General features: G+C 46.4%; 1 long non-coding RNA gene across 1 annotated transcript; it reads right to left on the minus strand.

Moving 5' to 3' along the window:
• Window positions 1-9,149: 9,149 nt before the first annotated feature.
• LOC138283047 (uncharacterized) lies at window positions 9,150-45,875 on the minus strand. The gene is made up of 3 exons (XR_011201038.1): window positions 45,782-45,875; window positions 30,074-30,160; window positions 9,150-9,168 (listed from the first exon to the last, which is right to left on the minus strand). It is a non-coding gene; the product is annotated as an uncharacterized lncRNA (long non-coding RNA).
• Window positions 45,876-72,089: the final 26,214 nt, after the last annotated feature.

Here is a 72,089-nt window from a genome sequence, read left to right on the forward strand (position 1 = left end):
AGGAGTTCAAAGGGGCTAAAGCCCACTCCTTTCTGGGGTACCTCCCTGTAAGCAAAAAGGAGGCAAGGTAACAGGACATCCCATCTCCTCCTGAGTTTTTCAGGGAGTCCCATTTTCATTCCTTTGAGAGTTTTATTAAACCTTTCTACCAGTCCATTTGTTTGTGGATGATATGGTGTGGTGAATTTGTATGTTACACCACATTCCTTCCACATGGCCTTCAAGTATGCAGACATAAAGTTCCTACCCCTGTCTGATACAACCTCTTTTGGAAAATCCACCCTGGAAAAGATTCCCAGGAGGGCTTTTGCCACTGCAGGTGCTGTAGTGGTCCTTAGAGGAATTGTTTCAGGATATCTTGTGGCATGGTCCACTACCACCAAGATAAACCTATTGCCTGAAGTAGTAGGAGAGTCAAGGGGGCCAACTATGTCAACCCCTACCCTTTCAAAGGGAACCCCAACCACAGGTAGTGGAATAAGGGGAGACTTTGGAGTGCCACCAGTCTTGCCACTGGCTTGGCAGGTCATGCAAGACTTACAAAAGTCTTTTGTGTCCTCTGACATCCTAGGCCAGTGAAACAGGGGGACAAGCATTTCCCATGTTTTAATCTGGCCCAAATGCCCAGCCAAAAGAATGGCATGTGCCAGAGATAGGAGGAACACTCTGTACTGCAGGGGAATGACCAATCTCCTGGCTGCTCCAGGTTTTGGGTCCCTTGCCTCTGTGTACAAGAGGTTGTCCTCCCAGTAAACTTTATGTGAGTCACTGACATCCCCATTTTGCTGTTTGACAGCTTGCTGTCTGAGACCCTCTAATGTGGGACAGGATTGCTGTGCCACACTCAGCTCTTCCCTGGCAGGCCCCCCTCCACCCAAAAGCTCAGCAGTGTCTGCTGCCAGGTCATCTGGTGAAGGTTCTGAATAGGGAGGAAATTCTTCTTCCTCAGAAGGAGAATCAACTGTAGAGGGAGGGATAGTGGGTAGGGATTTACCCTTGCCACCCCTAGCTTTAGGGAACACTTGGTCCATTGTTCCAGGATCCAAGTCACCCTGTCCCTTTTGCTTTTTGGCCTGAACCCTTGTTAAAGCAAAAATATGCCCAGGAATGCCCAGCATTGCTGCATGAGCCTCCAACTCCACTTCTGCCCAAGCTGATGTCTCTAAATCATTCCCTAGTAGACAGTCTACAGGTAAATCTGAAACAACCACAACTTTCTTTGGACCAGTAACCCCCCACCACCCCCAGTTGAGATTCACAACAGCCATGGGGTGGCTAAGAGTGTTGTTATGAGCGTCTGTCACTTGGTACTGGTGACTAAGTAGGTGTTGTTCAGGGTGTACCAGTTTCTCTATTAACATGGTAACACTGGCACCTGTGTCCCTGTAGGCCTGAACCTCAACACCATTTATTAGGGGAATTTGCGTGTACTTATCCATATTAAGGGGACAAGCAACCAAGGTGGCCAAATCAATGGCACCTTGAGAGAGTAACACAGCCTCTGTGGTCTCCCTAACAAGACCACCTCCAACTAAATTACCAAAAGTGAGCCCAGCTACTCCCTTGGATTGGCTATTAGTAGGTTTGCTCCCAGCACCACAGCTATTACTAGGGTCACTAGAGGTTACAGTAGGGGTTGTAGTAGTGGGAGGTTTGGTGTTTTTCTTTGGACAACTGGCATCAGTTGTCCAATGGCCTTTTACTTTACATAAATAACACCAAGGCTTTTTGACTTGATTTGAAGAGGATTTGGACCCACCACCCCCACCAGACTGTTTTTGTGGGCCTGATGAAGACTCAGTTTTAGATTTGTCCTCACCCTTGTCAGAAGGCTTACCATCCTTGTTCTTGCCATCCTTGTCACCCCCTGTATGAACGTTTCTGTTCACTCTTGTTCTGACCCATTTGTCTGCCTTCTTTCCCAATTCTTGGGGAGAGGTCAGATCTGAGTCCACTAGATATTGGTGTAACAAGTCAGACACACAGTTATTCAGAATATACTCTCTCAGAATAGGATTATACAGGCTTTCATAGTCAGAAACTTTACTGCCATGTAACCACCCCTCCAAGACCTTCACTGAACAGTCAACAAAGTCTATCCAATCTTGTGAGGACTCTTTTCTGGTGTCTCTGAACTTAATCCTGTATTGTTCAGTGGTTAAGCCAAATCCATCCAAGAGTGCATTCTTCAAAACTGTAAAATTATTGGCATCACTTTCCTTCACAGTAAGGAGCATATCCCTACCCTTTCCACTGAAAGATAGCCATAGGATAGCAGCCCACTGCCTTTGAGGGACCTCCTGCACAACACAGGCCCTCTCAAGTGCAGCAAACCACTTGTTAATGTCATCCCCCTCCTTGTAAGGGGGAACTATCTTATGCAGATTCCTGGAATCATGCTCTCTCAGAGGATTACTATCAGGAATACTGCTGCTGCCACCATGGGGTTCAAACCCCAATCTCTGTCTCTCCTTCTCCAGGTCTAGGGATTCCCTGTCTGGAGCCAGCTGTTGTTGTTTAAGCTTCAGCCTGGTCTCTTCCACTCTCAACTTTTTGAGTTCCCTTTCTAACATGTTGTCTTCAGGGTGGGTAGGTTGGGAATGCTTGGACACTGAGGATATATTGGAACCAACAGAGGGAGATCTGTCCCTAACAGCTTGGACTCTAACAACCTGGCCTCCAGGAACAAAAGCATCCCTACTATGATGAGAGCTTCTATTACTACCAGCATTGCTATATGGTCTGCTAAGGGGCAGATTTGGAATAGAACCCTCCACATCTACCTCAAGGGGTTCCCCTGAGTCAGACTGTGAGCTATCTACCAGCTAGGGACTTATCATTCTCAATTAGCAAATTAAATAGAAATTCTCTTGAAGAATTCCTTCCTTTCATTAAACCTCTATCAATGCAGAGACTCCTTAGACTCTTAAAGTTTGGATTGTCATAAGTTGTATTGACCATTTTAAGAGACGTTCCTACATCAGATATGATAGAAGAAGGTTTAGAGACAGTGAGAAGAGAGAAAAAGTTTCAGGACTTTTTAAAGAACAGGAAAAAAAACTTTCAAACTTTTTGAAAGTTTAGGAGTACTTTCCAGCCCTTAGCAGAAAGTGTAAGAGAAGAAAAGCTAAACTTTTTGGTTAGGTGTACATACACTGAACTTGTCTTGTATATTATTCTCTTATGAAAAGTACAAAATGACAAAGTGATAAGTAGTTACAAGTACTTATCCCACCGCTGCATAACCAATGTAGGAGGCTGGCCTGGCTTGTAGTGGGTACCAGAGGTACTTACACCTTGTGCAAGGTCCAGTTATCCCTTATTAGTGTAGAAGAGGTGTTTCTAGCAGCTTAGGCTGATAGAAGGCAGCTATGGCAAAGCAGCTTAGGCTGAATTAGGAGACATGTAAAGCTCCTTCTATGCCAATGGTGTCATACGCACAATATCATAAGAAAACACAATACACAGATATACTAAAAATAAAGGTACTTTATTTTTATGGCAATATGCCAAAAGTATCTCAGTGAGTACCCTCAGTATGAGGATGAGAAATATACACAAGATAAATGTACACAATACCAAAATTATGCAGTAATAGCAAAAGGAAGTAATGCAAGCAGTGTAAAGTTACAATAGGTTGCAATAGGAGCACATAGGTATAGGGACAACACAAACCATACACTCCAAAAGTGGAATGCAAACCACGAATGGACCCCAACCCTATATGAGCTCGTAGAAGGTCACTGGGACTGTAAGAGAACAGTGAGGGTTAGAGAAATAGCCCACCCCAAGACCCTGTAAGGTAGGTGTAAAGTGCACCTACAACCCCCAGAGAGCACAGATATCGTGATAGGGGGATACTGCAAGGAAAACCAACGCCAGCAATGCAACAACAGTGGATTTCCGGACCTGAGTACCTGTAAGACAAGGGGACCAAGTCCAAGAGTCGCGACAGTGTCGAGAGTGGGCAGGAGCCCAGGAAATGCCAGCTGAGGGTGCAAGGAAGCTGCCACCGGATGGAAGAAGCTTGGTGTTTTGCAAGAACAAAGAGGACTAGGAACTTCCCCTTTGGAGGATGGATGTCGCACGTCATGAAGAAGCTTGCAGACGTGTTACCACACAGGAAGACCGCAAACAAGCCTTGCTAGCTGCAAGGGTCACAGTTAGGGTTTTTGGATGCTGCTGTGGCCCAGAAGGGACCAGGATGTCGCCACTTGGATGAGGAGACAGAGGGGGCACCCAGCAAGTAAGGAAGCCCTCACAGAAGCAGGCAGCACCCGCTGAAGTACCGGATCAGGCATTAGAAGAGGAGTGAACCGGAGTCCACCCGAAGTCACAAAAGGGAGTCCCACTTCACCGGAGGACAACTCAGAAGGTTGTGTACTGCAGGTTAGAGTGTCGGGGACCAGGGTTGGCTGTGCACAAAGGAAGTCCTGGAAGAGTGCACAGGAGCTGGAGCAGCTGCAAATCAGGCGGTACCCAGCAATGCAGTCTAGCCTGGGGAGGCAAGGACTTACCTCCACCAAACTTGGACTAAAGACTCACTGGACTGTGTGAGTCACTTGGACAGACTTGCTGAGTTCCAGGGGCCACGCTCGTCGGGCTGAGAGGGGACCCAGAGGACCAGTGATGCAGTCTATTGGTGCCTGCGTTAGCAGGGGGAAGATTCCGTCGACCCACGGGAGCCTTCTTCAGAGCTCCTGGTGCAGAGAGGAGGCAGGCTACCCCCAGAGCATGAACCACCTGGAAACAGTCGAGAAAGCCAGCAGGATGAGGCGATACAAGGTTGCTAGTAGTCATCTTGCTACTTTGTTGCAGTTTTGCAGGCGTCCTGAGCAGTCAGCGGTCAATCCTTTGGCAGAAGGTGAAGAGGGTGATGTAGAGGAACTCTGATGAGCTCTTGCATTCATTATCTGGGGAGATCCCCAAGCAGAGACCCTAAATAGCCAGAAAAGGAGGCTTGGTTACCTAGGAAGGAGGATTGGCTACCAAGAGAGGTAAGAGCCTATCAGAAGGAGCTTCTGACGTCACCTGCTGGCACTGGCCACTCAGAGCAGTCCAGTGTGCCAGCAACACCTCTGTTTTCAAGATGGCCGAGGTCTGGGACACACTGGAGGAGCTCTGGGCACCTCCCCTGGGAGGTGCAGGTCAGGAGAATGGTCACTCCCCTTTCCTTTGTCCAGTTTCGCGCCAGACCAGGGCTGGGGAATCCCTGAACTGGTGTAGACTGGCTTATGCAGAGATGGGCACCATCTGTGCCCATCAAAGCATTTCCAGAGGCTGGGGAAGGCTACTCCTTCCCAGCCCTCACACCTATTTCCAAAGGGAGAGGGTGTTACACCCTCTCTCAGAGGAAATCCTTTGCTCTGCCTTCCTGGGCCAGGGCTGCCTGGACCCCAGGAGGGCAGAAACCTGTCTGAGGGGTTGGCAGCAGCAGCAGCTGCAGTGGAGACCCTGGAAATGCAGTTTGGCAGTACCCAGGTTCTGTGCTAGAGACCCGGGGGATCATGGAATTGTCCCCCCAATGCCATGGCCATGTTCGGAGTTACCATTGTGACGCTATACATAGGTAGTGACCTATGTATAGTGCACACGTGTATTGGTATCCCCACACTCACAAAGTCCGGGGAATTTGCCCTGAACGATGTGGGGGCACCTTGGCTAGTACCAGGGTGCCCACACATTAAGTAACTTTGCACCCAACCTTCACCAGGTGAAGGTTAGACATATAGGTGACTTATAAGTTACTTAAGTGCAGTAGTAAATGGCTGTGAAATAACGTGGATGTTATTTCACTCAGGCTGCACTGGCAGGCCTGTGTTAGAATAGTCAGATCTCCCTATGGGTGGCAAAAGAAATGCTGCAGCCCATAGGGATCTCCTGGAACCCCAATACCCTGGTACCTCAGTACCATATACTGGGGAATTATATGGGTGTACCAGTATGCCAATGTGAATTGGTAAATTTAGACACTAGCCTGTTAGTGACAAATTTGGAAAGCAGAGAGAGCATAACCACTGAGGTTCTGATTGGCAGAGCCTCAGTGAAACAGTTAGGCATCACACAGGGAACACATATAGGCCACAAACTTATGAGCACTGGCGTCCTGGCTAGCACGGTCCCAGTGACACATAACAAACATATTGACAACATAGGGTTTTCACTATGAGCACTGGGCACTGGCTAGCAGGATCGCAGTGAGACAGTGAAAACACCCTGACATATATTCACAAATAGGCCAAAAGTGGGGGTAGCAAGGCTAGAAAGAGGCTACTTTCTCACAGACAGCCTCCAGGGTTGTCGATGTTTCCAGAGCTGGTTGAACATGTTGGGTGATTGGTGTTAACCCTAAGCTCAGTTAAGTCTGCAGCTCTTCGGAATTTCTCAGGAAACGAGAGGTCAGGGAATCAAGTTCATCTAATCCAGCTGTCAAGTTGTTCAATTCCCAAATAATCCGGAAAACCGCCTTTGCAGTACAGGATGCTTCTGGTAAACATTGTAAGGAGGCCAAGGTATAATGTTCATGATCCATATGTTATCTTGATTACTGTGTGAGCCTCCGCTTCTGTAAATGTATGTTGTACTAATCCCTAAGAACACAGCATAATGTCCTCTTGCCATAGAGCTGGTTCATGATGATGTGTGTCTTGGAAGCGGTGAAACTGGCTACGGCTTCAGCAACACTCACCATGTGCCTTGCAGAGAGTGTGTGGTGGAGGAGTACAGTGCACCAGAGGGTGAGGTCTTTTATACTGAACAGATGGAGGGATGGAGATCTCGTGAAGAAAAGCGCTGTGGGTTAGGATTTTCACTCAGATGCCGACCCGCGTATAGTTCCTGTGAAACCCGTATCTATGAGCGCTACAAGAGAAACAAATTATGCTCTCAGATCTTTACATTTACACAAAAGGAGTCAGTAGGCCATAGTCTCATTGACACAAGTAAAAAGTTTGTACATGCTAAGGACTCACAAAACACAGTACGCGTCCACCCTGTATAATGTGGTGCATCAGGACACCGGCAGGAGTCCTCTGTCCACTATGAGGTCACAATCGTTGCAAAACTCCCGGCCTCAGAGCAGGTCCTGGAGGTTGCACTGTCAATGTCAGGCCTGGCCCTCTGCACTTTGCTAGCTTACCATCCCACCAGGACCAACCTAGAAGCCATGATACCGGATTCTCATGCAATCGAGCGCTGAGGGCAGAAGAACACACCCATATATCATGCAGCGGACATTCCTCTCCAAACAAACTCTCCCCTTAGTTAACCCAAATATACCCCTATGTTGTTTATGTCTTTCTGCTTTTGTGTATTTGTATCTGTTCCTACAGCTCTGCACCACTGCTTGTATGTCATAATATTGTTTACAGAAATATTGCTTTTCAATATTATCACTCATTAAATATAATGTATAAAGATATTATCCCTTAAAGAGTAGACTTTCTAGGACTATGTCCAATGGGACAGTAAATTTGTAAACATTATTTAGGACACAATATTTATGTCAGACAATACTTTGTACTGCAGGGCACTATCATTGTATTACTTTTTCATTGTTATCTCTCATCCCAGGAGATACACAAGTATCTCATTCAACATGTTGTTGAAGCAAAGAGAGATCATAAGAGACATGCAAATGTCTTACTTCAACATCTATGTTTTAGATAAGATGTGGTCGCCAAGAAGATGTTTGCTTCTTCTAGTTTTCAACACCATATCTGTACATGTTTTTCTTTGCATCCTAACAGTTCCCTTGGTGGTCAGTTCTGTTGCTCTACGCTGTACTCTTTCTGCTCGCTTGTGCCTCCATCAGGTTTTCCTAAATCCCTCACTATGTGCTTCTCCTCCTTCTTCAGTGGGTCTGGGGGATGCCAGAGTATGAGGTGAGTGGTATGCTTGACTCCTTCCTTCAGCAAAGAATATTGCTGTATCTCGCTAACTAGGCCTACTGATCATTCCTGGAGACTTGCCTCTTCTGTCCCTGCACTCCACCTGGTCCCCTTTTTCCAGTGTTGATTCCCTTCCAAACCAAGAAGTGTTTGAAGAGGCACTCTCAAGACCTATCTTGTGCCTCGAGTAGGCCCCCTGCTATAGCGTGCGGCCATGGTTCAGGGTAGGTGCGCTTCTCCAAAGGGTCCCTCAAAAGTCAGTGGTTGTGGCGATTTGACTGGACACCTTAGTGTATGGGTGAAGAATGTCACATGGGGTCCTAAAGGTACTGGAATTAGAACAACCTCAATGGACCAGGAGACAGGGCTTGAGGTATGGGAAAGGACATCTTAGCTTTACCCACTGTCTAAAATGGTGGCCATTGGTCGATTTTCTATAGGTATTATTGAAGTATTTCCAATGCAACAGTGGATCCTATGTTTCTTTTTGGGGTCAACATGACCTGGGATAGTACATAAAATAATTAATTTTTAACAAAGTTTTCGTCAGAATTGCAATTTGGTTAGTTCTCCACCCCCTGCATAGTTAACCACTGGACTTCCTATGTCAATAAACTAATTTCCATACGTGCCAAATTTTGTTAATTTGTAAGCAATAAATATATCACAAGGTCACTGGTAGAAGGTGTAAGCAAAAAGCAAAGCAATATATGTGTTAAGATGTTTTGGGGAACAGCATTGCTGAAGGGATGTTTATTCATTCCATAAACCTGCTTAAAACCCTGACCAGGAGGCCACTAGCAGGAGGAACACCACCTTGTTGATAACAAAAAGAATTGTGTTACAGAATTGCCGATAGAGTTAGGTGATGGGTGAGCAAGGTGTGGGTGGGTGGGTGGTTGAACAAAATGGTACTGCCAATGGGGCCAAAAATCCTACATGGTTTTAAATGCAGGTAAGTGGTCTTAAAAATATTGTTTGCTAGTTTCATGTCCTTACCAGTTGCTCTTGGGTGTCGAAGAGAGCGAGGGATCCGTTGTGTGAGGAGCAGAATTTCTGACTCTCGTCCCAGTCTTTTTCCTCTTTAAAGATGGTGGAGAAGTAATAACACCTGAGTCTACTGTAGAGCCAGTTCATGGGGCAGGTCTCCAAGCGGGGAGGAACGGGGGCGTCCTGTGATGAGTAGTGTCCTAAAAGAACAAGATGTGATATAATCAGCAGCAGTAGGACACACACCCATGAAGGAGGAGGAACTGGTCATCCTGTGATGAATAGTGTCCTAAAAGCACAAAATGTGAAATAATCAGCAGCATTAACACACACCCATGAAGGAGGAGGAACTGGGCGCCCTGTGACGAATATTGTCCTAAAAGAACAAGATGTGAAATAATCACCAGCTGTAAGACACACACCCATGAAGGAGGAGGAACTGGGGTGTCCCGTAATGAATATTCAGAAGGGGGCCACCATCACTTGTGTGATCTTTTCCATAATACAGATTGCACCTGTGAACGTGCAGCACTGATTCAAACTTAAATGGGCAGTTCATCATCTGCATTGAGATATGACTAGGCAAAAGAGGAAACATTTACCTCTGTGCCTGTGCCACAGTATAGACACCGATGCAGAGGTAAAAAGGCCATCAGAAGGCACACTGACTGTGGATTACAGAGAGCCAGTGCATAAAACCCAGGACACCCCTTGGAAGAAGGAGGGGAGGTACCATGGACCTCACAGACATCCCTCTGCAGGTGGGTGCAGTCACCTGTAGCACCGCCATGCAGGGGATCCATGTCCCCCTTTCAAATGCAAGCCAGTTGTCATCTGCAAAGAGAAAGGAGGCCCAGGGACTTGAGACAGCCAGTCCACCTTTCACTAATATACTTTTCCCCAGATAAGTACAAATTCACAGATGCGGTGGAGGCAGAGTATTAACTGGACTATAGCTCACTGAGCCTGTCTAGGGTCAGAGCACCAAGATCTGCCTTGGTTATCCAGGGCAGTGCGCCCCGTTATTAATAGGGCTCAGGTATTTGTTATACATATGTACCCAACAGCAGTAGGTGAAAGTATTTTATAAAAGGGACATCTACTCTTCTGTTTTTAAAAAAAATCTGCCTGCGAAGCAAAATCTGGCTACAAAAAATAAAAAATACCAAATTTGATCCAGAGGCAAACATCAAAAACAGACGGATTTGGGTTTTTCTCGGGTTAGTATCGTTTCCATGGGCACAGATCTGAGGGACAAACCTGGCAGTTCATGTGTTTTGTGTGGCTCTCACCTCATTTTACTAGGGGTTAAGGTTATGTCCAGCACGTGCCTCAGCATTTCAGGATTTTTTTCACATGTACCATATGGACTTCTAGAGTGGTCAGGTACAGGCGGACTGTGAAAAAGACAGCGTTGGGGTCAGACGATGTTTCATGCCACAGCCCTTGCATCTGATTCTTTTGAGTAAATCTTCTCACCTGATGACTCCAGCAACGGCAACTTTATTCTTCTCTATAAGACTGGTAGCAAGGGGAAAACCTATGCGTGTGTGTAGGAGGCTGGCCTGGCTTATAGTGGGTACCTGAGGGTACTTACACCTTGTGCCAGGTCCAGTTATCCCTTATTAGTAGAATAGAGGTGTTTCTAGCAGCTTAGGCTGATAAAAGGTAGCTATGGCAAAGCAGCTTAGGCTGAACTAGGAGACATTTGAAGCTCCTACTATACCACTTATATCATATAGCACTATATCACAAGAAAACACAATACTCAGAGTTACTAAAAATAAAAATACTTTATTTTAGTGACAATATGCCAAAAGTATCTTAGAGGATATATTCCCTTAGGAGGTAAGTAAAATACACAAAATACACACACAAACCAAAATCAGGTAAGTAAACAGTTAGAAAAATAGTGCAAACACTATAGAACACAATAGGATGCAATAGGCCTAGGGGCAACACAAACCATATACTCTGAAAGTGGAATGCAAACCACAAAGAGACCCCAGGCCTAGTGTAGCCTGTACAGGGTTGCTGGGAGTGTAAGAAAACACTAAGGGTGTCCAAGATACTCCACCCAAAGACCCTGAAAAGTAGGAGTAAAGTTACCCTACTATCCCAGAAAGACAGGAAAGACGAGATACGTGATTCTGCAAAGACCACATCTGACTGCAAAGCACTGAAGACGGGTTCCTGGACCTGAGGACCTGTAAAGGAAGGGGACCAAGTCCAAGAGTCACGCAAGTGTCCGGGGGGGGGCAGGAGCCCACTAAGGTGAAGGTGCAAAAGGGCTGCCTCCGGGTGGAAGAAGCCAAAGATTCTGCAACAACGGAAGGTGCTAGGAACTTCTCCTTTGGCCAGAAGATGTGCCACGGTGTGCTGGAGGATGCAGAGTTGTTTCCACGCAGAAAGACCGCAAACAAGCCTTGCTAGCTGCAAGAGTTGCGGTTGAAGATAAAGGGTGCTGCCCGGGACCAGGAAGGAATAGGAGGTCGCCACTTGGATGAGGAGACAGAGACGGCGCACAGCACACAGAAACAGGCAGCACCCACAGAAGCACTTGAACAGGCATTCAAGAAATCTGAGCACGGCGGTCGACTCAACAACACAAAAGAGGGTCCCACAAAGCCGTAGGTCAACTCAGCGAGTTGACCAATGCAGGATGGAGTGCTGGGGACCTGGGCTGTGCTGTGCATCAAGGAATCCTTACAATAGTGCACAGAAGCCCTAGCAGCTGCAGTTCACAAAGTACACAGGATTACTGTCTGGCGTGGGAAGGCAAGGACTTACCTCCACCAACTTTGGACAGAAGGACCACTGGACTGTGGGGGTCACTTGGATCCAGATCCTGTGTTCGAGGGACCACGCTCATCGAGATGAGAGGGGACCCAGAGGACCAGTGAAGCAGAAATTTGGTGCCTGCTGTAGCAGGGGGAAGACTCCGTCAACACATGGGAGATTTTCTTCTTGGCTTTCAGTGCAGGGTGAAGGCAGACAGCCCTCAGAGCATGCATCACCAGGAAACAGTCGAGAAAGCCAGCAAGATTAGCCGCTACAATGTCGCTGGTAGACTTCTTGCTACTTTGTTGCAATTTTGCAGGAGTCCTGGAGCAGTCAGCGGTCGATGCTTTGCAGAAGTTGAAGAGGGAGATGCAGAGGAACTCTGGTGAGCTCTTGCATTCGTTATTTGAAGAGAAACCCACAGGAGAGACCCTAAATAGCCCTGAGAGGAGGATTGGCTACAGAGAGAGGTAAGCACCTATCAGGAGGGGTCTCTGACATCACCTGCTCGCACTGGCCACTCAGAGGTCTCAATTGTGCCCTCACACCTCTGTATTCAAGATGGCAGAGGTCTGGGACACACTGGAGGAGCTCTGGGCACCACCCCTGGGGAGGTGCTGGACAGGGGAGCAGTAACTCCCCTTTCCTTTGTCCAGTTTCGTGCCAGAGTAGGGGCCGGGGGATCCCTGAACCGGTGTAGACTGGTTTATGCAAGGAGGGCACCATCTGTTCCCTTCAAAGCATTCCCACAGGCCAGGAGAGGCTACTCCCTCAGGCCCTTAACACCTATTTCCAAAGGGAGAGGGTGTAACACCCTCTCTCAGAGGAAATACTTTGTTCTGCCTTCCTGGGACTGGGACTGGGCTGCCAAGACCCCAGGAGGGCAGAAACCTGTCTGAAGGTTGGCAGCAGCGGTAGCGTCATAGAAAAGCCTAGAGAGCTACTTTGGCAGCATCTGGGGTCCATGCTGGAGCCCCGGGGATGCATGGGATTTGCACCCCAATACCAGATTTGGCTTGGCGGGAAATTTCAACGATCCTAGACATGTTACATGGCCATGTTCGGAGTTACCATTGTGAAGCTACATATAGGTGTTGACCTATATGTAGTGCACGCATGTAATGGTGTCCCCACACTCACAAAGTCTGTGGAAATTGCCCTGAAAAATGTGGGGCACCTTGGCTAGTGCCAGGGTGCCCTCAAACTTAGTAACTTTGCACCTATCCTTCACCAAGTAAGGGTTAGACATATAGGTGACTTATAAGTTACTTAAGTGCAGTGTAAAATGGCTGTGAAATAACGTGGATGTTATTTCACTCAGGCTGCAGTGGCAGTCCTGTGTAAGAATTGTCTGAGCTCCCTATGGGTGCAAAAGAAATGCTGCAGCCCATATGGAACTCCTGGAACCCCAATACCCTGCGGACCTAGGTACCATGTACAAGGGAATTATAAGGGTGTTCCAGTGTGCCCCCCCCCAAACGAAGGACAATAAGACTAGCCAATGACCTGATGAGTCTTCATTTTCTAAGTGGAAATATCTGCAGAGTCCATCTGCATTGGAGTGGGTATTCCCAGGTCTATGTTCCACTGTATAGTCCATTCACTGTAGGGATATGGACCACCTCAACAATTTAGGGTTTTCACCTTTCATTTGTTTTAGCCAAAGTAGAGGTTTGTGGTCTGCCTGAACAATAAAGTGAGTACCAAACAGGTCTGATCTCAACTTTTTCAGTACCCAGACCACAGCAAAGGCCTCCCTCTCTATGGCAGACCACCGCTTTTCTCTAGGGGTCAACCTCCTGCTGATGAAGGCAACAGGTTGATCCTGGCCCTCAGTATTAAGCTATGATAGCACTGCCCCAAACCCCAATTCAAAAGCATCAGTCTGGACTATGAACATTTTGGAGTAGCAAGGGATTTTTAGGACAGGTGCAGAGCACATGGCCTGTTTGAGCTCATCAAAAGCTTTCTGACAGCTAGCTGTCCACAATACCTTTTCAGGCATTTCTTTACTAGTGAGGTCATTAAGAGGAGCTGCAATGGAGCCATAATTCTTTAAAAAAACCCTATAGTACCCTGTGAGGCCTAAAAAGGCTCTCACTTAGGTTTGAGTTGTAGGGGGAGCCCAGTCCATTATGGTCTGGATCTTCCCCTGCAGTGGTGCAATCTGTTCCCCACCTACCAGGTGGCCCAGATAAAAAACTTTCCCCTGCCCTATCTGGCAATTTGAAGCCTTGATAGTGAGGCCTGCCTTTTGCAGGGCCTCTAAAACTTTTCACAGGTGGACCAGGTGATCATCCCAGGTGGAGCTAAAGACAGCTATATCATCTAGATATGCTGCACTAAAAGCTTCCAACCCTTGCAGGACTGTGTTCACCAACCTTTGAAAAGTGACAGGTGCATTTTTCAGGCCAAAGGGCATCACAGTGAACTGATAGTGCCCTCATATGGTGGAAAATGCAGTTTTAGGTTTAGCATCTTCTGATAATTTAATCTGCCAATACCCTGCAGTTACATGAAAGGTGCTCAGATACTTGGCAGAAGCCACCGTATCTATCAGCTCATCTGCCCTGGGAATAGGGTGAGCATATGTCATGGTTACTTGGTTGAGCCCTCTATAGTCAACAGAAAACCTCATCTCTCTTTTACCATCTTTAGTGTGAGGTTTTCGGACAAGCACAACTGGGCTAGCCCAGGAGCTTTCTGAAGGCTCAATCACTCCTAAGCCTAACATTTTCTGAACTTCTTGTTTAATGCATTCTCTGACATGGTCAGGCTGCCTAGAAATCTTACTTTTGACAGATAAACTGTCTCCAGTATTGATTGTGTGCTCACACCAGGTAGTTGTACCTGGTATCAGTGAGAAGAGTTCAGAAAACGGACTTAAGAGTTTTACACAGTTGTCCTTCTGCTCGGCAGTAATGCAATCTGCAAGTACTACTCCCTCCACTAAGTCATCAGCTTCAGTGGTGGAGAAGAAATCAGGGAGAGGGTCACTCTCTTCTTCCTGTCCCTCATCAGTTGCCATGAGGTGGGTGAGATCCGCCCTGTCATAGTAGGGTTTTAGGTGGTTGACATGAATCACCCTAAGGGGACTCCTGGCAGTGCCCAGGTCTACCAGATAGGTAACCACACCCTTCTTTTCAACAATTAGATGGGGTCCACTCCATTTGTCCTGGAGTGCTCTTGGGGCCACAGGCTCCAATATCTACACCTTCTGTCCTGGGTCGTACTGGGTCAGGACAGCCTTCTGGTGATGCCATTGCTTTTGCAGCTCCTGGCTGGCCTGAAGGTTTGTACTGGCCTTTTTCATGAACTCAGCCATTCTTGATCTTAGGCCAAGTACATAGTCCACAATGTCCTGTTTAGGAGCTTTTAAAGTGTGTTCCCAACCCTCCTTAGCAAGGGATCCTCTCACAGGGTGCCCAAAGAGGAGTGAAAAGGGGCTAAAGCCCACTCCTATTTGGGGTACCTCCCTGGAAGCAAAAAGGAGGCAAGGTAACAGGACATCCCATTTCCTTCTGAGTTTTTTAGGGAGTCCCATTATCATACCTTTGAGAGTTTTATTAAACCTCTCAACCAGACAATTTGTTTGTGGATGTTAAGGAGTAGTGAACTTGTAGATTACACCACACTCCTTCCACATTGCGTTGAGGTATGCAGACATAAAGTTACTACCTCTGTCTGACACCACTTCCTTAGAAAAGCCCACTCTGGAAAAGATTCCCAGGAGGGCTTTTGCCACTGCAGGATCTGTAGTGGTCCTTAAGGGAATTGCTTCAGGATACCTAGAGGCATAGTCCAATACCACCAGGATAAATCTATTGCCTGAAGCTGTTGGAGGGTCAAGGGGGCAAACTATGTCAACCCCTACCCTTTCAAAGGGCATCCCAACCACAGGAAGTGGAATTAAGGGGACCTTTGATGTGCCACCAGTCTTGCCACTGGCTTGTCAGATCACACAAGAACGACATAACTCTTTAGTGTCTGCTGACATATGAGGCCAGTGAGGCCAGTGAAACAGGGAACAAGCCTGTCCCAAGTTTTACTCTGGCCCAAATGCCCAGCCAAAGGAATGTCATGTGCCAAGGTAAGAAGAAACTCCCTAAATTGCAAAGGGATGACCAATCTCCTGGCAGCTCCAGGTTTAGGGTCGCTTGATTTAGAATAGAGGAGGTTGTCTTCCCAATACACCTTATGGATATCAATAACATCCCCATTCTGCTGTTTGACAGCTTGCTGTCTTAAACCCTCTAGTGTGGGACAGGTCTGCTGTCCCACACTCAGCTCTTCCCTAGCAGGCCCCTTGCACCCAAAAGCTAAGCAGTGTCTGCTGCTAGCTCCTCTGGTGTAGGTTCTGCACAGGGAGAGGATTCTTCCTCCTCAAAGGGGGAATCTTCTGGTGAAGAAGGGATAGTGGGCATGGATTTACCCTTTCTACCCCTAGCTTTTGGGAGCACTTGGTCCATTGTTCCAGGATCCAAGCTTCCCTGTCCTTTTTGCTTTTTGGCCTGTGTTCTTGTCAAAGCAAAAATATGCTCAGGAATGCCCAGCATTGCTGCATGAGCCTCCAACTCCACTTCAGCCCAAGCTGATGTCTCCAAATCGTTGCCTAGTTAGCAATCTACAGGTAATTCAGTGTCTACCACAACCTTCTTTAGACCAGTAACCCCCCAGTTGAGATTCAAAACAGCCATGGGGTGGCTAAGTGTGTTATTGTGAGCATCAGCCACTTGGTACTGCTGACCAAGTAGGTGTTGATCAGGGTGACCCAGTTTCTCTATAACCATAGTTACACTGGCTCCTGTGTCCCTGTAGGCCTCAACCTCAACACCATTGATTAGGCAAGTTGCTTGTACTAATCCATATTAAGGGGACAAGCAACCAAGGTGGCAAAATCAATGCCACCATTTGTGACTAAAACAGCCTCTGTGGTCTCCCTAATAAGACAAACCCCAACTACACTACCAATGGTGAGCCCAGCTACACCCTTAAATTGGCTATTAGTAGTAGACTTTCCACCACCACTGGCATTACTAGGGGCACTAGAGGTTGCAGTTGGGGTAGTGGTAGTGGGAGCCTGGGTGTTTTTCTTTGGACAAGTGGAATCACTTGCCCAATGGCATTTTACTTTACATAAAGAACACCATGGCTTTTTCTGATTGTGAAAAGAGGATTTGGACCCACCACCCCCAGAGGATTTTTGTGGGCCTGATGAAGACTCATCCTTGTCACCCCCTGTATGAACCTTTCTGTTCACTCTTGTTCTGACCCATTTGTCTGCCTTCTTTCCCAATTCTTGGGGAGAGGTCAGGTCTGAGTCTACCAAGTACTGGTGCAACAATTCAGACACACAATTGTTCAAAATATGGTCTTTCAGGCTTTCATAGTCAGTCACCTTACTGCCATGTAACCAACCCTCTAAGGCCTTCACTGAATAGTCTACAGAGTCTGTCCAGTCTTGAGAGGACTATTTTCTGGTGTCTTTGAACTTAATCCTGTATTGTTCAGTGGTTAAGCCAAATCCATCTGAGAGTGCATCCTTCAAAACTTTGTAATTATTAGCATCACTTTCTCCGACAGTAAGGAGCCTATCCCTACCCTTACCAGTGAAAGATAGCAGCCCACTGCCTTTGAGGGACCAGCTGTACCATACAAGCCATCCAAGTGCAGCAAACCACTTTTAATGGCATCCCCCTCCTTGTAAGGGGGGACTATATTATGCAGGTTTCTGGAATCTTGTTCTCTAACAGGACTGCTATCAAAAACACTGCTGCTGCCACCATGGGGAACTAACCCCAATCTCTGCCTTTCCCTCTCTACATCCAGAGATTCCCTGTCTAAGGCCAGCTGCTGCTGTTTTAGCTTCAACCTGGCCTCTTCCAACCTCAGCTTTCTGAGTTCTCTTTGCATTAAGTTATCCTCAGGGTGGGAGGCTTGGGAATTGTGAGATAAAGAGGAAATGTGGGAATTGGCAGACAGAGACCTGTCCCTAACTGGCTGGACTCTAGTAACCTGGCCTTTAGGAGTGATAGGTACCGTACTAGTATGTGACCCCCTCCCACTACCAGTGTCACTAGATGGCCTGTTAGCTGGCAGGCCCTTGGAAGAACCCTCCCCAGCATCCTCAGGGGACTCCACTGAGTCTTGCTGGGTGCCCTCCCCCTCTACCTCCTGATCCTTGGATGGGCCAGACTGGTTCTGGTCACTTTCTAGGAGAAGTTTAAAGAGAAGTTCTTTGGTAGGATTCTTACCAATGCTTAAACCTCTTTCAATACAGAGACCCATCAAACTTTTAAAGTTTAAACTACCATAGGTTGCCTGGACAACTGTGGGAGTAAGTTCCACTGCAGACATGATTGTAGAGAAAGAGTTTAAGACAGAGAGAAAAAGGTTTAGAGACTTTTAAAGAAAAGGAAAAACGTTTCAAAACTTTTCAAAACTTTTTAGAAAGTTTAAAGGAAGAAAGTTAAACTGTATAGGTTAACTGTGTATACTCTGAAGTATTTGGTATATGTTTTTCTTATGAAAAGCACCAATGACAAAGTGGTAAAGCAGTTACAAGTACTTATCCCACTGCAGCAACACCAATGTAGGAGGCTTGCCTGGCTTATAGTGGGTACCTAGTGGTACTTACACCTTGTGTCAGGTCCAGTTATCCCTTATTAGTAGATTAGTAGTGTTCTAGCAGCTTAGGCTGATAGAGGTAGCTATAGCAGAGCAGCTTAGGCTGAACTAGGAGACATGCAAAGCTCCTACTATACCACTTAAATCATATGGCACTATATCATAAGAAACACAATACTCAGAGTTACGAAAAATAAAGGTACTTTATTTTAGTGACAATATGCCAAAAGTATCTCAGAGGATATACTCCCTTAGGAGGTAAGTAAAATACACAAAATATACACACAAACAAAAATCAGGTAAGTAAACAGTAAACAAGAGTGGCTGCTCGACGATCTCGAGATAGGTAGTCAGCTGGATTTTTTGAGCCAGGTTGATATTCTACATGACAGTCATACTGCTGCAGTTGTAGCATCCACTTCTCAATGCGGGGAAGTGACTTGGACACAGTCCCTTGAAATAAAGTTATTAGCGACTTGTGGTCCATTGTGACAATGAATGTGGTGTAAATACACGTAGAGGTGAAAGTACTTGCATGTCCAGTGTATTACAATGGCTTCCTACTTGATCTGCGAATACATTACATTTGTTCGGTGTCAGTAACGGACCGACTTGTGTACCCCACAGGTGCCCACTCCCCTTGAGACTGTTGTTGTGTGAGCACGTTCCGAGCCCCTTTGGACTGGCATCTGCGACAATGTTTGCAGGTCTTGCAGGGTCAAGATAGGCAAAAGGGGTGATGGCCAATAGTGCTTCCTTGGTGTGCCGAAAAGCTCCTGCCTCTGCTGTGCCCATGTCCATGTCACTTTGCCCGAGTCTGGGATGCTGCCATATGCGAGGAACTTGTAGCTGAAGAAATGTATCTCTTGCTTGAGAAGCTCACACTTCTATGTAGCGTGAGGCCAGCACTATGGGCTCTCTGAAGGATACTGAGTAGGCGTTCATGGTGTTCGGTTAGGGACTTTGCATAGATTAGATATCGTCACTCACATTGAGGATGCCAGGGAGCCCAGTGACCACTTCCTTGATGGTGCTCTGGAATATTTCAGCAGCGCTGGAGATGCCAAAGTTGAGGTGACGGTAGTGGCGCAGAACCATGTAGGTCACGAATATTGTGATGTAGCGTGAGTCCTCATGCAGGAGTAGCTGATGATATCCAGACCGCAGGTCACTTTCTAGAACCATTGCGCTCCAGTGAGTTCGCTGAGGATGTCATCCATGGAGGGTGTGATATTTAATTCCCGCTCATGGCATTTGATAGCCTCATGTCAAAACAGATGCAGACCTCCCCGGGTTGTTTAGGTTTTCTGATGACAACAATTGGGGAGACCAACAGAGTGGGCCCGAAACCTTTCAATAATGGTTGAAGGCAATGAGTCTGTGATGTAGAGCAATTGGTTGGATTGCCTTGTCGATGTAAATTTGGACTTCTCCTCCTATGTGACAGCCTATACCCTTGAAGATTCATGTAGAAAGTCCGCTATCTCCTCTTCTTGCACTTCCAGAACAAAGAATATCAGCTTTAGTAAGTCCGCGGTCTGCCCGCTGAGTAGCATACCTTTTCCTCCTTGGGCCACATATACAGTTGTGTTGGCTTCTATATTGCAATGGGATATGGCTGTCTGGAAGCATCCCACTAGCGTATGGGTGTGGGCTGGCCATAGGCAAACACCCTACCTTTGGCTTTGTGTGGCTTGGGACAGTTCTTCAAGGACAAGTGTTTTTTCCTCTGACATTGGTCCGATCGTGTCAATGGTCACTGTGAACTGCTGGCCACCTATCATTATTTGGCATTTTGGGAGTGTTTACCGAGTTTGTTGTTTGGCGCCTCGTTTGAAATGGTATGGACAACGTTGCTGGCATCCATATCTTCGGCTTCTTCAGGGATGGCTTGAATGGATTCTTTCTAGGCTTTTGGCACGTCTTGGCCTCACAGCCGATGGGCCATAGCTGAAAACCGCAGGGGGCCCATGGTGCAGAACTCTCCCCATGGCCATGCAGCTGATGTTGTTCTGATGCACGGTGTCAGGTCTGGGTGGGCAGGGCTCTTGCCCTCCGCATCGCCAATGTAATGGGGGCCCAGAGACCGCAGCGAGCTGCGTGATTAGGCCGTTGCAGGGCCAACCACAAGGACAAATTAAGACACCAGTGCGTTACCTACCTAACTAGCCACGCCCAGCCAGTCTTTATTTTATACCCTCGCATCTGCAGGACCAAACTATTGTAACAGGAAGCACAGGGGTCTCGCTGAAGACCACCTGGCTCTCTCAAGCAAATGGGATATTACAGCACTGTAATCACTTTATTTAAATTGACGTATACAGCAGCCATCTTAGATTGGGCAACTCCTCCTCATCCCCAGACATTTTGGATTGGGGAGTTTAGTTGACACATTTGACAGCCATTTTAATTCAGATGTCTTTTCCTTGCCAACATATGTTCGGCAGACATTTTTAATTCGGTTTCTACATCTTGCTGAAGTGTATTATATATTGATTTTGGTTACTTTTTTTTTGGATTTCAATTTACAAAATAATTATATTACCAATAGTTTCAAGTTGAGTTATACTCTACTTCATGTAAACTATTTTCTGTCATATGTATTTTTCTCTTTCCATAATGTCAACATACTTAACCACTTAGCATATCCATTTGGGTCTAGAGCCTAACTGTAAGATATCATATGTGACCTGGGCGCATACGAGACATTGAACAACACTAGATGTTAATCTGAGCTGTAGCTGAATAGGGTATAGGGGTTCAAGTATCTGGTGGATGACAGTGCGGCCTGCAAACAGTTCACGAACCCTCCAGCATCAACCACGCGCATGTACACACTGTAATAATTAACTGGCCATGAGAGAAACTTCCTGGGCTACTTTATTGCCTTTCTAAACTTGTATCACAGTCCGTACCATTCATGCCAGATGCATGTGGTATTACTGAGGTGTACTGAACTATCCCAACATAACACACTAGATGTTAATCTGAGGTGTATCTGAATAGGGTATAGGGGTTCAAGCATCTGGTGGATGACAGTGCGGCCTGCAAACAGTTCACAAACCCTCCAGCATAAACCACACGCATGTACACACTGTAATAATTAACTGGCCATGAGAGAAACTTCCCAGGCTACTTTATTGCCTTTCTAAACTTGCATCACAGTCCGTACCATTCATGCCAGACGCATGGGGTACAAGCAATTCCCCCTTGCATTTATTATTGAGGTGTGCTGAACTATCCCAACATAACACACTAGATGTTAATCTGAGGTGTATCTGAATAGGGTATAGTGGTTTATGTATCCAGGATGACAAGATGTAGGCTAACAGCAGTACAGCAATGTTTTTCTGTTTTCTTATGTTTAAATTGTTTATTCGTTTATCTGTTTGTGTCATTTTTTTCGTTTACCTTTACATTCCTGATGAGAAAGAGATATATTAAATGATGTGAGTGATTAGAGTTTTGTGTTAGGAGAGGGATATAGAATTGAGAGATAAACTGAACTATAGCACCAAATGCTAATATGATGGAACACTACAGACATGTCAAGGGGGCTCGAGTCTCCACTCTGTGGGTATTCCTAGGACTGAATAGAACAAGGTGATTTGTTTCTTTATTTGCATTTTGCTGTTTTCCTTTTGACTGGTCGGCACTAATGTTATAGCTTTAGCCAATACATTTTGATCAGAGATTTTTATTTGGAACACACAAAGGGATATGGGCCTACTGTTGGAAATTGTAAATATTTATGTCAGTTAGGTTCGCTCTTTGGGTCTGAAGTAAGTTGACAGTCTAGATGTTGAGGGTAGTGCTCAATGGGAGGTAGGTTATGTGTATTCTAATTGGTTAATTGGCAAATTTAAATGAAGGGACGGGGCCTTCTGTTTTCCCTTCCTATATTTGTCGTGCCGAGACACCAATAGTGTGAGACGTGAGTTTCCAGTATGAAAGCTTGATTTGAGGAGTTTGGTGGGTCTTTTTTATGTTTGAAGAGATCTGTTTTTTCATTGACAGTGAAGTCCCTATCATTGGTCTGTTGCAATAACTGAAGTTGTTTGAGGAGTATAATATCTGACAGTTTTCTACATGAAAAGTTATGGATAGCTGCATGAAGGTACATGCATGCTTTTATTTAATGTTTTCACCAGGTTTTATTTGTGATGTTTATCTTCTTGTTTATTTTCTTGTGGTAGCAATGCACAGTGGGTGTCACCACATTTGTGGTGTTTGTTACCTGTTTCATTATATTGCTTAATGGTGTATTTTGATTTCAAATAATGTCTTTTTGATATCTCTTTGTTTGGTCTTTGGTTGCTTCATTTTGGGTAATTAAAGGGATGAGATACATTGTTATACTGCTTTTGAAATTTGTGATATCCCCCTATGAGAATATACTTACCAGGATTGTCTATATTGCAGTTATTATAATGGAGTGAAGGGATCATCCATCTGACATGTTGAGGACTTGGTGTTTATTCTTTATATCACTTTGAAGAAACTGAAGACATTAGTACTTTGTACTGAATTACAATCTACCGCGAGGTAATGCTTTACAATTACAATCAATATCATGAGAAAGGATACAGAATTGTGGTAGCTAGGTGAGGTAATCTTTCAATTTAGGATAACAGGAAAGATGATGTGAATGTGTTTAGTGATCCACTTTATATTTGGATGTAGGGAGCAATGATTACAACCATTTATAGGGTATAGACTATGGAAATGTATGTATTGAATTTTCACAATTTTGAATTTGATGTTTTTCTTTGTGATATGTATTTATTATTTGGGTACTACAGGTGTGAACTTTATGTTTCATTTAAATTGGATTGTAGCTTTTTCACTTGCTAATCTAGTTTCCAATGGATAGTGCATGACTCAGATTTAATAATTTCATGTCACAAAAGGATTATTCCTGCTTATAAAAGATTTTTGTTATCTTCATTATTATTTAATCCCTGATGAAGTTATAGGCTTCGTGAAACATGTGTCAGCAGGCATTATTTCTGTTTTTTGGTTCTGGTGACTCATAGTTTACGTCTCTGCTACTGGTTATTTTCACTTGTGAATTGTACCTAACAAGGAACCAGTTGTGTGTATTTCTATATGTTGATGGAACAATTCTGATGCAATGTTTAACTATAATTGATGTTTGTGTTTTGGATTAGGCTGTAAATGAATTGTGCCCTGAACAACTTGAATGTATTATGGTCTGACGAAAACATGATGACAGACGTATGTTAGCCATACTATTTATGTATTCGAATAATAAATCTGAGATTTGGTATTCAAAGAACCTACCTTTGAAGCACTATTACGGGGTTCCTCTTCCATTAAGAAATGACATGCTACTATTGATGTGACATGTCTGTGACATGTTCTCAGCCCTCCTGGTATAAATCCTGGAGGACACCATGGTGCTAGGATTGACCTAGAAGGTGTTTTGAAACTGTGATTGAGTTGAAAGGCTGGGTTATGTATGGGAACGTGTATGAGTCAGCGGAAGGACATGGCATTCTTGGTTGGCATCACCAAAGGTGTTTGTGTATCATTCTGAAACCTTGATGTTCACAACACATTTTGTGGTTGGAGGGTGTTGAGAATGTTACTTTTGAGAAACGCTTTATAATGTATTAGCCACCTTTTGGGACAGGAGAGAAAAAAAAGGTTTAAGCATGTCATCATTCAAAGATGGATGAGAACCAGTTAAACATAAACTGAGGTCTGCTCCTTTGAGGGTACGGGGTGAACTGTCTGGACCTTTGCTGATGTTATGCATGGGGGTCTAATAGAGCCCACTCAATCGTCTTTGTGGTGTTTGTCTATCGTAGTGGTGAGGAAAAAGAATAAAGATTCAAGAAAGTGCTTTGACTTATACAATCTCAATAAAGCTATTTGGGTGAATGGGCATCCTTTGCCCAAAATCGATGACATGGTCACCAATTTGGTTGAAGCAAAATGTTTTTCCAAGCTGGATTTGCACTTCACTTATCACCAGGTAGAACTCGCAGAAAACTCTCACTGTTTGCTTGCTCTACCCCGGGTAGTGTATTACAATTTCGCAGAATGCCATTTGTCCTTGTATCATCTGCAGCTGTTTTCCAGTGATTGATGGGGAAAGATTTACATCGTATAAGTGGGGTGTTAGCATTTCAAGATGATGTTTTGATTGTTGCGAAGAAGGAATGAACAACAGCATTTGGAGAGATTAAGTGAAGTTCTGAATAATTTCAAAGTTAGAGGCATTAGACTCAGGAAGGATAAGTGTGTTTTTGGAGTCAATGCTGTTGAGTTTGTTGTTCATGTGATTCCTGTGGAGAGGGATTAAACCAAGACCTGGTCTCTTGGAAGCAACTGAGAAGGTGTCTTTTCCCACATCTCATTAACAATTGTTAGCATTCAGGGAATGTGTGAAGTTTACTCTAAGTTCATTGAGAATTTTGCAGCTGTTTTTAGTCCATGTACAGGTTACATTAAAATGTCCAGTTTGTGAGCAACAAGGAGCAGCAACTTGCTTTTGCTTTGATCAAATCCTTTTCACTCCATTTCTGAGCCCCCTACATTCCTGGGAGACTCTTTGTCACTGTTGATGCCAGTAATGTGGGGTTTAGGGTTGCTCTGTCACAGGAGAGAGATACCCATGACTACATCATTGCTTTTACATCTAGCACCTTGAAACTGCATAAACACCAGTATTCTGTTATTGTAAAATAAATGCTGGCCTGTACATGGGCTGCTGAAAAGGTTAGACCATATATTTTGGAACATAATCCCTTCTGAAGATGCATCATCAGCCTTCAGTGCCAATTCTGAACAGTAGCAATGTTAGTTCAACTAAGGTTACTGAGAGATTGGTGTGATTAAGTTGGACACTTTTGGAAAATCATTTTCAACTTGAACATCTGCCTGGAGGTGGAAACAAGAAAGCAGACAATTGTTTTCGCCTTCCTAGTAATGAATATTCTTTGTGTTCCATGAGTTAGATGATGAGGACGTTGAATGTCTTGTTGCAGGTGCGTCCTGGATGTCAAATAGGCACATGAGTGAGAGTGAATGAAGAAATTAGTTGTCCAAAGATTGTGAACTTTCTAGGGTCATGCAGTAGGTGTTGAAAAGCTGTCCACGTGAAAATGTGTTGTCCATTCACCTTCAAACTCACAGTAAAGTTTAGAGTGAGCTTTCTTTGCACAAGGTTTTGTTGTTTTGCAACACAACGCTAATTTCACCTCGCAAGATCAGGAGTAGATTGGTACACTTATGTCATGAAGGGCATCGGGGGAAAACTGCTAGCAAGTGGAAGATGAGAGAAACGTTTTGGTGGTCGGTTTTGGATAGAAATGCTGAGTGTTAGATTGAAAGATGAACACTGTGTAGAGGTAATGATAAGGGTTTGCACACATGGTGGGAGCATCGGGCGCTAAGGGGTGCAAGGAAAGTGGACCCGCACTAGGTGCAGCCTCACTTTTCTTAAACTTTTCCCAAGGTGTTTACATTTCAAATGGTTTACTTCATCTTGCATCCCTAAGAATATTCACTTCTTTTTAAACATCTTGGGCCAGATTTTTACATGTAGAGCCACTATTCTTGTGGTCCCTTGTGCCTCCCTACCTCCGCCATGTGTGCCCCATATTTAAAGTACGGCGCACCATGGCGCAGGGTAGGGGGCAATACCGTCAGCATTTCTGACGCTATTGATCTACTGTTCAGGGTTTGCACCAAAATGTTGGCGCTAAACCTAAACAGTACTCAGGGTCCCACTGAAAACAGTGGCGTGTCCCCTTTCAGCACCTGCTCTGAGCAGGCATTAAAAATGCCACAACAAAGATGCAAAGAGACCTTTTAGATTTGTTAGCGCCATCTTTTTACATGCATGATGTGGCGCAAGTGGTTACAAAGAGGCGCAATGCATGCATTGCGCCACTTTGTAAATATGGTGCTGCAATTTTGGCCTCGCTGGGCCACATAAGCATAAATAAAATGACGCAAAGGAGGCGCGAGGGGCTCTTAAAGATGCCCCATTGTCTTTCTATAGTTTGTTTTTCATGAAACATGTGACTCTTGCGTATTTTAACCTGAGTGGCCTCCAAGGTTTATGTAAGTTCAAGCCGCAGGTGGGTGTTTGGACAGCGCATGAATAAAAGGTCTGAAGCCAAGACTGAAGACACTGCAAGTTTCTCACATTTTCTGTCAGTCAGCCATACAGGTGTGAAAGGTATGTGCACATCCAGTCCTTGGCCTCTATTGCGGAGAGTACAGAGCTACAGTCATATATATATATATATATATATATATATATATATATATATATATGTATATATATATATATATATATATATATATATATATATATATATATATATATATATATATATATTTATGTGTATGTGCCAATTGCAATTGAAGTGTGAGATATGCAGAAGGAAGATTTCAGAAAGATGTGGGGCGATAAAGGTTGTAAGTGTCTAACACAGTGATAGACCCTGGAGAAAGAGGGGGGGAGGGCAATTGACACTTTCAAAGCTACACCTCTTCGAAAGAACGTATTAATGTTTAACTAACAGGCTTGTATTTTCAGAATTGGAACATTTTCAATACCAATTATTCATAACAAAATCTTTATTGTTATTTATTTTGCTGATACAGCTAAAGTGCACTGGCAAAGCCAATAGGCCTGTCTTGTTTGAAGTACGTGTGTTGGTTGCTGTGTGAGATGTCTGGATGCAGTAACAGAAAACTCACAGACATGCATCCAAGCACTGATCCGGTGCAACACTGAGTGGATCATAGGGTTGTAGTTTACATGTTTTAAGGCACTCCATTAATTACTTGGGCCTCACCTCCTGGAAAGGATTCCTGGTTATGCTTCCTTATCCTCCCTACTTTTAGAGACCACACCCCATCATTTCAATCCCACTTACAGCACTGCCCAGAGGACCACTGGACCAACGTGGCTCTGCTTAATTGCTTTAAGTCTGCCCTTCCCTACAGACAGACACACACCCTGTACAGAGGTGTTTATGCTGCAATACTATCCTCATCTAACATAAAACACTCATTGGACTGGGCTTTGAGGTGTGTGGACTATAAACATATCTAGAGACCTCCCTTCTGCAGTGACGTCAGCAGTGAACAAGTCCTCACCCTGAAGTGATGAGCACCACGAAAAGAAAGGGTCAGTTTTAATATAATCAAATAGTAGTAGCCAGTAATTAGGATAAATAAAGATCTGTCAGGTGGACATGCGCACGACCTTCACCTGGACACAAGTCCCGCCCCGCTGCATCACAGGGTGAACACAGAGTGGTGGGACTGAGGCAAGAGGGGGAGTTGGTGGGGTGGGCACCCCTACAGACAGTGCACACACAGGGGCTGCCTGCCCTAATGAGAGACTCTAGCATCTGCTGAAGGAGGGGGGAAAAGGTGACAAACTGCCACACTCCAAGCACACCTCAGCTGACACTAGGCACACGTAGGAGCTTGTGCCACACCGACTCCTGAGGTTGGAGGGGCTGCTGCTGAAGGACAGGAAGAAGTGAGATGTGCCTGAGGCACCCAAAACCCCTAGCTCTAGATACATGTGTGAAAGCAGCTGGCACTAGCCTCAGATACATATGTGACAGCACCTAACACTGGCTCTGCATACGCGTGACAGCATCTGAGAATGGCTGTACATACACATGCAACAGCACCTGACACCAGCTCTAAGTGTGTGTATGACAGCACCTGCATCTCTCACACTGAGAGAGAGAGAGAGAGAGAGAGAGAGAGAGAGAGAGAGAGAACCTGCACCTCTGGAACTGGTTCTACATTCATGTGTGACAGCACCTGACAACAGCTCTATCTGTGTGTGTGTGTGTGTGTGTGTGTGTGTGAGACAGCACCTGACACTTCTAGCACTGGCACTGGCCTGGTGTGTGTGTGTGTGTGACACATCTGACACCTTTGGCACTGGCTCTACATGTGTGTGTGTGTGTTTGACAGCACCTGACACCCCCGCCATTGGCTCTACATGTGTGTGACAACACCTACCCCCTCTGGCATTGGTTTTACACGTGTGTGTGATAGCACCTGACATCTCTAGCACTGGCTCATATTCTTTGTGTGTGACTGATTCTTACACCTCTGGCACTGGCTCTAATCTTGCATGCATGTGTGCCTGTGTGACAGCACATAACACCTTTGGCACTGACTCTACGTGTGTGTGTTTGTGTGTGTGCCTGCACCTGACACCTCTCGCACTGGCTGCGTGTGTGTGCGAGATAGACAGCATCTGACATTTATAGCACCGGCCTGTGGCTTATTGCACCAGACTGGCACTTGATGTACATGTGTATGACAGCACTTGACAACACTAGCATGGTCTCTACGTGTGTGACAGTACCTGACACCTCCAGCCCTGGCTCTACATGTGTGGCATTGGCTCTAGGTGTGTGTACATGTTCCAGCACCAGCCACCTCTCGTACTGGTTCTCGGAGTGTGTACATTTGACAGCACTAGACACCTCTCGCACTGGCTGTGTGTGTGTGTGATACACCTGACACCTTTGGGACGGGCTCTACATGTGTGTGTGTGTGTTTTTCTGTGACAGAACCTGCAACTCTGGCACTGACAATGTGTATGTGTTTGACAGCGCCTGACACCTTTGGGATTGGATCTACATGTGTGTAACAGTGCCTGGCACTGCTGGCACTCACTCTACATGTGTGTGACAGCACCTGCACCTCTGGCATTGGTTTTACGTATGTGGCTTATTGCACCAGACTGGCACTGGATGTACATGTGTATGACAGCACTTGACACCTCTGTACGGTCTCTACGTGTGCGCGTGTGACAGTACCTGACACCTCCAGTCCTGGCTCTACATGTGTGGCATTGGCTTTAGGTGTGTGCACATGACTGCACCAGCCATCTCTCGCGCTGGTTCTAGGAGTGTGTACATGTGACAGCAGCTTACACTCTGGCACTGGTTCCACGTGTATACATGTGACAGCAGCACACACCTCTGGCACTGGTTCTAGGTGTGTGTGTGTGTGTGTGTACATGTGACAGCACTAGACACCACTGGCACTGGTTCTAGGTGTGTGTACATGTGACAGCACTAGACACCTCTGGCACTGCTTCTAGGTGTGTTTACATGTGACAGCACTAGACACCTCTGGCACTGGTTCCAGGTGTGTGTACATGTGACAGCACCAGACACCTCTGGCACTGGTTCTAGGTGTGTGTACATTTGACAGCACTAGACACCTCTGGCACTGCTTCTAGGTGTGTGTACTTGTAACAACACTAGACACCTCTGGCACTGCTTCTAGGTGTGTGTACTTGTAACAGCACTAGACACCTCTGGCACTGGTTCTAGGTGTGTTTACATGTGACAGCACTAGACACCTCTGGCACTGGTTCCAGGTGTGTGTACATGTGGCAGCACTAGACACCTCTGGTACTGGTTTTATGTGTGTGCACATGTGACAGAACCATACAACTCTGGCACTGGTTCTAGGTGTGTGTGTACATGTGACAGCACTAGACACATCTAGCACTGGTTCTAGGTGTGTGTACATGTGACAGCACCATACACCTCTGGCACTGGTTCTAGGTGTCTGTACGTAAGACAGCACCATACACCTCTGGCAGTGGTTCTAGGTGTGTGTACATCTGACAGCACTAGACACCTCTGGCACTGGTTCTTGGTGTGTGTACATGTGACAGCACCTGACACATCTGGCTCTGACTTTACAAGCAATATTTGACCTCAAGCACTTTATCAGAGTAGGAGACTTACCAGTCAGTGCAGCCAAGACCACCACCAGCAGGAGTAAAAGTGCACAGAGAGCACAGAGCACGAGCAGCACTCGCGAGGACAACGTCACTGTGAGAGAAGAGACAGAACAAGGGGTCAGAGAAGTGACTGCTCACAAGGTGCAGGGAGAGGTACTGTACAGGATGGGGAGGGGGATGGATCTGTACAGGAGGGGCAGATAGAGGGGTCAGCTGGGGATCTCTTACTAGCAGAGCCTGGGAGGAATCCATCCTAGGGACTGGACCTAAGTAGTGTCTGATGTCATATGTGAACTTCAGAAACCTGTAGACTTCTAGGTGCTCAAGACATGGGTTTTCAGTAGCACAAGACATAGGGAATAGGGTTTTACAGGATAGGGCAGGGTCCGGATTTAGAGCTTCTCTCCCTTACTCAGAGAGCCTGAGAGGGAGTCATCCTGGAACCTCTAAGAACTGACGTCACAGGTGGACTCAACTCCTGGGGCTTCTTGGCGCTAGGGAGAAGGGTACTGACACAGGGTTTTCTGGCTGAAGCATGTTGTGGGCTTTACCATTGTAGGACTCTCTACAGGTTCATAAAAAAGAAACACCTTTTTTGCTGAAGAGGCCATAAAATGAACTCTTTTTAAAACACATTTTCACTGATTGTAAAACAGGCTCAAAAATAGATGTATTTTCTCCTCATGAAATTACCCCTCAGTGGTAAAACACATTCTGATATGACATTAATGCAGACATGATAGCAGGTGGTCACTTCTGCTCCTCAGGTTGATAAACAGATAAAAGTAGGTCATTATTTTTCCTAGTTTTGTCCCATGCTTCATTCTGTTGTGAGGTCACTCAGGTAAGTACACTGTTTTAGCCAAGTCTAAAGGTAGATTCCAAGCTCTCTAGGTTTTAGTGCTTTTGATTTACTACACACACAGCTCAGACAATCAGTGGAACACTTTACAGAGACCTACTCCTGCCCCAGGAAGCATTCAGAAGGGGAACAGCTGTGCAGAGGCACTGTCCTTGGTTTTACCAATGCTTGTGCCTCTGTTCTGCAAGCATTGACAAAGTCAATACTGCAGCCAACAAGCATTGGCAACACCATTACTGGCAGCCAACATGCATTGGTAAAGTCAGTCCTTTGCAGTGAACAAGTAGTGACAAAACCCATACTGGCAGTCAACAAGCATTGACAAAACCCAAACAGGCAGCCAACAAGCATTGACCAAGGGAACCTCTCCAGTGCTTATGAGGGGTTGGTTGTGCCCCTCTTCCTCCTTCTTTTTGCTCCCCCCGCCTCTCCCATCTTCCTTCTTAATTGCTCCCTTAAATCCATCCCACCTAGAGGCTGCTGCCCCTTACAGAACCCAGCCCCCCTCATGTGGCTTCTGTGCCATCGGCTTTTTACCATCTTCATACAGATTTGACACCATTCCATGATGGCCGCCTGTGAGTGTGCACAGACACTGACTAACTGGGCACATTTCTATGTGTTTTGCTGATGCTTCACCAAAATACATTTAAAAAATACAATCAGGGATGTTTACACCACCGTTACAACTGTGTTTTAGTTCCTTATTGTTAAAGCAATAATTAATTAAGAGAGCCACCATGTATGCAAGGGCACCCTTGTGAACCACCTTACTCTAGCTAGAGATGAGAAGCTTTGGCAAAGCCAATAGGTTGCTTAACCAAGATCTATTGGCTTTGTACATGTTTTTTAATGTGCCTCAGTATCTGAAGTAGATACACTCACCTCCGAAACAGAGTAAATAGAAAACACTCCCTATTTTGGAGCTGTGATGTTTACAGTTCAAACAGAAACGGGAAGAATTTCTGAGTTAAGGGATTTCCTACAATTGCATGGGGGTGTGACAGCGTCCAAATAAGGCAATGCCTTTGCCCACTAGTGTGGGCCATATTACAGCTGCACAAGGGCAAAGGAGCTGCTGCGAGCCACAGTGCTTGTGTCCCCCATGAGGTGGTGCACTGGCAGTGTGCCCTCTAAAGGTGTCCTTGGAGCTGGTGCAGAGGTCATGTGTTCGCCCACAGGTAAATAGAAACACATGTTTTACCTTTTGGGGTTCCCTACCTACATTTCCCACCATTAATGCATCATGCAGAGCAGACAAGAAAGGTCCCAAGGACAGAGCAGATCAAGTCAATCAGGGTTCAGTGATAGAGACTGACTGTGCCAAGTTCAAGGATGTGGTGTTAGGTGTGAGGAGTATGAGCAGTGTGTGGGATGATGATGATTTTGGTTCACTGATGTGCATCATACACACAGTAGACGTGGAGATTATGGTTAAAACCAACTTTCTGGCTGATACACAGGCAGGATTCAGGCCCGGTGTTCAAACTGAACCCTAAATGGAGGTTATGGTTATTTGGAGATTTAGCTTGTGTGTAGTTCTCCTTACACCATTATTTCCAAAGTTTATTTTTGACCAGGTGCTTGGTGATTTGGTCAAATAGTTACAAGCAGGGCTGGTTTGGGAACTTAATGCTGTTATTAGTGCACCTGTGCAGATGTGCTAATGAATGCTAAAACCAGCTCTGAAAAAAAAAAAAATCAAAAGAAAACAAGCAACTCTTTCAAGTTGCTGCCAGGGTCATGTAACTTGCAGCTCCACTCCTGGAGGCTGTACCTGTCCTTAATGTGACAAAACAAGCCTCCTGGGTCTCCGGTCTCTCAGGGGATTACCCACTTGCCAGACGGGCCAGTCCGGCCATGGTTGCAAGCAACATACATTTGAAAACTTTCACTTGATTGCAATGGAATAGAACATAATGTATATTTTGCTTTCAATGTATTTCTGCTTGGTTGAAGGGGTTTGTGGCTACGAATGGCAATGTGCTTTGGTGGAAGGATCTGTGAAGAATAGAATCATTTTAAATCCAAGTGTAAAAGAGCAAGTTCTTCCTATATCCAGGGAAGATTTGTGTCAACACATTGTTAAAACCTTTCCTAAAGTATAGACTAATTAGATTGTGTGGGCTTCAACAAAAAAGTAATCCCAGTAAAACATGAGCTTAGAGGTGTTTCCAACTGGGGAAGGAAAGAATTACAAGATATTTTAGAAGATAAGCTCAATAAAACATTAATTAAGAGGTGTAGGCTGCAGAATGGCCATACACAATCATTGAAACAAAGTAAAAAGATGGTAAACTCCCCTTCTGTGTTGATCCTAGGGCACCAACCAATAATATTGTAATCAAACCCCATTCTCTGTACAACATGAATGAGCTAATCTCCATGGATTGTAATTCATTACAGCATTTATTACTCCATTTATTTTACATTCCATATATGTCCATTTTCCAGACACTAATTTATCATCTCTTGATGCAGTTACACTTTTGCATACATGTTTTCCAAGGCAACATATTGTTTTTCATGTAGAATGAAGAAGATCATCTTTAGGTGATCAGATACATTTGTACTTGCATTGGCAAAGCAAATAGGCCACACCTATGTGAGAGCTATTGGCTTTGGCAGTGAGTTGTAGCCATGATGCACACCAGTGAGGTGGCTATTCGGCGTGGCTAAAAGTTAGTGATGTACAGTGGGGCAGATTGGGGTAGACTGGAGTAGAGTAGATTGGGGTAGAGTGGAATGGGGTAGAGTGGAGTGGGGTAGATGTGGGTAGAGTGGAATAGGGTAGAATGGTTATATTGTAGTAGGGTAGATTGAGGTAGAGTGAGGTAGACTGGAGTGGGATAGAGTGTAGTGGAGTTGAGTGGGGTAGATTGCAGTGGGGTGGATTGGATCGGATTAAAGTTTGGTAGATTAGAGTTGAACAAGGTAGATTGGAGAAGAGTGAGATGGTTGGGAGTATCTATAGATGGGTAGATTGGAGTGGCGTAGGTTACTGGGATAGATTGGAGAGGGGGTAGATTGAATTGGAGTAGATTAGGGTGGATTGTATTAGACAGGGTGGAATTGGATAGACTGGAGTGAAGTGGAGTAGATTGGAGTAGGGTGGGGTAGATTGGAGTTGGGTGGGGTAGATTGGAGTGGGGAGGTGTAGATTGGGTTAGAATGAGGTGGAGTAGATAGGAGAGGGGTAGATTAAGGTAGTGTTGAGTAGGGTATATTGGAGTAGATTGAGTAAAGTGGGTAGATGGGGAAGAGTAGAATCAGATGGGTTGGGGTAGATTGGAGTGAAGTGTGGTAGATTTCAGTGGAGTGGTGTAGATTGGAGTGGATTGGAATGAGGTGGATAAGGATGAAGTGGAGTGGGGTATGTTGGGTTTATTAGAGTAGGCTAGATTTGAACGGAATGGGGTAGATTGGGATGGTTGAAGTGGAGTGTAGTAGATTGGAGCAAGGTTGAGTAGATTGTAGTAGGGTAAAGTGGAGTGGGGTAGATTGGGAAGTGGTGGGTTAGAATGGAGTGGAACGGGGTACATTGGGGAAGTGAGTAGATTTTAGTGCCGTAGATTGTAGTGGAATAGATTGGGGTTGGATGGAGTGGGGTATATTGGAGTAGGGCAGATTGGGGTGGGGTAGGTTGGAGTGGGTCGGATTGGGGTGGGTTAGATTGGACTGGAGTGGGGTAGATTTGAGTGCAGTGTGGTAGCTTGGAGTAAAGTGGGGTAGATCGAGGTTGAATGGAGTGGAATGTGGTAGGGTGGGGTGGGGTAGTTTGGGTTGACTGAAATAGGGCAGATTAGGGTGGAGTGGATGGATACGGGTGGAGTGGAGTGGGGTAGGTTGGGGTAGATTGGAGTGGAGAGACTGGCAAATTGGAGGGGGTAGATTGGGGTTAGTGGGGTAGAGTGGAGTTCAATAGATTGGAGTGGAGTTGGATAGAGTAGAGTGGAAAATGTAGTGGATGGGCTAGATTGGGAGAGAGTGGAGTGGTGTGGATTGGGTTAAATTAGAATGGAGTGGAGTGGGGTTGGGTGATGTGGAACTGGGTACATTAAAGTGGAGCGGGTAGATTGGGTGGGTTAGAGAAGGATAGATTTGAATGAAGTGGGGCTGACTGTAATGGAGTGTGGCAGTCTAGGGTAGATTAAAGAGGGATAGGTTTGAGTGAGGTAGTGTGGAGTGGGGAAGACTGGAGTAGGGTCAATTGGGGTAGATTTGAGTGCAGTAGAGTGGAGAAAAGTGGGGGTAGAATGGGATGGGGTGGTGTTGATTGGAGTGAATGGAGTGGGGTTCATCAGAGTGGAGTAGGGTAAAGTAGATTGACTCATATTGGAGTGAGGTAGAGTGGAACGAGGAAGATTGGGATGGAGTGCAGTGGGGTAGAATGGAGAGCGGTACGGTGGAGTAGGATGGAATGGATTTGGTTGTAGTGAAGTCACATAGATTTGAGTGGAGTGTGGTAGATTGGAGGGGTAAATTAGACTGAAGTTGTGAGGTAAATTGGGGTGGAGTGGGGTGTGGCAGATTTTGGGTGGAGTGGAGTAGATTGGAGTGAAGTGGTGTAGATTGAGTTGACTGGAGTAGATTGGTTTGAAGAGTAGGGTAAATTGGATTGAAGGGAGGATGGGGTAGATTGGAGTAGGGTGTGGTAGGTATTGAGAAGAGTGGAGTGGGATAGTTTGCTGTAGATTGGAGACGGGTAGATTGTGGTAGATTCGAGTGGTAGAGATTGTGGTAGATTGGAGTGAGGTAGATTGGAGTTGAGTGGAGTAGTGTAGATTGGATTACAGTGGAGTGAAAATTGGAGTGGGGTAAACTGAAGTGTAAATTGGAATGGAATAGGATAGACTGAAGTGGAGTGGAGATTGTAGGGGTGTAAATTGGAATGCAGTGAGGTAAGTTGGACTGGAGTCGATTGGGGCAGAGTGGAGTGGGGTAGATTGGAGTAGAGTGGTGTAGAATGGGGTTGCGTGTGTGGGGTGATTGGGTTAGATTGAGCAGAGTGAGGTAGATTGGAAAGGAGTTATTTGGGATAAATTAGAGTGGAGTAAATTGGAGTGGAGTAGATTGTATTGGAGTGAAATGGGGTAGAAAGAATCATATTGGAGTGAATTATGGTAGATTACAGTGGAGTGGAGTGGGGTAGATTGGTGTTGAGGAGAGTGTGGTAGATTGGGGTAGAGTAAAGCGTGGTTGTTTGGGGTAGATTTGATTTAAGTGGGGTAGATTGGAGTCGGTGAGGTAATTCGAGTGAGATAGAGTGGTGTGAGGTAGATTGGAATGGGGCTGACTGGGTTGGGGTGGAATTAGGTGGGGTAGATTAGAGTGGGATGGGTGAGGTAGATTAGGTTTGATTGGATAGGAGGAGAGTTGGGTAGATTGGAGTGGAGTGGGGAAGACTGAGGAAGATTGAGTGGGTTAAACTGGAGTTGATTGTGGTAGGCTGGAGTGGAGTGGGGTAGATTAAGGTGGAGTAGATTGGTGGAGTAGGGTAGATTGGAGAAGAGTGTGACAGATAGTAGTGAAGTAGAGTGGAGTGTATTGGAGTAGACAGCAGTGGAGTGGGGTAAGTGGTGTGGAATAGAGAGGAATAGAATGGACAGGAGTGGAGTATAGTGGTGTGTTGTGTCATGGAGTGAGTGGAGTAGAGTGGAGTGGCATGTCAAAGAGTGGATTAGAGTGGAGGGGTGTAGAGTGGAGGGGGTGTAGAGTGGAGTTGCATGTCGTACATTGGAGTGTCGTAGAGTGGAGTGGCATAGAGTGGAAGGGCATAGAGTATTGTAGAGTGGAGTGGTATAAAGTGGAGTGACGTAAAGTGGAGTGATGTAGTGTGGAGTATGCATGATGTGATAGCGCACTGTCATTACAGATAACACAATTTCAATTGAAGTGACCATGGAATTTGCACCAACATACAATTTTACTGCACACAAATGATAATGTGTGGAAATGTCATCACCTAGTGTATTGTTATATTTCGATCGTATTCAAATATTTGTTTTCACCACACTTCAGAATTACAAGGAAAATGTGCTTCATTTGTGCTTTAATAATGGTGATATATTCTGAAACAAGCACAGTTCATTTATGCTGTGTGCTAGAAGGATTACCTTCCTATACAATCGCCTCACACATGGGGCAAGATTGCCACATAAATCCTCTCACTTTGAAGTCAGAGAAAGAAAAATAAACACCAAGCTCCCTCGGAAGACAGAGTCTGACATTTAAATGCATAGCAAATGTGATAAAATAAGAACATGATTTAAATGCCTGCTTACAGAAAGCCAGTACTCAGAATGATACAGTAAACAAGGAATGCTCACAGGACGGACAAACTCAACCTGGACGGCCTAAAACAATTAAAGTCAGCAAATAGAAAGCAAGCAACTGGGAGTTACAAACCACAAAGTCAGTGGTATGCAATTGGTGAAATGCTTTCCCAGGGAAGCTTCCAGAATGCCCCCAAGAAGTCAGAACAAAGGCTTTGATCTAAAATGGTTTGGTTCGGAGTGCTGATAAATGTGTATTGTTTAAAAATAAAGTGAAGCAATTGATGTCGGAGATTATGAGAGTTCTTGAAAAAAATAGCATATCACCACAGCGTTGTACAATACCCAACGTAATGGGCAAGTGGAACAGTTTAACTGATAAATGAAGATGAAATTATGCCTACGCAAATGCCAAGGTTTAATGAAAACTATCAGAAACAGGCTTTGGGATTATCAGATAACACCTCATGATATAAGTGGGAAATCTCCTTTCGTGCTACTCAAGGTTACCACATCAGTGTCACAAGTTTGTCCTTAGTGGCTCAAGAAGAAAATGGATGGCATAAATGTTTGTCTACCAATGACAAAGCCATGCTTATATAAAGGTGTTCACAGGAACATCTAAAGTGCAAAGAACGCTATGGTGACACCAGAAAAACAAAAACAGCTCTCTTAAGGTCAATGATTAGTTCACAATACTAAATTCTGGAATGGAAATGAAAGGAAAACTAATTTTTCGTGCAAGAAATTGAGATATTAGCAGAGAGGGGAGAGGAGTAAGTATCCCCATCAAGTAATATTCAAAATCCTGTCAGAGTGAACCACTAAAGTCAGTAAATAAACCCAAGTTCAACCCCCTGATAGTTATGGTGCAGAGCAGACCCAATTAACTAAGAGGCAATGCGTAACGTATTTATACTGCACCAAAACGGTAATAAAGTAGAAATGCAAAACAGTAGGAATACCGAACCAAATTTGAAAAATAGAGTAAAATTTAATAAACAACTTGACCCAAAAATGACAAAATCCAAGAAGAGTAAATGGAGATAAGAATATTTACATCTTTCAGTAGAAATAATGCCAAGAAGCAAATAGTAGCGATTATAGTAAATGGTCGCAGCAGACTAGCACCTAGGTGCAATTTGACATTGACTGCAATGGAGCATGAGTCAGATATGCTAATCAAGTTACTCATGGTAAAAAGACTTTACCTTCTAACAGTAGTCCTTTAGATCCTAATCCACCGCAGGGGCGCACTTTTAAAGCCCCACCAGGACCATACAGGAGGCACTTAAAGACTCACAGGGTGTCAGGCAGAGGTCAAGTGCCGGACCCATTCAGGTCTAGTTGACACTGGTTGCTGTACACTTGCAGGAAAGCCCTCTTGTAGCTTGTTGTATCCTTGTAGATTGAACAAGACACCAGCCTTGTGACCCTTGGAGTCCATGTCTGGGTACAAATGGGAGCAGGTCCAGCCCTTCAGGGCTCATCTCAGATCATGGACAGCAAACACAGACCTCTTCCATTCATCCTCAGGTCCGGCAGTGTTCTGAAGTGAGCACCTAGAGGCACCACATTTAAGCCTGGAAGGAGCTAGTGGTTTTGAATGGCTCCTGCAGTGTTGGCTCCTTATCAAGGGCTTTAGGCACAGCCCTTCCTCCCGTGAGGGCCCTTCCCACAACTGCAAATTATTTAACTGAACAGTATTCATAAGAACACAACTTTTTATATTATCAACTTTTTATTTTGATAATATATAATATGCGCACAAATGCCCGAAGGCCTCTTGTCACTGACACGTATCAGATATAAAGCACCCAAAAACATAAACAGGAAACAAAAAAAGTCAGGACTTGAGCAATTTTCTGAACTGAGTGAAACTCTGTTTGTTCTTGAGCTCCCAAGGGAATTCATTCCACAAATTACCAGTGGAATAAACAAAGCTCCTACCATCCCAGGGTGCTTTATCACATCTTGATAAAGAGACTATTTTCAATGCAACTGAACTCAGAGTTCTCCTTGGCGTATCCCAGGTGAACTTTTCCCTCAGATATTCAGGGCCTATCCTATGAAGTGATTTATGTGCTGTACAGATGGACTTAAAGGTCACTCATTACTTTACTGGGAGCCAGTGAAGCTCCACTAAGGACTGAGAGACTGACTAATATTTGCATATTTTGTTAGGAGGCGGGCTGCTGTCTTCTGCAAACGCTGGAGTTTATTTAGAGAATGCTGTTGAATGCCCTTGAAAGACATCACAATAGTCCAGCCTAGACAATACACATGAACACTGCCCGTGCACGGGTCAGCCCTCTTGGCCTCGTCTCCGGTCTCCTGGTCATGGAGAGGCTGAGGAGACTGAGCGATGATCTGGCTACTGAGGTTTTTTTTAAAAAAGGCACTGTGTAGGTGGATGCCAGGGTTGTGCACATGAGGGGCAAGGTTCAGCTTTGATCCCCTTATACAGGCACAATCCATTGTATTTAACAGACATACTGTTTGTGCTTGAGGCAGCACAGAATATCTGCAAAAATGGGGCTGTCGGGGGGGCACACAGTGCATCCCTGATGCCGATGAGGAGCCACACAGATCTGCAGGATCTTAGCACTGTCCCAACTTCTTATAAGGCTGTGCTTTGAATCTTAGCGGGAATATTGGAGAAGGATATAGACGGGGCTTCCTCTTGTAAAACCAGGCCCTACGGATTTGACTGGGTCTTACTTGGGATGATGGCTTGCTGTTTCCAATGTCCAGTGCCTCAGTCTTGCTCTTCTGCTACAAGGGTTGAAGGAAAAGAAGCAAAGTAAGTAACAAAATGTGGTTTCTCTGTGTATGTGTGAGCAGGTGTTTGTAAGTCTGTCAGTGATTGAGAATGAATGAAATGGAGTTGGAAATGTGCGTGAGCATGTTTGAGAGTGTTAACGAGAGAGAAACTGAGTGGGAATCAGTGAGACTGAAAGAGTGTATATGTTAGACCTGCCATCTCTTGGCATGGTTGCCCTGACGTTTGCTTTCTGACCTCTTGTTTTGACTGTGTGCTGAACTTTATTTTTGCTTGCTTTAGGACTTTGTAGCACTTTACCATGCTATCTACTGCTAAAGTGCATGTGCTCTGAGTTTAAAACATGGCAACATTGGCTTCTCCATGATTGGCATATTTGATTTACTAGTAAGTCTCTAGTAAAGTGCACTATGTGTGACCAGGGCCTATAAGTCAAATGCTAGTAGTGCGCCTGCAGCATAGAGTGTGGCAACCACTACCGTAGCCTTTTAAACATGTGCAATTTACCCTGCTATTTTGACTTGGCAAAGTACCCACTTGCCAGGCCCAAACCTCCTTTTTAGGTTGAGCATAGCAGTGCGCAAGCACTGCTTTTCGATATGTTGTAATCTATTCTGTGGGCTTTAAACATGCCCATCTCATGCCTATCACTTTCATTCGTTCCTGGGCTTCCCTATTAACAATCCCTCAATGTCATTCATAAATGCTTTACATTTGTCCCGCCTTGAGGATCTTTTGTCACAGCTTGCAGACTGACCCTATTACACGGATTATTGCACGATTGTGAATATACTTGTGGGAGGACAAACTACTTTTTTTTTCTTTTGTCTCGCCTCATCGCACACCATGGCAGCCATGGTGCTCTGAGTGCAAAGGGGGCGAACATGATTGGAGGTACTGGAGAGCTTGTCACATTGTTCACACTGTTACCTAATCAGAGTCATTTTAATTTTGCTTTTGCCTCTCCCCTTCCTGCTCCATGGCTTTCAAAAAGCCCTTGTAATTGGTAAATACTTTACCTAAATAAAAGCACAGAAATCATCAAAGTGGCGGTCCCGGCACAGAGGGAGAGCCGGTACTTCAATATTCACTGCACTCGGGAAACTCGCACCATAATGCTTTGCAAGCATTCTTTTTCAAAACATTTTTCCCATAGGTCCACGTGTGGTAATCCTAGGACAATGGGTCTACCGCCAAAATGTTCAGCACAACACATTCTTTTTGTCTAGGTAATCTCTGGGTCCCCACACTAGGTTAGTGGGGACTCTAAAATAATAACACCTCCCACCATTCACTGTCTTTTTAAGTTCTCTAATGGTGGTAATGTTTCTTTTACAACTGAAAGTGGATTTTGTTTTAAGGGCCTTCTTTATATTATTAATGCACTAGACCGGATAGTCCTGACAATTTGTGTAATGAACTATGCTCTCTTGGAGCTAAATGTAGCGTTGCACTTTATTACCTTCTGCCATTCTGTTTTCATGTAGTTATGCTCTGTAGGGGCTAACTATTTGGTTACATGACCATGTTTCTTACAAATGTTATTTTTATTGAGGTGTCTTGTAGGGGCTGTTCTGAGCATTACAGTCAGCATACTACAGTATTTGCAGGACTTGGAAACTCACCCCATAATGCTTTGCAGGGCATTCATTTTACAGAACATTTTTGCTCATAATTCAGCCAGTGGTGGTACTAGGACAATGGGACCCCCTTCAAAACATTCCCCACAATGTGCTCTTTTTGTCTAGATCATGTCTGGGTCCCCACACTAGGTTAGTGGGGATCTGTAGAAGGCTGGCCTGGTGTGTGGTGGGTACCTATGGTACTAACACCTTATACCAGGTCCAGTTATCCCTTATTAGTGTAGTGTAGGCAGTATTCAGAAGCCAGGCTCTCTAGAGGCAGCTATGGGTGAGCAGCCAAGGCTTAACTAGGAGACATGCAAAGCTCATACAATACCACTGTAGTCACATAGTACTCACACACATGAAAGAAAACCCTAATTGTTACAAAAATAAAGGTACTTTATTTTGGTGACACAAATGCCAAAAATACCATAGAGACTATACTCCCTTAAGAGGTAAGTAATGCACAAATTATAGAAGCTAGTATGCAGAAATAGGCATACAACTCTTAGAAAACAGTGCAAATAGAGAAAATTACAATAGTAAGAAATAGGCCTAGTGGGAGCACAAACCATATACTAACAAAGTGGAATGCAAATGTTACCACCTCTGTAAGTGTAGTGTGTAGGAGGGAGCTGGGAGTACTAGTAAAGCCCAAAGGTAAGTACCACAACCCACCCCACTGACCAGGAAAGAAGGAGTAAAACACTGAAAATTAAGTTTGGTGGCTCTTGACTCACAATTTAAAATTACATTATTTGGTAATTTTTTCTAAATGGGCGTGGAGTACTTTTGTGATGTTTTCACTCTGTTACTGTGTGTGTGTGTGCACAAATACTTTACACATTGCCTCTTTAATTTAGCCTGACTGCTCTGTGCCTAGCTACTAGAAGTTGGGCACAGGTAAACTTACCGAGGATTGTGGTCCCTACTTGGCGAGAGTACAAACTTCTGCCAACTAGAGACCCAGGGCCACATGTACTAAGCACTTTTCTAGTCGCAAACAGGCCGATTTGCAGAATCAACCCATTTGCAACTAGAAAAATACGAACCACGGGTTTGAATTTGCCATTTGGTATTTGGAGGGGGCGTGTTGAGGTCTTCTCTTCCTAATACAGAATGGGAAAGGTATGTACGAATGTTTTGCAACCAGGATGTGGTCACAAAACATTCGCATTTTACCACCAGTAAATATTTGGTGGTAACCCATTCAAAAATGGGAAGGGGTCCCTAAGTGGTGCCTTCTCCTTTGAGAACGGTGAGGAAATTATTTTTTAAGAGCAGGCAGTGGTCTGCACAATGCAGCACACATAGAAAGAGCAAAAAACGAGGATACATTATAACATTTCTTCTCATTGCTCCACCCCTGGAGTGGCGTTAGATTTTGGTGATGCCTCAGGTTTACGAAATCTCGTAAATCAGAAGCAGCATCAAAGTGCAATGGGTGTTGCTGTGGAATGCCCACAGAATCACGCATTGCATGCCCCTTACACACAAGGTTCCAAGGTCAGCTGTGGAGTGTGTGGTTTTAATGGAGTGTTATAAAAAAAAGTTAGTACTAGGTATAAACTGTATATTATTCAAATCTGTATTTGAGAAGCACTTTTAAATATTTTACCAAAATGTATTTGCACATTTTGTAGCAGCCTGTATTATGATGTAATTGTATTTATATAGCGCTTACTATCCCTGACGAAGAGTTGAATGCATGTTTAAAATAAGGACTTACACATTCACAGTTCTTCCAGGGGCCTCGGTACCTCATAGTACTAACAAACACTGGCAAAGCCAATAGGTCTCGTCTGCGCAAGAGTTATTGGCTTTGCCAATGTGTTTTAGCTATGTTATACACCAGAGTGGCTGCTGTTCATGGCTAAACGTTAATGGCATAGTGACGTGGAGTGGAGTGGAGTAAAGCTGCATAGGAGCAGTGGCGTAGAGCCCAGTGGTGCAAGGTAGAGTGCAGTGGTTTAGAGTGCAGTGGCATGGAGTGGCATTGGACAGAGTAGAATGGCATAGAGCAGTGGTTCCCAACCTGTGGTCCGGGGACCCCTGGGGGTCCGCGAAGCCTCCTCAGGGGGTCTGCAACAGCTCAGACAATTAAATAATATTAACAGATTAGGTCCCCAGCTTTAAATAATGACTCATTTGGGGGGTCCTTGAATTCCAATAAAGATTTATTGGGGGTCCCCGGGCTCCAATAATGATAAAGTGGGGTTCCACAGAAGTCAAAAGGTTGGGAACCTCTGGCATAGAGTGCAGTGGAGTAGAGTGGCATACAATAGAGTGGCAGAGAGTGCAGTAGTGTAGAGTGGTGAAGTGGCATAGAGTGCAGAGTAGACTCATGTGGCAGAGAGTGCAGTGGCGATGTCTAGTGTAGAGTGGTGCAGAGTAGAGTATAGTGCTGTAGAGTGCAGTCGCGTAGAGTGGAGTGAAGCGGAGAAGAATAGCATAGAGTGCAGTGGCATTGAGTGCAGTATTACAGAGTAGATTGGTGTGCAGTACAGTGGCGGAGAGTGCAACGTTGCAGAGTAGAATCAGTGCAGTGATGCAGAGTAGAGTGGCATAGAGTGCAGTGGCATAGAGTGCAGTGGCATTGAGTGCAGTAGTACAGAGTAGATTGGTGTACAGTACAGTGGCGGAGAGTGCAATGTAGCAGAGTAGAGTGTCAGTGCAGTGATGTAGAGTGCAGCAGAGTGGCACAGAGAGCAGTGGCGTAGAGTACAGTGGTGCAGAGTAGAGGACAGTGGCGTACAGTGCAGTTGTTTAGAGTGTATTTGTGCAGAGTGCAGTGGCATAGAGTAGCTTGGGGTAGTGTAGCATAGAGTGCAGTGGAGTGGAGTGGCATACAATAGAGTGGCAGGCAGTAGTGTGGAGTGGCGCAGTGGCATAGAGTGCAGAGTAGACTCATGTGGCAGAGAGTGCAGTGGCGTAGTGTAGAGTGGTGCAGAGTATAGTGCTGTAGAGTGCAGTCGCGTAGAGTGGAGGAAGCAGAGAAGAGTAGCATAGAGTGCAGTGGCATTGAGTGCAGTAGTATAGAGTAGATTGGTGTGCAGTACAGTGGCGGAGAGTGCAATGTTGCAGAGTAGAGTGTCAGTGCAGTGATGTGGAGTAGAGTGGCACAGAGAGCAGTGGCGTAGAGTACGGTGGTGCAGAGTAGAGGCCAGTGGCGTACAGTGCAGTTGTTTAGAGTGCATTGGTGCAGAGTGCAGTGGCATAGAGTAGCATGGGGTAGTGTAGCATAGAGTGCAGTGGAGTGGAGTGGCATACAATAGAGTGGCAGAGAGTGCAGTAATGCAGAGTAGTGCAGTGTCAGAGTACAGAGTAGACTTGTGAGATAAATGTAGAGTCCCAGGCATACACTCTAGTGCTGTGAGACTACGGACAAGTTGTGGCTTCCTCACATCCTGACATTAGGGGAGAGACTGTCAGCCACACCATCTGCCTCTTTATATTTTTTTTAGATTGAAAGTCCATGGGTTGTTGGGGTAAGCCAGATGTTTTTGTTCAATGAGTTTAAAATTACATAAGGTTAATTACCTTAATGTTTCCCAAACTGTTTGCCAGGCGCTTTAAAATGTTCAGAAACATTATCAAAAATGTGCCGTTACTTTCTCCTCAAGAAAGATTGGGTAGATTTGGGTGGGGGTGATGGCCTTGCCACAGTACTGAAGGGCATTAATTTACTAGTGAACAAGGACATAATGTGGCACCTGAATGTAGCACACCAGGAGGCAATCACAAAAAGAGCACAGTGAATAAATAGTGCTATGTTAAAAAGTAAATAAATTCACTGACAACATAGTGAGGTATGGCCTCCCTTGCGTGTCTGTAAAACTGATGTTTGTTCTTGAATTTGTGTCCTGAATTTTGATCCTTTGTCCTGAATTTTGACCCTTTGTCCTGAATTTTTTACAGTCCTGTCCAGCATTTGCATCAACGCCAGGTGGTCACCCTATCCGACACACGTTTTCAACTGCAAGTCCAAGCTCTTGGCTTTGTCAATGCTTATTTAAAACAAGCAAGAACCATTGCTTTTTCCACTGTTTGCTTTCACGTGGCTTCCACCTCCTCCCGAAAGTCCCCCACAGGCCCTGAGCACTGAAGGTTTGAAACCGATGCTCCGCCTTTCATCACCGCTCTCCCAGGTGTCATTCCTCCTTCTTACCTGTAGGGGGCAGGCGCGTCCTCCTCCGGCTCTCCTTCTCTCCGGGTGATGTCTGTGTGGATGTAGGAGGCTGGACTGGCTTGTAGTGAGTACCAAGGGGTACTTGCACCTTGCACCAGGCCCAGTTATCCCTTATTAGTGTATAGGGTGTCTAGCAGCTTAGGCTGATAGATAATGGTAGCTTAGCAAAGCAGCTCAGGCTGAACTAGGAGACGTGTGAAGCTACTACAGTACCACTTAGTGTCATATGCACAATATCATAAGAAAACACAATACACAGTTATACTAAAAATAAAGGTACTTTATTTTTATGACAATATGCCAAAGTATCTTAGAGTGTACCCTCAGTGAGAGGATAGGAAATATACACAAGATATATATACACAATAGCAAAAATATGCAGTATAGTCTTAGAAAACAGTGCAAACAATGTATAGTTACAATAGGATGCAATGGGGAAACATAGGGATAGGGGCAACACAAACCATATACTCCAAAAGTGGAATGCGAACCACGAATGGACCCCAAACCTATGTGACCTTGTAGAGGGTCGCTGGGACTATTAGAAAATAGTGAGAGTTAGAAAAATAACCCTCCCCAAGACCCTGAAAAGTGAGTGCAAAGTGCACTAAAGTTCCCCTAAGGACAAAATAGTCGTGTTAGAGGGAAAATGCAAGGAAAACACAAATCAGCAATGCAACAACGATGGATTCCTGACTGAGGGTACCTGTGGAACAAGGGGACCAAGTCCAAAAGTCACAAGCAGCTCGGAGATGGGCAGATGCCCAAGAAATGCCAGCGGTTGGTGCAAAGAAGCTCTTACTAGGCTGAAGAACTGTGAATACTGCAGGAACGACAAGGGCTAGAGACTTCCCCTTTGGAGGATGGATCCCCCACGCCTTGGAGAGTCGTGCAGAAGTGTTTTCCTGCCGGATTGACGCCAACAAGCCTTGCTACACGCAAATCGTGCATTTGGCGTTTTTGGACGCTGCTGGGGCCCAGGAGGGACCAGGAGGTCGCAAATTGGACCTGCAGAGAGAGGGGACGTCGAGCAAGACAAAGAGCCCTCACTGAAGCAGGTAGCATCCGGAGAAGTGCCAGAAACAGGCACTACAAGGATGCGTGAAACGGTGCTCGCCGAAGTTGCACAAAGGAGTCCCACGTCGCCGGAGACCAACTTAGAAAGTCGTGCAATGCAGGTTAGAGTGCCGTGGACCCAGGTTTGGCTGTGCACGAAGGATTTCCGCCGGAAGTGCACAGGGGCCGGAGTAGCTTGCAAAGTCGCGGTTCCCAGCAATGCAGCCCAGCGAGGTGAGGCAAGGACTTACCTCCACCAAACTTGGGCTGAAGAGTCACTGGACTGTGGGGGTCACTTGGACGGTGTTGCTGGATTCGAGGGACCTCGCTCGTCGTGCTGAGAGGAGACCCAAGGGACCGGTAATGCAGCTTTTTGGTGCCTGCGGTTGCAGGGGGAAGATTCCGTCGACCCACGGGAGATTTCTTCAGAGCTTCTGGTGCAGAGAGGAGGCAGACTACCCCCACAGCATGCACAAGCAGGAAAACAGTAGAGAAGGCGGCAGGATCAGCGTTACAGAGTTGCAGTAGTCGTCTTTGCTACTATGTTGCAGGTTTGCAGGCTTCCAGCGCGGTCAGCGGTCGATTCCTTATCAGAAGGTGAAGAGGGAGATGCAGAGGAACTCGGCTGAGCTCATGCATTCGTTATCTAAAGTTTCCCCAGAGACAGAGACCCTAAATAGCCAGAAAAGAGGGTTTGGCTACCTAGGAGAGAGGAAAGGCTACTAACACCTGAAGGAGCCTATCAGCAGGAGTCTCTGACGTCACCTGGTGGCACTGGCCACTCAGAGCAGTCCAGTGTGCCAGCAGCACCTCTGTTTCCAAGATGGCAGAGGTCTGGAGCACACTGGAGGAGCTCTGGACACCTCCCAGGGGAGGTGCAGGTCAGGGGAGTGGTCACTCCCCTTTCCTTTGTCCAGTTTCGCGCCAGAGCAGGGGCTAAGGGGTCCCTGAACCGGTGTAGACTGGCTTATGCAGAATTGGGCACATCTGTGCCCCACAAAGCATTTCCAGAGGCTGGGGGAGGCTACTCCTCCCCTGCCTTCACACCATTTTCCAAAGGGAGAGGGTGTCACACCCTCTCTCAGAGGAAGTTCTTTGTTCTGCCATCATGGGCCAGGCCTGGCTGGACCCCAGGAGGGCAGCTGCCTGTCTGAGGGGTTGGCAGCAGCAGCAGCTGCAGTGAAACCCCAGGAAGGGCAGTCTGGCAGTACCAGGGTCTGTGCTACAGACCACTGGGATCATGGAATTGTACCAACAATGCCAGGATGGCATAGAGGGGGCAATTCCATGATCATAGACATGTTACATGGCCATATTCGGAGTTACCATGGTGAAGCTACATATAGGTAGTGACCTATATGTAGTGCACGCGTGTAATGGTGTCCCCGCACTCACAAAGTTCAGTGAATTGGTTCTGAACAATGTGGGGGCACCTAGGCTAGTGCCAGGGTGCCCTCACACTAAGTAACTTTGCACCTAACCTTTACCAGGTAAAGGTTAGACATATAGGTGACTTATAAGTTACTTAAGTGCAGTGTAAAATGGCTGTGAAATAACGTGGACGTTATTTCACTCAGGCTGCAGTGGCAGGCCTGTGTAAGAATTGTCAGAGCTCCCTATGGGTGGCAAAAGAAATGCTGCAGCCCATAGGGATCTCCTGGAACCCCAATACCCTGGGCACCTCAGTACCATTTACTAGGGAATTATAAGGGTGTTCCAGTAAGCCAATGTAAATTGGTAAAAATGGTCACTAGCCTGTCAGTGACAATTTAAAAGTAATGAGAGAGCATAACCACTGAGGTTCTGGTTAGCAGAGCCTCAGTGAGACAGTTAGGCACCACACAGGGAACATATACATGCACACCTATGAGCACTGGGGCCCTGTGTGACAGGGTCCCAGTGACACATACATATAGGCCACAAACCTATGAGCACTGGGGTCCTGACCAGCAGGATCCCAGTGACACATAACAAACATACTGAAAACATGGTGCCTTCACTATGAGCACTGAGGCCTGGCTATCAGGATCCCAGTGAGACAGTGAAAACAGTGACAAACACCCTGACATACACTCACAAACAGGCCAAAAGTGGGGGTAACAAGGCTAGAAAGAGGCTACCTTCTCACACAACCCCCCCCCAAACGAAGGACAATAAGGCTAACCTTGGCCAGTTGAGACTTTATTGTCTAAGTGGTGATAAGTAGAGAGTAGCTCTGCAATAGACTGGTTACTCCTTTTATCATCCACTATATGGTTACTTCCCTGTGGGGATGTAAACCACCCTGTTTGAAGTTTTTTAGCTAAGCAACAATGTGAAGATGTATTTTTAGAGTTTCTATCAGTAAGTTTTAGTTTAGAGCAGTGGGAATTGTCCACTGAACCTATTTGTAGTGATGGAAATGCCAGACAGGGATGCTGTCTCAGAAAAGCCATAGCAGGGCAAAAACTTTGTCCATATGGCTGGAAGAGAGAACAGGGATGCTGTTTCTCTTGGGTTGGAGCAGGGCAGGGATGCTGTCCTATCAGCTCCACACTAGGGCAGGGATGCTGTCCTAAGTGTTGTGAGGTAGTGCAGGGTTTCTGCACTAAAGTTTCTCTGGGAGGGTTGGAGGGATGCTCCATGTTAACTAAAATGGTGCTGTTTTTCTCACCAATGTTAGTTATCCCACAGAGAGGTACTTCCACCTCAGGGAGTCCAGCTTTGCCAGCTGATGATTCCCTTGGAACAGGTGCCACCCCAGGAGAGGTTTCTCCCACCACAGGAATAGTATCCTGAATGGTAGGGTGGTTAGGGGATACTGTGATACCCTTTTTACCTGTTGATGGAGAGGGATCCTGAGTTTTCAGGCCTTCTCTCCTTTGCTTTTTCATTTCACTTGAAATGAGAGGGAACAATTCCTCAGGGATGCCCAGCATGGCTGCATGGGCATAAAACTCTACATCAGCCCAAACTGAGGCCTCTAGGTCATTACCTAAGAGACAGTTTACAGGTAAGCTAGGTGATACCACCACCTGCTTAGGGCCAGTAACTCCACCCCAACTAAACTGAATTATAGCTAAGGGAAGAAACTTAGTGGAGTTATGGACATCAATAATCTTATACTGTTGTCCAATGATGTGTTGTTCAGGAGGCACTAGGTTTTCAGTCACCAAAGTGAAACTGGCACCTGTGTCCCTGTAGGCCAAGGCCTCAACACCATTTATTGAAACTGTCTGCCTGTACTTATCCATTGTAAGGGGACAAGCAGCCAGTGTGGCAAGGCCAATGCCACTAGGTGTGACAGAAACTGTCTTGGGACTGATTACATCAGTTTCCACTATGGACCCATAAGTGAACCCAACTACACCCTTTGCTTGACTGTTGCCAGCAGTCCCACCACTAGTACCACTACTGCTAGGGGCACTAGAGCTTGATGTATTAGTGGTGGTAGGCTCAGGGGGTTTACCTGGACAGGACTTATCCCCTGGCCTATGGCCTCTGTTTTTACACACAAAGCACCAAGGCTTTTTAATGTGTGCAGGTTGGGAAGAAGAGGAAGAATTTGTTTTATCCCCACCCTCTGAAGAGTGTTTAAGATTTGAAGTGGGATCTTTGGTTTTACCCTTATCCCCATGCTTATCTTGAGATTTTTCACCATCTTTCTTCTTATTGCCATCTTTGTCACCCCCTGTATGAACTTTTCTGTTCACCCTTGTTCTGACCCATTTGTCTGCCTTCTTTCCCAATTCTTGGGGAGAGGTCAGATCAGAGTCTACCAGGTACTGGTGCAACAAATCAGACACACAATTATTAAGTATATGCTCTCTCAGGATTGTGTTATACAGGCTTTCATAATCAGTAACTTTACTGCCATGTAACCACCCCTCCAAGGCCTTCACTGAATGGTCAATGAAATCAACCCAGTCTTGTGAAGACTCCTTTTTGGTCTCTCTGAACTTTATCCTGTACTGTTCAGTGGTTAAGCCATAACCATCCAGGAGTGCATTCTTAAGAACTGTAAAATTATTGGCATCATTTTCTTTCACAGTAAGGAGCCTATCCCTACCTTTTCCACTAAACGATAGCCATAGGATAGCAGCCCACTGCTTTTGAGGGACATCCTGTACAGCACAGGCCCTCTCAAGTGCAGCAAACCACTTGTTAATGTCATCCCCCTCCTTATAAGGGGGAACTATCTTGTGCAGATTCCTGGAATCATGCTCTTTTGCAGGATGACTATGGGGAATACTGCTGCTGCCACCATGGGTATCTAAACCCAACTTCTGTCTTTCCTTCTCTAATTCTAAAGACTGTCTATCCAAATCCAGCTGTTGCTTCTTGAGCTTCAGTCTGGTTTGTTCCACTCTCAATCTATTGAGCTCCCTTTCTAACAATCTGTCATCAGGGTGGGTGGGAGGGACATTTCTAGATACAGAGGTATGATGGGAATGAACAGAAGGAGACCTGTCCCTTACAGAGGGCACCCTAACAGCTTGGCTACCAGTATAATGTGAGAGCACACCATCAGTATGGTGTGATTCAACCTCTGTACCAACTATGCTAGACTGTCTAGTAATGGGCAGGCTGAGAAGTTTCTTTCCTGAACCTTTTCCTGGGGGAGTCCCTGGATCTGATTGAGAACCATTAGCTACTTTTTCACCAGATTGGGCACTTATGGCCTTATCCTGTACTCTAAGCATGTTAATTAACAGTTCTAAGGAAGGATTCTTCCCTACACTCAAACCTCTCTCTATGCAGAGACTCCTTGCTCCTTTCCAGCTAAGGTGATCATATGCAAGTTTGGACAGTTCAACATTTTTTCCTGTGCCAGACATTTTTTAGAGAGAGTTAAAGTGATAGAAAAAGAGAAAAAAGTTTTCAGAACTTTTTGGAAAGACAGAAAAAAAACTTTTTAAACTTTTAAGAACTTTTTGAAAGTTTAGAAGTACTTTTCAGCACTTAGAAAAGAGTGAAAAGAGGAAATGCAAAACTTTTTGGCTATGTGTATATACACTGACCTTGTTTTGTATATTTTTCTCTTGTGAAAAGTACAATGACAAGAGTGGTAAGTAGTCTCAAGCACTTATCCCACCACTGCACAACCAATGTAGGAGGCTGGACTGGCTTGTAGTGAGTACCAAGGGGTACTTGCACCTTGCACCAGGCCCAGTTATCCCTTATTAGTGTATAGGGTGTCTAGCAGCTTAGGCTGATAGATAATGGTAGCTTAGCAAAGCAGCTCAGGCTGAACTAGGAGACGTGTGAAGCTACTACAGTACCACTTAGTGTCATATGCACAATATCATAAGAAAACACAATACACAGTTATACTAAAAATAAAGGTACTTTATTTTTATGACAATATGCCAAAGTATCTTAGAGTGTACCCTCAGTGAGAGGATAGGAAATATACACAAGATATATATACACAATAGCAAAAATATGCAGTATAGTCTTAGAAAACAGTGCAAACAATGTATAGTTACAATAGGATGCAATGGGGAAACATAGGGATAGGGGCAACACAAACCATATACTCCAAAAGTGGAATGCGAACCACGAATGGACCCCAAACCTATGTGACCTTGTAGAGGGTCGCTGGGACTATTAGAAAATAGTGAGAGTTAGAAAAATAACCCTCCCCAAGACCCTGAAAAGTGAGTGCAAAGTGCACTAAAGTTCCCCTAAGGACAAAATAGTCGTGTTAGAGGGAAAATGCAAGGAAAACACAAATCAGCAATGCAACAACGATGGATTCCTGACTGAGGGTACCTGTGGAACAAGGGGACCAAGTCCAAAAGTCACAAGCAGCTCGGAGATGGGCAGATGCCCAAGAAATGCCAGCGGTTGGTGCAAAGAAGCTCTTACTAGGCTGAAGAACTGTGAATACTGCAGGAACGACAAGGGCTAGAGACTTCCCCTTTGGAGGATGGATCCCCCACGCCTTGGAGAGTCGTGCAGAAGTGTTTTCCCGCCGGATGGACGCCAACAAGCCTTGCTACACGCAAATCGTGCGTTTGGCGTTTTTGGACGCTGCTGGGGCCCAGGAGGGACCAGGAGGTCGCAAATTGGACCTGCAGAGAGAGGGGACGTCGAGCAAGACAAAGAGCCCTCACTGAAGCAGGTAGAATCCGGAGAAGTGCCAGAAACAGGCACTACAAGGATGCGTGAAACGGTGCTCGCCGAAGTTGCACAAAGGAGTCCCACGTCGCCGGAGACCAACTTAGAAAGTCGTGCAATGCAGGTTAGAGTGCCGTGGACCCAGGCTTGGCTGTGCACGAAGGATTTCCGCCGGAAGTGCACAGGGGCCAGAGTAGCTTGCAAAGTCGCGGTTCCCAGCAATGCAGCCCAGCGAGGTGAGGCAAGGACTTACCTCCACCAAACTTGGGCTGAAGAGTCACTGGACTGTGGGGGTCATTTGGACGGTGTTGCTGGATTCGAGGGACCTCGCTCGTCGTGCTGAGAGGAGACCCAAGGGACCGGTAATGCAGCTTTTTGGTGCCTGCGGTTGCAGGGGGAAGATTCCGTCGACCCACGGGAGATTTCTTCAGAGCTTCTGGTGCAGAGAGGAGGCAGACTACCCCCACAGCATGCACAAGCAGGAAAACAGTCGAGAAGGCGGCAGGATCAGCGTTACAGAGTTGCAGTAGTCGTCTTTGCTACTATGTTGCAGGTTTGCAGGCTTCCAGCGCGGTCAGCGGTCGATTCCTTATCAGAAGGTGAAGAGGGAGATGCAGAGGAACTCGGCTGAGCTCATGCATTCGTTATCTAAAGTTTCCCCAGAGACAGAGACCCTAAATAGCCAGAAAAGAGGGTTTGGCTACCTAGGAGAGAGGAAAGGCTACTAACACCTGAAGGAGCCTATCAGCAGGAGTCTCTGACGTCACCTGGTGGCACTGGCCACTCAGAGCAGTCCAGTGTGCCAGCAGCACCTCTGTTTCCAAGATGGCAGAGGTCTGGAGCACACTGGAGGAGCTCTGGACACCTCCCAGGGGAGGTGCAGGTCAGGGGAGTGGTCACTCCCCTTTCCTTTGTCCAGTTTCGCGCCAGAGCAGGGGCTAAGGGGTCCCTGAACCGGTGTAGACTGGCTTATGCAGAATTGGGCACATCTGTGCCCCACAAAGCATTTCCAGAGGCTGGGGGAGGCTACTCCTCCCCTGCCTTCACACCATTTTCCAAAGGGAGAGGGTGTCACACCCTCTCTCAGAGGAAGTTCTTTGTTCTGCCATCCTGGGCCAGGCCTGGCTGGACCCCAGGAGGGCAGCTGCCTGTCTGAGGGGTTGGCAGCAGCAGCAGCTGCAGTGAAACCCCAGGAAGGGCAGTCTGGCAGTACCAGGGTCTGTGCTACAGACCACTGGGATCATGGAATTGTACCAACAATGCCAGGATGGCATAGAGGGGGCAATTCCATGATCATAGACATGTTACATGGCCATATTCGGAGTTACCATGGTGAAGCTACATATAGGTAGTGACCTATATGTAGTGCACGCGTGTAATGGTGTCCCCGCACTCACAAAGTTCAGTGAATTGGTTCTGAACAATGTGGGGGCACCTAGGCTAGTGCCAGGGTGCCCTCACACTAAGTAACTTTGCACCTAACCTTTACCAGGTAAAGGTTAGACATATAGGTGACTTATAAGTTACTTAAGTGCAGTGTAAAATGGCTGTGAAATAACGTGGACGTTATTTCACTCAGGCTGCAGTGGCAGGCCTGTGTAAGAATTGTCAGAGCTCCCTATGGGTGGCAAAAGAAATGCTGCAGCCCATAGGGATCTCCTGGAACCCCAATACCCTGGGCACCTCAGTACCATTTACTAGGGAATTATAAGGGTGTTCCAGTAAGCCAATGTAAATTGGTAAAAATGGTCACTAGCCTGTCAGTGACAATTTAAAAGTAATGAGAGAGCATAACCACTGAGGTTCTGGTTAGCAGAGCCTCAGTGAGACAGTTAGGCACCACACAGGGAACATATACATGCACACCTATGAGCACTGGGGCCCTGTGTGACAGGGTCCCAGTGACACATACATATAGGCCACAAACCTATGAGCACTGGGGTCCTGACCAGCAGGATCCCAGTGACACATAACAAACATACTGAAAACATGGTGCCTTCACTATGAGCACTGAGGCCTGGCTATCAGGATCCCAGTGAGACAGTGAAAACAGTGACAAACACCCTGACATACACTCACAAACAGGCCAAAAGTGGGGGTAACAAGGCTAGAAAGAGGCTACCTTCTCACAGTGGAGCCCTCGGGTCCTGCCCTCGGTACCAGGCTCTGCTGCTCTGTCCCAGACCCCTCCTTCAGCGTCTCTCTCCTGCCAGGGCTCTCTCTCCCCTCCAGCATCTCCGCTCCTGACTCCGCACCTCCCCATCTCTGTGTGTCTTGGTGAAGGTCCCCTGAGTCCCTCCTCTCCCTCCTCTGACCCTCTGTCCCAGACCCCTCCTTCAGCGCCTCTCTCCTGCCCGGGCTCCCCCTCCCCTCCAGCATCTCACCTCCTGACTCCGCATCTTCTCCTCTCTCTGTGTCCTGGTGAAACCCTCCTGAGTCCCTGCTCTCCCCCCTGTCTCTCTCCCCCCTCTGACCCTCTGTCCCAGACCCCTCCTTCAGCGCCTCTCTCCTGCCAGGGCTCTCCCTTCCCTCCAGCATCTCACCTCCTGACTCCGCATCTTCTCTCTCTGTGTCCTGGTGAAGCCCCCCTGAGTCCCTCCTCTCCCCCCTGTCTCTCTCCCCCCTCTGACCCTCTGTCCCACTCCCATCTATAGCGCCTAGACTCGGTCCAGGGACTTCCTGGCCCCGGGTCTCCGGCTGGGACCGTAAGATGTCAGAGATTCGAGGATGTGCCCCTGCTCTGGTGCACATCTCGGAGTATCCCGAGTCATGTCGCTCTCTTATGAATCTGTCCTCTTTGTAGAGGGGGGTCCCTGTCTCCCGGTCAGTATCACACACGGGATGGATGAACCCACCCCCCTGACCCTGCGGCTTCTCTCCGGCAGTGCTGGGGTCTGGGGGGGCCCTCTCCAGGTCTGGCTCTCTCACACGCACCATCACAGCGCCCTCCGGACACCCCGGACCCTCCATCCTCAGCCCAGTTTCCCTGGTACAAGTGCAGCCGCTGATCTCTGAACCGCTGTAAATAAATGTCAGTCAGCGGAAGTGGGTGCGTGAGAACCAGTAAACAACCCCCCCACACACACACAAACCACCACCCCCAGGGATGAGGAAGGCGCTCACCAGCACCCGTCACTTCCTCACTTTACCTCTCGCTGCGGGAACACTCAGTAACTGAAGACACCCCAGAGACCTTGGATGCTCATTCAACTGCTCTAGAAGTCATTCCCACGTCATCAGAGGTCCTCAGGCTCTTAAAGCCACCACCTGTGATTACAGACCTGAGCCTGATGACCTCAGGGTGACCCCGAGATGACTGATCACTTTACAAAGTGGGGGGGGTTTCTGAAGACACGAGGACAGGGAATGAGAATGTTTCTGGGGATCTGAGGATGATTTCGGGGTGATTGTCTGATTACCTCAGCAGCGCCGCCATTGTTAACCAAATGAAACTATTCCCAGCGCTAAGAAGATGGAGTCAGATTACTTGTAACGCGGGTCACTGCTCAGTTATCGTTTATGTCAGAAACCCCGAACCTTCTGGGTGATTCCAGAGCTAGTATCTTCTCACTGCAGAGAACACGAGTTTGTATTATATGCAAATAAGCAGGGGATGGACCCCGAGGACTGTGCGTAGGTGAAATCAGTGCTCAGTGTTCTTACTTTTTATTAATAACGAGAGCACAGACGCACAGTGCTGAGTACACGGTATTAACACTGATGCAGGCGGTGCATTACACGGTACACGGTATTAACACTGATGCAGGCGGTGCATTACACGGTACACGGTATTAACACTGATGCAGGCGGTGCATTACATGCAGGCCCAGGGATGGAGCAGCAATGGTGACCCCTGAGACCTGCCAGAGCAGCTGCGGGGGGGCTCAATTGGGGGGAACTCAAGGCTCAGGCTGATCAGCATTCACACTCCTAACAGAGCCTGTGTGCTTAGAAACGCTGCTCCAAGAGGTGCTCTTGGGAATGTGTGCGCTGCGAAGCAGAGGCACCCCCAACCCCCCCCCCCCCTCCCCCCACACACACACACACTCACCTGCCCCTGGAGTGACTGCCTTGAATGGCGCCTCCTTCCCCAGGGGGCTCATTCCTACTGCAGACAAAAAGATGTGTCTGTGTCCATGAGAATAATGTACATACGTGCAGGGCTTTAAATGGAAAAAAAGAAGTGTAGGTACTCATTAACATGAACTAGTAGTGTGGGGGGCGGGGCTAAGAGCAAGACATGAGGATACTTGGACTTATATACCAGTTGCAGCACATACCAAGGCCCATGAGAAATTTGTTTAAATAAACAAAACAAGTTAACTCGTTACACAAAATGAAAGCGACACACAATGATACTTATCTTAATGCCACACTGTTATTTGCTGTCGTTTTGTACAAAACTATATATTCTTGAACGTGCACACACAGAAAAACAAGCCGACACGCAAATACAAATCAATCCACACAGTCCTCCTTAAAATGTTCAGATTCTCTCCCTCTTTCATTTGCTGCCTCTATTCCCGTGTTTACACAAATGCACACGATTGTGTAAATGTGATTGACAGCACAGGGCCTGAATGGCCAGACACAGCGTGATCGTGAATACCCAGACATTAGGCACATAATTCCTGCTGAATAGCACAGCAGGGTCAGTTTAGGGCTACAGAAGCATCTCGCTGTCAGAGGCAGGTTCAACTCCTTGAGAGCCTAGTGCTCACCAGCACTATCAGCTAATGAGCCTACCTTTAATGGGTATCAGTACTCTCCTTGGCAGCAGAGAAGTGCTGGTACTCAGAGTGAGAAAAATAAGTGCCGGTACTCAGTACTAGGGTGACCACCTGGCATTGAAGCAAATTCTGGACAGGACTGTAAAAAATTCAGGACAAAGGGTCAAAATTCAGGACAAAGAGTCAAAATTCAGGACAGAAATTCAAGAACAACCGTCAGTTTTACAGACACACAAGGGAGGCCATGCCTCACTATTTTGTCGGTGCATTTATTTACTGTTTTTTAACATAACACTATTTATTCACTGTGGTCTTTTTTGTGATTGCCTCCTGGTATGCTACACTCAGGTGTCACATTACATCCTTGTTCAGTAGCATAGGCCAATCACCACGGCCATCACCCCTACCCAAATCTACTGATTCTTTCTTGAAGAGAAAGTAACAGCAACATTTTGACTATGTTTCTGAACATTTTAAAACCCCTGTCTAACAGTTTGGGAAACATTAAGGTAATAAACCTTATGTTAGTTTAAACAAATTTAACAAAAACATCTGGCTTACCCCAACCGCCCATGGACTTTCAACCTAATTTTTTTTTAAAGAGTCATGGTAGACGGTGTGTGTGACAGTCTCACACCTAATGTCAGGCTAAAACACATTGGCAAAGCCAATAACTCTTACGTAAACAAGACCTATTGGCTTTGCCAATGTTTTTTAGTACTATGAGGTACCGAGGTTCCTGAAAGGACTGTGAATGTGTTAGTCCTTATTTTAAATATGTATTCGATGCCTCATCAGGGGTAGTAGGCGCTATTTAAATACAATTACATCCTAATATAGGCTGCTACAAAATGCGCAAATACAGTTTGGTTAAATAAAAAAAAGTGTTTCTCAAATACAGATGTGAATAATATAAAAAATGTTAGTATTAGGTATAAAATGTATTACAGTCCATTAAAACCACACACTCTACAGCTCACCATTACAGTACCTATCTAAAAGAAAATATATTTGCCATCAGAAAGCTTCAAGTGACTCCTTTGATTAAAGTCAATGCAGGTTTTCAAGCCCCTTTACATTTGCAGATTTACCAGTTATCCACATTTGCATTTCTTTAGGGAAGGAGACACCCTGCCAAGAAGGCCTTTTCTTATCTGTCTGCCCCTCCCTCAGAACACAGGAGGCTCCCTGCCCTTCATTCCAGCTGGGGAAATTGATCTGCCATAATTTTACCCTGCCTCCGTTGTCCTTTAGGTGAAAGGCTGAAATTACGGACAAATGCTGTCCGTGAAGACTTTCATCACAGACAACGGACAGCAGGGTGAAATTACGGACAGTCCGTGAAATTTACGGACGGGTGGTCACCCTACTCAGTACCTGTAAGTACCGGCCCATTTAAAGCACTGCATATATGGTTAAATGTATGTACTGAGGGGGTGTGATCAGGGCAGTGCAACTGGTGCAGCCACACCTGGTGCTGTGGGGGAGGGACGCTGTGTTTAAAAATACCCCATGCATTTAAAAGCACCTGCTGCAGAGTTCCTTGTGTGTCCAGCAGCTTTCAGGCAATAACACAAATGTCAAGATAACTCTGGTGACTAATATTCCTGCTGGGGAGACATTGTAGTTTTGTTTAGTGGCAGTTTTGACTCCTCATAAAGTAGAAATTTGTTGCATCTTGCCCCACTGCTAATCAGAACCTCAGTGTTTATGCTCTCTGTCTTTAAAATTGTCACTGCAGCCTAGTGACCAATTTCACCAATTCACATTGGCACACTGGAACACCCTTATAATTTCCTAGTATATTGTACCTAGGTACCCAGGGTATTGGGGTTCCAGGAGATCCCTATGGGCTGCAGCATTTCTTTTGCCACCCATAGGGAGCTCTGACAATTCTTACACAGGACTGCCACTGCAGCCTGAGTGAAATAACGTCCACGTTATTTCACAGCCATTTCACACTGCACTTAAGTAACTTATAAGTCACCTATATGTCTAACTCTCACTTGGTGAAGATTAGGTGCAAAGTTACTAAGTGTGAGGGCACCCTGGCACTAGCCAAGGAGCCCCCACATAGTTCAGGGCAATTTCCCCGGACTTTGTGAGTGAGGCGACACCATTACACACGTGCACTACATATAGGTCACTACCTATATGTAGCTTCACAATGGTAACTCCGAATATGGCCATGTATCATGTCTAAGATCATGGAATTGTCCCCCCATGCCAAATCTGGTATTGGGGTGACAATCCCATGCATCACCGGGGCTCCAGCATTGCGCCCGGGTACTGCCAAACTAGCTCTCTGGGGTTTTCATGGCAGCTGCAGCTGCTGCCAACCCTCAGACAGGTTTCTGCCCTTCTGGGGTCTGGGCAGCCCAGTCCCAGGAAGGCAGAACAAAGGATTTCCTCTGAGAGAGGGTGTTACACCCTCTCCCTTTGGAAATAGGTGTTAAGGGCCTGAGAGGAGTAGCCTCCCCCAGCCTCTGGAAATGCTTTGAAGGGCACAGATGGTGCCCTCCTTGCATAAGCCAGTCTACACCGGTTCAGGGTCCCCCAGCCCCTGCTCTGGCGCGGAACTGGACAAAGGAAAGGGGAGTGACCACTCCCCTGTCCATCACCACCCCAGGGGTGGTGCCCCGAGCTCCTCCAGTGTGTCCCAGGCCTCTGCCATCTTGAATGCAGAGGTGTGAGGGCACAATGGAGGCCTCTGAGTGGCCAGTGCCGGAGGGAGACGTCAGAGACCCCACCTGATAGTTGCTTACCTGGTTAGGTGGCCAATCCTCCTCTGAAGGCTATTTAGGGTCCCTCCTGTGGGTTTCTCTTCAGATAACGAATGCAAGAGCTCACCAGAGTTCCTCTGCATCTCCCTCTTCTGCCAAGGATCGACCGCTGACTGCTCCAGGACGCCTGCATAACCGCAACAAAGTAGCAAGACGACTACTAGCCACATTGTAGCGCCTCATCCTGCCGGCTTTCTCAACTGTTTCCTGGTGGTGCATGCTCTGAGGGTTGTCTGCCTTCACCCTGCACTGGAAGCCAAGAAGAAATTTCCAGTGGGTCGACGGAATCTTCCACCTGCTAATGCAGGCACCAAACTTCTGTTTCACCTGTCCTCTGGGTCCCCTCTCATCTTGACGAGCGTGGTCCCTGGAACACAGGAGCTGGATCCAAGTGATCCAGACAGTCCAGTGGTCCTTCTGTCCAAATTTGGTGGAGGTAAGTCCTTGCCTCCCCACGCCAGACAGTAATCCTGTGTACTGCGTAGCCCAGGTCCCCAGCACTCCGTCCTGCATTGCTCAACTCACTGAGTTGACCACCGACTTCGTGGGACCCTCCTTGTAGGAGGCTGGACTGGCTTGTAGTGAGTACCAAGGGGTACTTACACCTTGCACCAGGCCCAGGTATCCCTTAGTAGTGTATAGGGTGTCTAGCAGCTTAGGCTGATAGATAATGGTAGCTTAGCAGAGCAGCTTAGGCTGAACTAGGAGACGAGTGAAGCTCCTACAGTACCACTAATGTCACTTGCACAATATCATAAGAAAACACAATACACAGATATACTAAAAATAAAGGTACTTTATTTTTATGACAATATGCCAAAGTATCTCAGAGTGTACCCTCAGTATGAGGATAGCAAATATACACAAGATATATGTACACAATACCAAAAATATGCAGTATAGTCTTAGAAAACAGTGCAAACAATGTATAGTTACAATAAGATGCAATGGGGACACATAGGGATAGGGGCAACACAACACATATACTCCAAAAGTGGAATGCGAACCACGAATGGACCCCAAACCTATGTGACCTTGTAGAGGGTCGCTGGGACTATTAGAAAATAGTAAGGGTTAGAAAAATAGCCCACCCCAAGACCCTGAAAACTGAGTGCAAAGTGCACTAAAGTTCCCCAAAGGACAAAGAAGTCGTGATAGGGGAATTCTGCAGGAAAGACACAAACCAGCAATGCAACAACGATGGATTTCTAGTCGAGGGTACCTGTGGAACAAGGGGACCAAGTCCAAAAGTCACAAGCAAGTCGGAGATGGGCAGATGCCCAGGAAATGCCAGCTGTGGGTGCAAAGAAGCTGCTACTGGACAGTAGAAGCTGAGAATTCTGCAGGAACGACAAGGGCTAGAGACTTCCCCTTCAGAGGATGGATCCCCCCATGCCGTGGAGAGTCGTGCAGAAGTGTTTTCCCGCCGAAAGACTGCCAACAAGCCTTGCTAGCTGCAAATCATGCGGTTACGGTTTTTGGATGCTGCTGTGGCCCAGGAGGGACCAGGATGTCGCCAATTGCGTCTGGGGACAGAGGAGGCGTCGAGCAAGACAAGGAGCCCTCTCAGAAGCAGGCAGCACCTGCAGAAGTGCTGGAACAGGCACTACGGAGAGGAGTGAAACGGTGCTCACCCGAAGTTACACAAAGGAGTCCCACGTCGCCAGAGACCAACTTAGAAAGTCGTGCAATGCAGGTTAGAGTGCCGTGGACCCAGGCTTGGCTGTGTACAAAGAATTTGCGCCGGAAGTGCACAGAGGCCAGAGTAGCTGCAAAAGTCGCGGTTCCCAGCAATGCAGTCTGGCGTGGGGAGGCAAGGACTTACCTCCAACAAACTTGGACTGAAGAGTCACTGGACTGTGGAGTCACTTGGACACAGTTGCGGGATTCGAGGGACCTCCCTCGTCGTGCTGAGAGGAGACCCAGGGGACCGGTGATGCAGTTCTTTGGTGCCTGTGGTAGCAGGGGGAAGATTCCGTCGACCCACGGGAGATTTCTTCGGAGCTTCTAGTCCAGAGAGGAGGCAGACTACCCCCACAGCATGCACCACCAGGAAAACAGTCGAGAAGGCGGCAGGATCAGCGTTACAGAGTTGCAGTAGTCGTCTTAGCTACTTTGTTGCAGTTTTGCAGGCTTCCAGCGCGGTCAGCAGTCGATTCCTTGGCAGAAGGTGAAGAGAGAGATGCAGAGGAACTCTGATGAGCTCTTGCATTCGTTATCTAAGGAAATCCCCAATGCAGAGACCGTAAATAGCCAGAAAAGAGGGTTTGGCTACTTAGGAGAGAGGATAGGCTAGCAACACCTGAAGGAGCCTATCAGAAGGAGTCTCTGACGTCACCTGCTGGCCCTGACAACTCAGAGCAGTCCAGTGTGCCAGCAGCACCTCTGTTTCCAAGATGGCAGAGGTCTGGAGCACACTGGAGGAGCTCTGGACACCTCCCAGGGGAGGTGCAGGTCAGGGGAGTGGTCACTCCCCTTTCCTTTGTCCAGTTTCGCGCCAGAGCAGGGCTAAGGGGTCCCTGAACCGGTGTAGACTGGCTTATGCAGAAATGGGCACCATCTGTGCCCATGAAAGCATTTCCAGAGGCTGGGGGAGGCTACTCCTCCCCTGACTTCACACCATTTTCCAAAGGGAGAGGGTGTAACACCCTCTCTCTGAGGAAGTCCTTTGTTCTGCCATCCTGGGCCAGGCCTGGCTGGACCCCAGGAGGGCAGAAACCTGTCTGAGGGGTTGGCAGCAGCAGTAGCTGCAGTGAAACCCCTGAAAAGGCAGTTTGGCAGTACCAGGGTCTGTGCTACAGACCATTGGGATCATGGGATTGTGCCAACTATGCCAGGATGGCATAGAGGGGGCAATTCCATGATCATAGACATGTTACATGGCCATATTCGGAGTTACCATTGTGAAGCTACACATAGGTACTGACCTATGTGTAGTGCACGCGTGTAATGGTGTCCCCGCACTCACAAAGTCCGGGGAATTTGCCCTGAACAATGTGGGGGCACCTTGGCTAGTGCCAGGGTGCCCTCACACTAAGTAACTTTGCACCTAACCTTTACCAGGTAAAGGTTAGACATATAGGTGACTTATAAGTTACTTAAGTGCAGTGGTAAATGGCTGTGAAATAACGTGGACGTTATTTCACTCAGGCTGCAGTGGCAGGCCTGTGTAAGAATTGTCAGAGCTCCCTATGGGTGGCAAAAGAAATGCTGCAGCCCATAGGGATCTCTTGGAACCCCAATACCCTGGGTACCTCAGTACCATATACTAGGGAATTATAAGGGTGTTCCCGAAGCCAATGTAAATTGGTAAAATTGGTCACTAGCCTGTTAGTGACAATTTGAAAGAAATGAGAGAGCATAACCACTGAGGTTCTGGATAGCAGAGCCTCAGTGAGACAGTTAGTCATAACACAGGTAACACAGTCAGGCACACTTATGAGCACTGGGGCCCTGGCCGGCAGGGTCCCAGTGACACATACAACTAAAACAACATATATACAGTGAAAAATGGGGGTAACATGCCAGGCAAGATGGTACTTTCCTACACAACCCCCCCCTAACGAAGGACAATAAGACTAGTCATTCCCTGATGGGTCTTCATTGTCTAAGTGGAAATATCTGGAGAGTCCATCTGCATTGGAGTGGGTACTCCCAGGTCTATGTTCCACTGTATAGTACATTCCCTGTAGGGATATGGACCACCTCAACAATTTAGGATTTTCACCTTTTATTTGTTTTAGCCAAAGTAGAGGTTTGTGGTCTGTATGAACAATGAAGTGAGTGCCAAACAGGTATGGCCTCAACTTCTTCAGTGCCCAGACCACAGCAAAGGCCTCCCTCTCAATGGCAGACCAACGCTTTTCTCTAGGGGTCAACCTCCTACTAATAAAAGCAACAGGTTGATCCTGGCTCTCAGAATTAAGTTGTGATAGGAATGCCCCTACTCCTAATTCAGATGCATCAGTTTGGACATAGAATTTTTTAGAGGAACAAGGGCTTTTCAGGACAGGTGCAGAGCACATGGCCTGCTTCAGCTCCTCAAAAGCTTTCTGACAGTTTGCTGTCCATAATACCTTTTTAGGCATTTTCTTGGATGTGAGGTCATTAAGAGGGGCTGCAATGGAGCCATAGTTCTTAATGAGCCTCCTGTAGTACCCAGTGAGGCCTAAGAAGGCTCTCACTTGAGTCTGAGTAGTAGGGGGAACCCAATCAATAATTGTTTGGATTTTCCCCTGAAGTGGTGCAATCTGTTCTCCACCAACCAGGTGTCCTAGATAAACCACCTTCCCCTGCCCTATCTGGCACTTTGAAGCTTTGATAGTGAGGCCTGCCTTTTGCAGGGCCTCCAAAACTTTCCATAGGTGGACCAGGTGATCATCCCAGCTGGAGCTAAAGACAGCTATATCGTCCAAATATGCTGCACTGAAAGCTTCCAACCCTTGCAGGACTGTGTTCACCAACCTTTGAAAAGTGGCAGGTGCATTTTTCAATCCAAAAGGCATTACTGTGAACTGGTAATGCCCTCCAATGGTTGAAAATGCATTTTTAGCTTCAGCATCTTCTGATAATTTGATCTGCCAATACCCTGCAGTCAAATCAAAAGTGCTTAGATACTTGGCAGATGCCAGTGTATCTAGGAGCTCATCTGCCCTGGGTATAGGGTGAGCATCAGTTTTGGTTACCTGGTTGAGACCTCTGTAGTCTACACAAAACCGCATTTCCTTCTTTCCATCCTTGGAATGAGGTTTTGGTACAAGTACCACAGGAGAAGCCCATGGACTTTCAGAGTGCTCAACCACTCCTAGTTCTAACATTTTCTGCACCTCTTGCTTTATGCAGTCTCTGACATGGTCAGGCTGCCTATAGATCTTACTTTTGACAGGCAAGCTGTCTCCAGTATCTATAGTGTGCTCACACCAAGAAGTGGTACCTGGCACAGTAGAGAAGAGTTCAGAAAACTGACCTAGGAGATTAATGCAGTGGTCTTTCTGCTCAGCAGTAAGACAATCTGCTAGTACAACACCTTCCACTAGAGCATCTTGTTCTGTGGAAGAGAAGAGATCAGGTAGAGGATCACTGTCCTTTTCCTGTCCCTCATCAGTTGCCATGAGCAGGGTGAGATCAGCCCTGTCATAGTAGGGTTTCAGGCGATTGACATGGAGCACCCTAAGGGGACTCCTGGCAGTGCCTAAGTCAACAAAGTAGGTGACTTCACCCTTTTTCTCAACAATTGTGTGGGGTCCACTCCATTTATCTTGGAGTGCTCTTGGGGCCACAGGCTCCAAGACCCACACTTTCTGCCCTGGTTGGTACTGAACCAAAACAGCCTTCTGGTCATGCCATTGCTTCTGGAGCTCTTGGCTGGCCTGAAGGTTTTTACTGGCCTTTTTCATGTCCTCAGCCATCCTTGATCTGAGGCCAAGTACGTAATCCACAATATCTTGCTTTGGAGCTTTTAAGGGTTGTTCCCAACCCTCCTTGACAAGTGTTAGTGGACCCCTAACAGGGTGTCCAAAGAGGAGTTCAAAGGGGCTGAAGCCCACTCCTTTCTGGGGTACCTCCCTGTAGGCAAAAAGGAGGTACGGTAACAGGATATCCTATCTCCTGCGGAGTTTTTCAGGGAGACCCATAATCATGTCTTTGAGAGTTTTGTTAAATCTCTCCAACAGTCCATTTGTTTGTGGATGATAGGGTGTGGTGAACTTGTATGTCATCCCACACTCCTTCCACATGGCCTTTAAGTAAGCAGACATGAAATTGCTATCTCTGTCTGAAACTACCTCTTTTGGGAAGCCCACCCTGGAAAAGATTCCCAGGAGGGCCTTTGCCACTGCAGGAGCTGTAGTGGTCCTTAGAGGAATTGCTTCAGGATATCTGGTGGCATGGTCCACTACCACCAAGATAAACCTATTGCCTGAAGCAGTAGGAGAGTCAAGGGGGCCAACTATGTCAACCCCTACCCTTTCAAAGGGAACCCCAACCACAGGCAGTGGAATAAGGGGTGCCTTTGGAGTGCCACCTGTCTTGCCACTGGCTTGACAGGTTTCACAGGACTTACAAAAATCTTTTGTGCCCTCAGACATTGTAGGCCAATGAAACAAGGGAACAAGCCTGTCCCAAGTTTTCATTTGCCCCAAATGTCCAGCAAGGGGAATGTCGTGAGCAAGAGTTAGGAGGAACTTTCTGTATTCCTGAGGAATCACCAATCTCCTGGCAGCTCCAGGTTTTGGATCCGTTGCTTCAGTGTACAAGAGGTTGTCCTCCCAGTAAACTCTGTGAGAGTCACTGACATCCCCATTTGCTTGTTTGACAGCTTGCTGTCTTAGACTCTCTAGTGTGGGACAGGTCTGCTGTGCCACACTCAGCTCCTCCCTGGCAGGCCCCCCTTCACCAAAAAGCTCAGCAGTGTCTGCTTCCAGCTCCTCTGGTGTAGGTTCTGCACAGGGTGGAAATTCTTCTTCCTCAGAACAAGAATCCACTGTAGAGGGAGGGATAGTAGGTAGTGCTTTACTTCTACTAGCCCTAGCTTTAGGGAGCACTTGGTCCATTGTTCCAGGATCCAAGTCACCATGTCCTTTTTGCTTTTTGGCCTGAGCCCTGGTCAAAGCAAAAATATGCCCTGGAATGCCCAGCATTGCTGCATGAGCCTCCAACTCCACTTCTGCCCAAGCTGATGTCTCTAAATCATTCCCTAATAGACAGTATACAGGTAAATCTGAGGCAACCACAACTTTCTTTGGGCCAGTAACCCCCCCCCCCTAGTTGAGATTTACAACAGCCATGGGGTGGCTAAGGGTGTTGTTGTGAGCATCGGTTACTTGGTACTGGTGACCAAGTAGGTGTTGTTCAGGGTGGACCAGTTTCTCTATCACCATTGTGACACTGGCACCTGGTTCCCTGTAGGCCTGAACCTCAACACCATTTATTAGGGGTAGTTGCTTGTACTTATCCATGCTAAGGGGACAAGCAACCAAGGTGGCTAAATTAATAGCCCCCTCAGAGACTAACACAGCCTCTGTGGTCTCCCTAATCAGACCAACCCCAACTAAGTTACCAAAGGTGAGCCCAGCTACTCCCTTGGATTGGCTATTAGTAGGTTTGCTCCCACCACCACTGCTATTAGTAGGGACACTAGGTGTAGCAGTAGGGGTTGTAGTGGTAGGAGGCTTGGTGCTTTTCTTTGGACAACTGGGATCTGTTGTCCAATGGCCTTTTATTTTACATAAATAGCACCATGGTTTCTATTCTTTGTTTTGATTTGAAGAGGATTTGGACCCACCACCCCCACCAGAGTGTTTTTGTGGGCCTGATGAAGACTCCTTTTTAGATTTGTCCCCACCCTTGTCAGAAGACTTACCATCCTTCTTCTTATTGCCATCTTTGTCACCCCATGTATGAACTTTTCTGTTCACCCTTGTTCTGACCCATTTGTCTGCCTTCTTTCCCAATTCTTGGGGAGAGGTCAGATCAGAGTCCACCAAGTACTGGTGCAACAAATCAGACACACAATTATTAAGAATATGCTCTCTCAGGATCAAGTTATACAGGCTGTCAGAATCAGTAACTTTACTGCCATGTAACCACCCCTCCAAGGCCTTCACTGAATGGTCAATGAAATCAGCCCAGTCTTGTGAAGACTCCTTTTTGGTCTCTCTGAACTTTATCCTGTACTGTTCAGTGGTTAAGCCATAACCATCTAGGAGTGCATTCTTAAGAACTTTGTAATCATTGTCTTCATTTTCTTTCACAGTAAGGAGCCTATCCCTACCTTTTCCACTAAAGGATAGCCATAGGATAGCAGCCCACTGCCTTTGAGGGATATCCTGTACAGCACAGGCCCTCTCAAGTGCAGCAAACCACTTGTTAATGTCACCCCCTCCTTATAAGGGGGAACTATCTTGTGCAGAGTCCCGGAATCATGCTCTTTTGCAGGGTGACTATGGGGAATACTGCTGCTGCCACCATGGGTTTCTAAACCCAATTTCTGTCTTTCCTTCTCTACTTCTAAGGTCTGTCTATCCAAATCCAGCTGTTGCTTCTTGAGCTTCAGTCTGGTTTGTTCCACCCTCAATCTATTGAGCTCCCTTTCTAACATTCTGTCATCAGGGTGGGTGGGAGGGACATGCCTTGAAACAGAAGTATGGTGAGAATGGACAGAAGGAGACCTATCCCTTACAGAAGGCACCCTAACAGCTTGGTTAACAGAAACATCACTTCTACTGTGGTGAGAAGGAATACTCTTGCTATGATGTGAGACAACACTATCTGTATGGTGTGACTCTACATCATTACCAACTATGCTAGACTGCCTAGTAATGGACAGGCTAGGAAGTTTCTTTCCTGAATCTTTTCCTAGGGGAGTCCCTGGATCAGATTGGGAACCATTAGCTACTTTTTCAACAGATGGGGCCCTTCTGGCCTTATCTTGTTCTTTAAGCATGTTAAGCAATAATTCCAAAGAAGGATTCTTCCCTACACTCAAACATCTTTCTATGCAGAGACTCCTTGCTCCTTTCCAGCTAAGGTGATCATATGCAAGTTTGGACAGATCAACATTTTGGCCTGTGCCAGACATTTTAGAAAGAGGTTAAGTGATAGAAAAAGTGAAGAAAAAAGTTTTTCAGAACTTTTGGAAAGACAGAAAGAACTTTTTAAAATTTTTAAGAACTTTTAGAAAGTTTAGAGGTACTTTTCAGCACTTAGAAAAGAGTGAAAAGAGGAAATGCAAAACTTTTTAGTTATGTGTACACACACTGAACTTGTTTTGTATATTTTTCTCTCATGAAAAGTACAATGACAAGAGTGGTAAGTAGTCTCAAAGCACTTATCCCACCGCTGCACAACCAATGTAGGAGGCTGGACTGGTTGTAGTGAGTACCAAGGGGTACTTACACCTTGCACCAGGCCCAGGTATCCCTTATTAGTGTATAGGGTGTCTTGCAGCTTAGGCTGATAGATAATGGTAGCTTAGCAGAGCAGCTTAGGCTGAACTAGGAGACGAGTGAAGCTCCTACAGTACCACAAGTGTCACTTGCACAATATCATAAGAAAACACAATACACAGATATACTAAAAATAAAGGTACTTTATTTTTATGACAATATGCCAAAGTATCTCAGAGTGTACCCTCAGTATGAGGATAGCAAATATACACAAGATATATGTACACAATACCAAAAATATGGAGTATAGTCTTAGAAAACAGTGCAAACAATGTATAGTTACAATCGGATGCAATGGGGACACATAGGGATAGGGGCAACACAAACCATATACTCCAAAAGTGGAATGCGAACCACGAATGGACCCCAAACCTATGTGACCTTGTAGAGGGTCGCTGGGACTATTAGAAAATAGTAAGGGTTAGAAAAATAGCCCACCCCAAGACCCTGAAAAGTGAGTGCAAAGTGCACTAAAGTTCCCCAAAGGACAAAGAAGTCGTGATAGGGGAATTCTGCAGGAAAGACACAAACCAGCAATGCAACAACGATGGATTTCCAGTTGAGGGTACCTGTGGAACAAGGGGACCAAGTCCAAAAGTCACAAGCAAGTCGGAGATGGGCAGATGCCCAGGAAATGCCAGCTGTGGGTGCAAAGAAGCTGCTACTGTACAGTAGAAGCTGAGGTTTCTGCAGGAACGACAAGGGCTAGAGACTTCCCATTCGAAGGATGCATCCCCCACGCCGTGGAAAGTCGTGCAGAAGTGTTTTCCTGCCAAAAGACTGCCAACAAGCCTTGCTAGCTGCAAATCGTGCAGTTAGGGTTTTTGGATGCTGCTGTAACCCAGGAGGGACCAGGATGTCGCCAATTGCGTCTGGGGACAGAGGGGGTGTCGAGCAAGACAAGGAGCCCTCTCAGAAGCAGGCAGCACCCCCAGAAGTGCCAGAACAGGCACTATGAAGAGGAGTGAAACAGTGCTCACCCGAAGTTGCACAAAGGAGTCCCACGTCGCCGGAGACCAACTTAGAAAGTCGTGCAATGCAGGTTAGAGTGCCGTGGACCCAGGCTTGGCTGTGCACAAAGGATTTCCACCGGAAGTGCACAGAGGCCGGAGTAGCTGCAAAAGTCGCGGTTCCCAGCAATGCAGTCTGGCGTGGGGAGGCAAGGACTTACCTCCAACAAACTTGGACTGAAGAGTCACTGGACTGTGGGAGTCACTTGGACACAGTTGCTGGATTCAAGGGACCTCGCTCGTCGTGCTGAGAGGAGACCCAGGGGACTGGTGATGCAGTTCTTTGGTGCCTGCGGTAGCAGGGGGAAGATTCCGTCGACCCACGGGAGATTTCTTCGGAGCTTCTAGTGCAGAGAGGAGGCAGACTACCCCCACAGCATGCACCACGAGGAAAACAGTCGAGAAGGCAGCAGGATCAGCGTTACAGAGTTGCAGTAGTCGTCTTAGCTACTTTGTTGCAGTTTTGCAGGCTTCCAGCGCGGTCAGCAGTCGATTCCTTGGCAGAAGGTGAAGAGAGAGATGCAGAGGAACTCTGATGAGCTCTTGCATTCGTTATCTAAAGAAATCCCCAAAGCAGAGACCCTAAATAGCCAGAAAAGAGGGTTTGGCTACTTAGGAGAGAGGATAGGCTAGCAACACCTGAAGGAGCCTATCAGAAGGAGTCTCTGACATCACCTGCTGGCCCTGGCCACTCAGAGCAGTCCAGTGTGCCAGCAGCACCTCTGTCTCCAAGATGGCAGAGGTCTGGAGCACACTGGAGGAGCTCTGGACACCTCCCAGGGGAGGTGCAGGTCAGGGGAGTGGCCCCTCCCCTTTCCTTTGTCCAGTTTCGCGCCAGAGCAGGGCTAAGGGGTCCCTGAACCGGTGTAGACTGGCTTATGCAGAAATGGGCACCATCTGTGCCCATGAAAGCATTTCCAGAGGCTGGGGGAGGCTACTCCTCCCCTGCCTTCACACCATTTTCCAAAGGGAGAGGGTGTAACACCCTCTCTCTGAGGAAGTCCTTTGTTCTGCCATCCTGGGCCAGGCCTGGCTGGACCTTAGGAGGGCAGAAACCTGTCTGAGGGGTTGGCAGCAGCAGTAGCTGCAGTGAAACCCCTGAAAAGGCAGTTTGGCAGTACCAGGGTCTGTGCTACAGACCACTGGGATCATGGGATTGTGCCAACTATGCCAGGATGGCATAGAGGGGGCAATTCCATGATCATAGACATGTTACATGGCCATATTCGGAGTTACCATTGTGAAGCTACTCATAGGTAGTGACCTATGTGTAGTGCACGCGTGTAATGGTGTCCCCGCACTCACAAAGTCCGGGGAATTTGCCCTGAACAATGTGGGGGCACCTTGGCTAGTGCCAGGGTGCCCTCACACTAAGTAACTTTGCACCTAACCTTTACCAGGTAAAGGTTAGACATATAGGTGACTTATAAGTTACTTAAGTGCAGTGGTAAATGGCTGTGAAATAACGTGGATGTTATTTCACTCAGGCTGCAGTGGCAGGCCTGTGTAAGAATTGTCAGAGCTCCCTATGGGTGGCAAAAGAAATGCTGCAGCCCATAGGGATCTCTTGGAACCCCAATACCCTGGGTACCTCAGTACCATATACTAGGGAATTATAAGGGTGTTCCAATAAGCCAATGTAAATTGTTAAAATTGGTCAC

This window comes from Pleurodeles waltl, chromosome 2_2, assembly GCF_031143425.1.
Source record: "Pleurodeles waltl isolate 20211129_DDA chromosome 2_2, aPleWal1.hap1.20221129, whole genome shotgun sequence".
In the NCBI taxonomy this organism is placed as follows: Eukaryota; Metazoa; Chordata; class Amphibia; order Caudata; family Salamandridae; genus Pleurodeles; species Pleurodeles waltl.